Source organism: Argopecten irradians, chromosome 11, assembly GCF_041381155.1.
Source record: "Argopecten irradians isolate NY chromosome 11, Ai_NY, whole genome shotgun sequence".
NCBI classification, from domain to species: domain Eukaryota; kingdom Metazoa; phylum Mollusca; class Bivalvia; order Pectinida; family Pectinidae; genus Argopecten; species Argopecten irradians.
Window position 1 is genome coordinate 7821086 of NC_091144.1, and position 72089 is coordinate 7893174.

At 35.3% G+C, this 72089-nt stretch overlaps 2 protein-coding genes and 1 long non-coding RNA gene across 3 annotated transcripts in view; 2 read left to right on the forward strand and 1 right to left on the reverse strand.

The window, feature by feature from the left end:
* LOC138334669 (glycine receptor subunit alpha-2-like) overlaps positions 1 to 5553 on the forward strand; it is a 13400-nt gene extending 7847 nt beyond the window's left edge. Inside the window, exons 5-8 of the mRNA XM_069283331.1 lie at positions 243 to 325; positions 898 to 1026; positions 1525 to 1877; positions 2197 to 5553. Of these exons, the coding sequence (XP_069139432.1) occupies positions 243 to 325; positions 898 to 1026; positions 1525 to 1877; positions 2197 to 2340 (709 nt within the window). The 3' untranslated portion in view covers positions 2341 to 5553. The remainder of the gene's footprint in view (positions 1 to 242; positions 326 to 897; positions 1027 to 1524; positions 1878 to 2196) is intronic.
* A 12118-nt stretch (positions 5554 to 17671) lies between these two features.
* On the forward strand, positions 17672 to 24017 carry LOC138334670 (uncharacterized). The gene is made up of 3 exons (XR_011210133.1): positions 17672 to 20185; positions 22351 to 22700; positions 23111 to 24017. It is a non-coding gene; the product is annotated as an uncharacterized lncRNA (long non-coding RNA).
* Positions 24018 to 32662: 8645 nt separating this feature from the next.
* On the reverse strand, positions 32663 to 46312 carry LOC138334673 (dye-decolorizing peroxidase YfeX-like). The gene is made up of 9 exons (XM_069283333.1): positions 46139 to 46312; positions 42050 to 42243; positions 41579 to 41770; positions 41121 to 41193; positions 36192 to 36353; positions 34885 to 34958; positions 34495 to 34543; positions 34024 to 34119; positions 32663 to 33297 (listed from the first exon to the last, which is right to left on the reverse strand). The coding sequence occupies exons 1-9, from the start codon at positions 46197 to 46199 to the stop codon at positions 33047 to 33049; spliced, it is 1152 nt and encodes a 383-aa protein (XP_069139434.1). The 5' UTR covers positions 46200 to 46312; the 3' UTR covers positions 32663 to 33046.
* Between the last annotated feature and the right edge of the window lie 25777 nt (positions 46313 to 72089).

Sequence of the window (72089 nt, forward strand, 5' to 3'; positions counted from 1 at the left end):
TTAAATACCAACAGAACACGATTTTTTAAAATAATACACATGTTCATCGAAAATTATACTTAACTTATGAGCAGAAAAAAGTAAACAATTTCTAATTTATATTCAAATACATAAATAGATACTTTGATCCGTACCTGTAGTTTAATTTTTTGTCATTAAATACTTGTTTTGCACTTGATGCTGTAGACAATGAACATCGCCATCGACATGGACGAAGTGTTTCTATGTTATGTTCCTTTCAGGTTATCCGTCAAGATTCAATGTCCGACGTCCGACTCCAAGTTCCCTCGTGGCAATCTACGGTGTGCTCTCCGCTTCAAAAGCTGTAAGATCCTGATAACTATACTCACGATAATATAATTATCAACTCAAAACGAGGAATGCAATGAGACTAATTCATGTACCACATGATAACCGATAATAGCGGGACTAGTATCTCCAGTGGTGATGGAATGTAATATTCCCGCTGAAATGACGTTAGCGTGAAATATCATCGTTTGGCGCCATTTCATCACCAATAGAAACAATAGCCGCCCCTCTCCCCCCAATAACGTTATCGGAAACCGAGTGGTACTTTAATTAGTTCCATTAATGTCTGGATATCAATGACTATCATGTCATTTCAATGTATGACAAAAACAATAATCAAAATTTCATAGAGTTGACATGGAATATTGCAATAGTAGAAGAAAATTATAGACGATTAAATTGAAGAAGGAAAAGGTCTCAAAAGTACAAATTGTTTTTCATTTATAATCACAATATTCTTAGTAAGATTCCCTCTATATTTAGATCACAGTTTCGAGTTAAATATGCAATAGTAACATTCACCTATTCTTCCATATGCAAATGGAAATCAGTTTATACTTAAACTCTTTCCTTTAATTTTCGTACTAGATTCCTTCACCAAAAACGAAGTATGCCTTAAGTGGCTGGATGAAGGTTATACAAAGTTGGAAGAATTCTCATCAAATGTTGAGGTGGATGACATTTTAATCGACACGTGCTCACATAATCTGTTTTTAGGTAGGTTTTAACCAGATTATCGGTTAGAAAACTCGCTATTTAATAATAATCGACCCTTATCCAATTCTAGTACTTCAAGTGTGACTAAGTCTACAGGATAGATAGATAGTTATGATATCCTTCATATTGTAAGAAAGTAATTAGTTTCCATTTGCTACATAATGTCATAATTTTGCATGTAAGAAATATTTGTTCTGTTCCGCTGTTGTCACTCGTTTTCTTTCAAAAGTGTAGGTATACTCCAAATTCCCTTTAATTTGTTGTCGTATGACTTTGTTGATAGACTTTTGATTTCTGATCCTACGTCATCGTAGCTATATACACCTTGTGTACTAAATTTCGCGTCTCTTCGTTGTCGTATTCAACGCAATCAATGACTTGTTGACAATCGTGCATTAACAAGTAACCTTTAAACAGTATTGGTGTATCGTATCACAGTAGTTTAATGCTTGAAACAACCATACAAACTGAATATAATACCAGTATAACTAATTTCAGATGAACAGCCTTGTATTGAGATGAGTTTCCTCGTGGCGAGAAATTTTGACGTTTACCTTGTTCGAATTTACCTGCCGAGCGCCATCATTGTGTTTTTGTCGTGGATAAGTCTGTGGATAGACGTCCGCCAGGTGCCAGCCCGGACGGGACTAAGTGTCGTCTGCGTCCTTTCACTGATGCCACAGACCGTCGGTTTAATGGTGGTGTCTGATGATGATGGCGATATTTTAGCGGTTGATGCCTGGATGATTGTTTGTCTTCTGTATACGGTCTGGGCCTTAGTGACGTTTATCATAGCACATCATCAAGAAAGTGTCATTCAGAGACGAGCTCAGAAAGCCGCTAGACTCAATGTAAGATATCCGGTAGCCTTCATTTTAAAAGACATTTCTAACTTTCTTGTACAATATTATCAGAAATAACTTTTGTTATGGATTTAGATAGAGTTTATTGTTTTGATCGCAGAGACAGAAATTTAACAATATGATGATAATAAGTAATTGAATTGTCGGTGCTATTTCAACATCAATACTTTACGTTACTCGTCCTTTAATGCATTTCGTTGGAATCATTAATAATTTAATGTTGGTTAATTTGTTAAATATCCCAAATGTTATTGCAATGTCACATCCCATTATCAGTAGTTATAACTTTTTGTTTCGTATGTTTTAGGTGGAAGAGGATAAAATCAATTCTAAAGGACCGACATGTAATGATAAAGGTTGCAGAAAAATGGAACTTATTGTCAAATTCATATACCCTATATCTTTTCTAGTGTTTAACCTTATATATTGGTCATATTTTCTAACGGATTGATATAAATCCTTTAACTACTAAGATTTTAACATTTAACAGTGCGATGAGAATGAGTCTGCAACCAAGAACGACGGCAAAGACTGCTATCATTTCACGACGGCAAAGACTGCCATCATTTCACGACGGCGAAGACTGCTATCATTTCACGGTGGCAAAGACTGCTATCATTTCACGACGGCACAGACTGCTATATTTCACGGTGGCAAAGACTGCTATCATTTCACGGTATGAAGACAACGAGGATGTTTTATTGTCAAACTTGACATGAGTTATGATATGATTGTGCAGTGCAACCTGAAAAAGTGTTTTTGCGGGTTAGTTATGAATCTGTTACGCCGAGATTTGGAGCAGCACATGCATATTTTTAATCACCACGGGGTCTTTCGTTCAACAAAAATGTAATTTTACTGTGGTGCCGTTATATGCATTCCATGAGAAGTGAAACAACACGTTACATTTAGGCATTAAATTATCTTCCTATGACATCTATGGTCAATATTGATGCCAGACCTTTGCGGACAATCTTCAAAATGCGCGCTAGGGCATTATAAGATGATTGTCTGCAAAGCTCTGCTCTGTTTAATGCTTATATTTACATTATCAAATCATTTTAGGGTCTCTGCATTAACATTGTTTTAACTTGACAAGGAAAACCGTTTATTAACGACGATTTAATCCACAAGATGGACCAGCCATTTTGTAAGTTATACCGTCATATACTTCACTTTGCCTTTGTTAGTTTAGATAAAAGAAGTGACAAGTAAATGTACATATAAGTACTTAAAAGCTCATCGTCCCACGCATGGTCAGTACAGCAACTAAATATATTACATTTGGTAATTGTAGTCCCTTACATCTTTGCCAGTTAACATTATCGTATTGTTTCTTATCCATTTGCGTCCATTTGTAACTCGCTAAACTAACAATTTCATTTTTAAAAGAATATACACCAAATTTGGGTATCAAAATCACAACCAACACATTTTGTATATTTTGTAATCTTGAATCACAAACAGTCCTTGGGGTAAACATGTTCATAGGTTGAGAATTACGTTGGTGTTTACCTCTTGTTAGATCTGATCAAATGGTTGTTTTTATCTTATATACATTGTATTATACATAGTTTAGGATTCATTTCATAACGATTAACCTATTTTCGATTTTGTCTCATTATCACTCCTTGTCATTTCACTAATGTAAATTAACTTTCTTTTCATTAATTTGCTTTCGTGAATTTCACTATCAAATCAAATTCGATGAAATGTATCGTCAGAAGTGATACCATCCTTGTTCATACCAGAAGGCATTTTTATTCAATTTCTGAATTCACAAAGTACCATCCTCATCGATTTGCCAACTTTTATAACCATGCAAGAGTTTTAGACTATACTTATAGTATTTTTTTTAATTGTCGATCCCAATGAATTGACAAATATGAAAGATGGACATAATATAAGTGATATTTGGTTTTCCTGTATCTGGCCATATAATCTTGACCCAGTGTCCCAAACATCCCTTAACATTAAGAAATCTCTCTACTTAAATATCCCCATAGAAAAGCACAAAATTTAAAGGAAAAACATCTTAAGGAGTTTTCCTTAAAATTTGTAATGTTTTCCAATAGAGAAGGGTTTAGGATTTCCTTAAAAATAAGGAATACTTATGAAATAGGGGCCATATATATGCATATGGTCACTCGTATCTGGACATAACTAATATTAGATTCCCCTGCATCTGACGATGGTTGAGTAGACGACAAAGCATTAAAAGTTAAATTGATTATTATATTCAATATAACTTTTCATCACGACCGACAAGTCCACACCATACCTAGTCACCTACAGAAGACAATAGGGAGAACTACATAGCGGCACTTAGTTAAGGATACAAGAAAACAATTAGAATTGTCAATAGGAGCAATATAGATACTGCTACATAGACACAGTCGATCGGATTGACGACGTGTAAATGTTTTCTTTTGCCATGGATTTTTTTCTAAGGAATTTATGACCTTATTTTAATAATTATATAATTGACGATAAACAATGAGTTGGCCACATTAGTAATTATATGATCTATTCTAAGCTAGATTACTTCCTTATAGTCTACATCTGCCTATTGGTCTAGCTATTCTACACTTCTGAAACATTGATACATTGTAGGTGGGCATCTTCTCCGTTTACCAGTGCAAAGAAGGATAACTCATTTGAATGAACAGTTTTTATGTGTGCGAGTGTGTCTCTTTGAGCTAATCTTTTTCTTTTCTTTTACACAATTTCTATTCACTAGCAACATTGAATAAAAACCAATACCTTTTGCTAACAAAATATAAATTATTTCATTAAAATGTACATTCAATGTAGCCTATCAGATAATAGGGATCCTTTATACCTTATTTTCTCTTCCTCTCAACAACAGATTTTTTGTTCGCAAATAAGTTTTAAATGCAAGAAATAATAGCTCAAGTGAAAATATGTCAGCATAGCAAGAGGGTAACGTAAGCTATTTACAACCTATAGTCCGTATAGTTTTTATTTGGCAATAGTTCTTCTGGTAAAAAAATGTAAAATACTCTGGCATTACGCAGACTGGTACATATTCACTTTTTGTATATAATTTGGGCATTAATGCTATGAGATACTATCTAAAGCTTATTCAAATCGGAGACTTATCCCGGCAATGTTAACAAAGCTTAATTGTTAATAATTGCATGGCAGCATTTATATTTATCGGGTAGTTACGGACCGAATACAGGCGAAACAATGTAAAAGTATCAACACTCACTGATGTGTAAGTGGGATACAATAGCTCAGAACTATTGATATACTATGTAGATAAACAAAACAGGTGTTATTGACAAAGGATACACTAAGTATCCACTTAACATCCCTATGTGAATCACAAGTGTCGGTAGCGGTACTGTCAATGAAGGTATCATAGAAATATCACACGTAGTGTTTTGGTAATTTTTCGTTCTTAATACTTTAATTCTTTATGATTTTTAAAATCGCACTTCATGGCTAGAGTTGTTCACAACCAGTTTAAATAAATGAATTTTAGCACGTGGCATTTACTTCTCCATTCATGACTTTTTTGTATAACTTTTAATATTATTTCATAAATTATTTAATTTCTTAGACAAAATTAAGAAATAAGCATACTTTTTTTTACGATTTTAAGATTTAATAAGGAAATAAATTAAGTCAATAAAACCGTAACATAATTATTCCAGTCAGAATGTTGTTGTGTTCTTTATCCGATGGGAAATTTAAGTTAGTATGTAAATGGTTAAGTACATGATTTATAAGCACACAATATAACCAACAGGAAAACGTTAAATAATTTAATAACGGAAACAACAATATACTATAGGATAGCTCGGGCACTGTTGGGACTGGTTAGTTGGCTCATCGATAACACAAAACTATAAATCAATCAACTCATTTGAAACCATCAATTTTGTATAATAATGAAGCCAAATTAAGAATTTGTATACCATTGGAAACCAATGTATTATCAGCATTCAGTTTACGATTGGGTGAGTTAAAGTATATCTAACATACAAAAAATGTAGTTGACCATATATCAGAATGTCAGACATCCTAACCACGGTTAACAATGTGTTATGTTTGCTGCAGATATTAGACGCATACATCACACTGTCACTGCGACCAAATACAGCGGGATGTAGTGTATCGCTTCCGAAATCTAGGTTACAATTCAATAGCGTTAATCAATTAGCAATGAATTTGCGCGTAAGAAATGTACAACCATTTATGTAAATTGGTCCGCATTGTTTATAACCAAAAGTAGTCTAATAACATATCTTTAATTGTAAATATTACTCATTATAATATAAGATACGTGTACAAGTGATATTTTATGACAATAACAACTTTATTTGAAATACACATTACCACACGGGCGAAACATTTGTTCATGACAGAGTACAAGTCACAAACATTTCACAATGGATGACAAAGGTATAATAACAAGTCACAAACTTATAACAATAGTACAAGAAGTCAGTTTAATATATCAATTAGTCACAAAAGGATAACACGATATCACATACATATAACACGAGGTCTCATGATATCTAATTTAACATTAGAAAGCAATGTACATGTATTATACTATTACTATATAAATCTTTTTTATGAAAAAATGAAATACGTTTGTTGAATGCCAAATACACGAGGTATGAGGCTGTTGTACGCTTTAAATACAGATAGTCGTCAAAATGTTAGTTTTTAATTATATAGGCTGATTGAAATTATTTCGAGCATTTTAAGCTATTAAAAGGAATATTGGATCAACCAAAGCAACTTTGAAAAGCAGCAACCTCGTATATGTTATAAAGACAAGCATATAATGTAAAAAGATGTTTGAACATTACATAAATTCAACCTTCAAATTGTCCCTTGAAATAAAAAAAAATTACGATGCTATCACTAAGTACCACATTCCGTACCCATTTAACTATGCAGACACTTTCTACAAGAGCAATATTATCGACAGTAACGATCTGAAGAATTAAGTGTATATACCTAACCAATCTGTGCTTTGAAGTAACTGCATCCGTTTATTGGTAGCGATATTATATATTAATGGAACTGAACAATACTTTTATGAAGAGATAAAAGGGCAGTCAGTCATCATATAGACTAGATTTTAATAGCCAAATAATCTGTGACACTTTAATCATAAATTTATATTTACATTGTCACTGCACAGTACCTGTGTGTTGTTACTAAACCCAATGTATGCTATTTTGCAATGTTAACAATGTCATTTTGGCTGTGACGAACTAAAACTTTCATCAGAGTTCAAGAGGTCACAATAAGACTGGGTTTACGCCAGTATGATAGTTCACAGAAGAAATCTCAGAAAAATTCTTAAAATTAATTAGTATGAAAATATATTCTAATTAATATATTTGAAATAGATTGAAGTGATACATTTATCTTTGAACATCTGGGTTATTGGTGATACTCTTTCATTCACTTCTCCATGGCAATACACTCTAGACGAGTTGAACCCACTATTTCGTGCGAAATCATCAACTGTTCAAAAGGAACCATTTTTTTCTATGAATACTATACCTTTTACTTTATATTTTATCTATTTTCTTTTGATTTTCTGGAGTGACCAGTTAAATGTAAAAATCTAAATATTGTTGTTATATTTTTGATATTCATTGATGTGTAACATAAATACGGATTCATATCATATCTATCATGGTGCGCTACCTCGCACCACTGGATATGCTAGAACATCCAATGTATGTTACACCAATATATGTCAAACATATGACACCCAATGGTTAGTAATGCTTATATGCTTTTAGAACTTGATTGATATTGTCTATTTCTACCATCATCTATATTCAGTTAATTTTGCATATACTTACTTCTCATAAGGACATCTCAACCTTTATCACCTCACAATAATAACAACATAATGTTAGCATGTCTAATAACCACGAGATGAATCAATAAGATACAAACCTAACAAAAAAGTAAAATCCTAGTTCTAAATGTTTTCTCTATTTTGGTAAGTATGGTTCAAATATAGAATTGTGTAAAAACTACGTCTTCTCTTCGCAATAAAATCAAAGACAAATGTTCAATGTCAATTAACAAATATCACTACTCTAAACAAAAAACAATAGATAAGTACGACGGATGATATGTTTGTTTATTGTGGCTATTTAAGGATTGATTGTCAATTTTGTTGCTTGCAATAACTGATGAAGAAATTTAATCTCGTGCAAATGAAGTGAACTTCGAAGCAGTTCATGTACCATTTGCACGAGATTAACTTTCTTCAACAGTCAATACAAGCAACAAAATTAATAATCAATCCTTCTATTTACGTTAAATAGTTTAAAATTTCCTAATCTAAAAATTCTATCAATTCGGTATAACTATATAATTCAAATTTAATGTTCGATAAACATATAAACATACAGAACAACTCATTTTGGGTTAATTTTTCTTTATCGAGGGCCAGCCGACGTACACTATTTCAACACATACGATACCTATGCTTATTTACAGCAAATGAATTGGATAATTAACTGTATAAATCCAAAATAGCTGTGACGGCCGCCATCTAAAAAAGATACAATTTTGAATTTCTACCAGTGCCTGAAATGTGTCTGAGCAAATGCTATTTTTTTGTCAAATCTGTTGCTCAAGGTGGCTGTTAAAGACACCATTTTGAAAAGATCATATTGAAGTTCCTACTCAGTTCTACTGTTGCTGAAAATTTGTATGAATGCAAATGGGGGGCAGCTTGTAAAGTTGTGTTATTTCATTTATGTTTATCAGTTGGAGTCTGTATGACTGAGAACTGTGAAAATACAAGTGTCAGCTCATATCGATAGAATGAATGAGTACAGAATAAATTAGCATACTGTTCATTCGTGCCTGTTAATAGAATGATTTATTTAAAATTCCAAACAAATGGGAAAATGAATTGAAACGTTGAAGAACATCACTTTAATTAATCATGAGCATTTTACCGCTCGATACCAGGAGGATACCCATCCACTGAAATTCACTGTAGATTGATACATCGACTATCGGATTTACAGAGTATGAATAGCCTGTTCGACAATGATCATTTATTGCTTACTACTGGTTTAAAACGGGACAAGTACAACAGGTTAGACATATGATTGGCGTGGAACTGGAGTTATAATTAAAGGATTATAACGTCCGTGTAAATTCTTAATGCAGGCGTATCATACAGGAATCAATAACGAAACAAATTACATGTAACAAATTCAATTACAAACAAACCCACATTAGTACTGAGACTTCGGGGATTTTAACATTTAACAATAACATTAGGAATAATATACGTATATGTATTTCTGTTTCCTAATGCTCGTGTGTAATGCAAATTTACTTAATATGTTCAATACTACGTCAAAACATTATTACAGAATGGATTTAGATATAGAGAAAGCTCCAGAAGGGAATGTAAGGGTATTGTACCAGTAAGTCTTGACAAGAGCACATGGTATTTCCCAAATGTTGGAATTCTAAATGCAAGGCCATGTTTGTAAGCAGTAGTAATAAAAGCTCCATATAAATGTTTTAACATGCAAGTATAATGATAATTTCCCACAATAAACCTCGCAAAAGTACTCTTCATAGAGATACATTGCATAAATTCTGAATAGTTGAAATTAGTTAAAATACAATGTCTATGAATTGTAAGCTTTAGATATAGATTATTCTTTGTTCACACTTTATTACATGACTATCCATTAATGCAGACTCGTTACATCACATAGACAACAAAACTACTGTCGTTAAAATATGAGCTTCCTTTTCAGACACCAGACTGGTTTAACTCTAAAGGAAGCAAACCAGCAGGATTTGTGATAAGTTATTACACAATATTCATTATGAAGAAATGCAGTCGCCACTGCCTTAGAATTTATTATTGCATTTTTTGAATTGACTGTTAGAATTGAATTAAGTATTGATTGTGTTGTATTTATCTTTTTATACATGTATTTCCAAGACAATACGCATATATACGAATTATTTTTCCAAAACAATTGTTATATGTCGGTATCCAAAAATCTATTTCATTGCCCACTACACTGATATATAATGTTTTAATATCCAGTTTGTTATAGATATTTTATTTTGGCGAGTTTATTTCAGGTAAAGCACAGCTGATGTTTGTTTTACCATTTCCTTTTCTCGTGCTTTTTTCATTTCGTTTTGTCAGATATACAGGAAAACACTAAATCACACATTGTAAATCCCTTTCAGTTTCTAGATACAATGTATCACTAATCATGTGAACACCAGTAAAGACGTTGTCATGGTAGAGCAAGTCTATGTCCATAATCGGACGACATTTTAGAAATGAATAATATTCGTTATAGAAGGGTGACTATAGGTATTTAAGGTTCATCAGGTTTATTTGTAATGAATGCATTGGTATGGTTGACGGCACTTATATGAATATTACTACGTCCCCTAAAGGGTTATTATACCAACACCTTATAGATAGTCATTGTATACAATTTTATTTGTGTAAACTGATCGAAAATAAATACAAACAAATGTTAACCAAGTTTAGAATATCTGCTCATAAATTAAATATAGAAATAGGGAGGCATCAAAATGTGATAAGAAAAAACAGAAATTGTAACAAATGTAATTTAAAGGATATAGAAGATGAGTTTCACTTAATTTTGATTTGTCCATTTTATATTGATCTCAGGCGCCGATTAATTTAACAATATTATTACAGGAAACCATCGATATTTAAACTGATTCAATTGCTTAGTATAGAAAATGTCAGGGAGTTATCAAATTTAGGGAAATACTTGTATTTAGCTTTTAAGAGACGATGATCGAAATTATAAGTAAAGTTGATATTACGTTTACATTTTATTGTGTAGCGAATTTTGTATTTTATGTCATGCTCCACCGTCTAACTACATTGTAAATATATCTACAAATGTAATAATACATATGTATACATGTACAAAAAATCAGCCCGTAAAACGGAGTAGAGAAAACGGTAACAAATATTACAATTAAAGATTCTCCGTTTGAACTTGGTGACGACGAAATTGCCTCTCACATGTCACAATTTAGACAAGTGGTCTCGGGGGATATTAGGAGAGGTACATTCGTGGTACAAAAATCGTAAACGGTACAAGATATTTCAACATTATAGGATGTGTTAGTACTCTGCCGTTAAGAAAGTTGTTTGGACCAAAAAAATTAAATGTCAATTTTGTGGTGGCTTGTTTAGCTTATTCATAGTCATTTACGTATGCGTTACGCTTCAAATTTTATTTTTATACAAATATAATTCGTAAGAACCGGATAAAAACCTTTAAAATATCGCAAATTACGTAAACTGATGCATGCAAAATCTGACCTTAATCACCATCATCATTTTTGTAGAGCGTAACTACAGTTACCCATATTCGGTTGGGTACATTGAGTAGTTCGTAAAGGACATTGACGTTTGTCGATATTTATATATATACCATTACTTCTAACACAGATATATCAATACGATTCTAGTCCAGCTCAGACACTGTTCTGTACAACAAATGACGGGCTATCTGGCTATACTGAGTCTACTAGTGATCTCATTCTCATCTGCTTGTAACATCAGGTAAGTTTATACCTCATACATCAATCACCATTTATGATGAGTTGTAAAGCGATTTATCGTTATATCTAATGAAAAGATAATTTTGTATTTCGATTGATTTTCATATCTTCGAGACTTTTTTTACATTTATCAACATTCGGAAGATAATGCTGCTCGTACTTTCCATCTTTGATTATATATGTTATTGTTAAATGTAACCAAATATGTGTTGTCAACTGCAACTAAAAAAATAACCATTATTGCATACGACAAAACACATGGAATTTGTAGTTTGTGCCTTGGACTTACAACAACATATCATAGATAACTTATTCAATTCAACAATCACGGAAGCGCCATGTCGGTGATAGCAAAAACACACGAGAAAATCAAATTTAGTATTTTCATTAAACTTCACCTCATATTAATAAATACAAATTGGAGCATCAGAAACGATGTGTAGGTATATGTTAAGCTAAGAACATAACAAAATCAAGAAAACCAAGATCACTCTTAACCTTCAACTGAAATGGAAAAGTATTGGAGCAATTCTGTTATCGACAAATTAATCATGAAAAATATTGTGCATTGATTGAAACAAATTTTTAAGCAAAAGAAAACTGTAACAGAATTAGATAACTTATCAAAATACCTCTAATCTGCTAATTCAATTTTCTAGACTTAACTTTGTATTCTATTGACTTAAAGATCAATGATTGACTTAAGTCATCTACCTAAGTGATATAATGATGTATCACGAAACGTTAATAACTGACAACGCAACTACATTTACCATTCAGACTGAATAACAAACTTACAATGTATTTCAAATTTTTATAAAATTTTGTGAAAGTGAATACATAGAACAGCGATTGATTATTTTGTATAAAACGTCAAATATCGCATACAAAATGCGCGGCGTACGTGTAGCAGTATAAAAACAGGAGCTTTACTATTGGCCTTATACTGAGTGCTACATCCCTGTGTAAATCCACGTTATCAATGACAGTTACATTTTAAAATCTTCGGTTTAGGTTTACATGTAGCCTTTAGATTTATTTTATATAAGACATATTTCTGGCTGTTCATGTTACGAAATGTACTGTATTGACCAATAATGTTTCATATCATTAATTGATTAGTCTCTCTTCCATGTTAACGGTCGGTTTATTAGCAGTGAAAACACAGACAGTTACTACTGTCCATGATAATGATACCTATCAGAGTCAATATACTAATTGATCAACTTTCAATTATAAATGGTACTCCGAGAATTGTTAAGCATGTCACAGCAACAGAAAGCGATCTGGTAATGGGGTTGTCATTATACTATTATCACATACAAATACAACACATAAATAATGAACGAGTGATCTCTAATACATATATACTTGTTTGTTGTATACTTGTTTGTATATGTGAATTATGATGATCATGAGAACTCTCAATGAATCATTTTGGGGACATTTGGTGTTAACGAGATATTAGATGATTGTCAATGTATCAAGTTGACACACATAACCTAAATAATCAATCAGATTTTCACTGTAACCACAATAAGCTATCAACCGAGTTTCTGACATGCATCAAAGAAGTAACCTTTTCCAGTCAAATGAACTATTTTTAATGTGTATTATGCATATTAATAACGCCACAAGTGTAAATAAACATCCATTGTGATAATATGAAAATGGTTGAAATATTTCTAATTAATACGAAAACGCCGGTACTACTCCGTGACCCGCTTTCCAGTTTACACGACCCGTTGTGAGACCATTAACAGTTTCATCTTAAAAGATACGATAGGGAATCGCTGGTAAGCTTCGTCAAGTTTCACAATAAAAATACTCATCATATGACTTCAGTGTTTTCTTTTGTAATAAAGCCAATTTATAAAATTTATTTATTACGTACATGTAGTATTTGATATGCATTGTGATTGCTTTATTCAGAATGAAAGGTATTCATACTCATGTGAGATGATCTTGGTGTTTACTACGAATTGTGCGAAACCAACATCAAACGCTGAACGATGAAAACTTAACTGCAAAATAATCCAATAATAATAGTAAGAGATACGCAAATGTAATTTACAGTATTTGATTTAATACATTACATTTAACATGTTTGAACTTTTCCAGTTGGGACACTTTGGATGACAAGATAATACAGGCCCCATATACCTTTACCAGTCCACCATGGGCAGTGTCAGGTAATAGGGTTATCTCATTTGAATAATGTTGATTCCCTCCAGACTATAGTGGCCTTTTTGTAGTCAGTACGCTCAAAAATAACCACAAATAATCGTTTGAATTTAGTACTACGAGTCACTCTAATATATTCTGTGTATCTGTTGGACTTTATATTAAAACAATATTTATTAATCTAGCATCGATCCTATATTTAAATCAATGCGGTAGTCTTGGCCACAGTAAATATATTGCGTCGGTTTTATCTTCACCTTAGATACGTAACAAAGGGGTTTTTATACAGCATACATATTCACAAAAATTTACGCACGGTGGAATAACCTAGCGTAGTTAACGAAAGCACCTAGGACTCCTGTCCGAGAAATGATTCGCGTTTACGGGATATTGATCACAGCACGTGCATATATATATCACGTAAGTGTGGCTTTTCTATGACTCATGCATGATTGTATCGATACGAAAAGAAGTATCTGTATCACAACTAATTTAGTATAGCTTCTATAAAACAATGGAAACAACACTATACGAATGTTCGTTCATATGATTCATATGATTTGTATAGTATCTAAGATTACATTAATTGAACTACAATTAATACGACAAGCAGATACATAACTACTGCCATAATCACGCATGCGTACTTCTATTTAAAGGTGTGAATACAGAGGTGAAACTCAAACTAGGTATTTCACAAGTCAAAAGCATGGGAGAGTTCGTAAGTACAGATTTCCGAACATGACACCGACCTAATAGTCATCGCTGGGGGCTGCTGATGCCAGATAAAACGTTTTATGATAACGTATCAAAAGTCAAGAACATTAGCATCCGATTATTTAACATACATATCCCATACACATAATTGACGTATATTAAAAAATAAAGATTCTTAAAGAAAATACATGTAACAACATCAGAAAATATACATCGATAGCTTAAGCTGTTTGCCATCTGACGCAGTTATAGGCAATACATGCGTGGTAATTACGACGAGTAACATAACGCAACCCTCGTTATGAAAAGTATCATCTGATTTATTTAAATGTTGTTTAGAAGGTGATGATACATGTAATGTAGTGTTAACGTAAAACTAATTAATTTTCGACACCACAAAATTATCAGTCTGGTTTTTCATTCCAATTAAAGAAAAAAAAGTTTTGGAGAGGTAGTGGGCCTTAATTTGAATATTTTCAGGATATGTTATTGACGCTGCACCTGTATCATACCTGGCTCGACCCACGGGCATGTTTTAATGAGTCCTCCCTACCAACGGGACAGGACACCGCAGTTCTTGCCTACCGTAACCATGACTACTTTTGGAGCCCAGATGTTTATCCTGAGGGAGCTGTGATGGCAAAACAGTATGACGTCATCCATCCTAATGTTTTCGTACGAATCCATTCAAACGGAACGGTAGTGAAAAGTAACAGGTAAGCTTGAGTAAACAAATTAATGATCTGTTTGCAAAATAACTCAACTATATGGCAGACGTAAATTAATACCCATGTAATCCTTCAAGAGGTAATTTACAATGATATCAAAATTAAAGGGCATTGCATTTTTAGTTAGATACTCCTGACGTTAAGGCAAATATAACATTTCTAGCTGAATGGCAACAATATCTTTTGCTAGAAAAGAACAGACTAGAATTTAGGATTCGCCACAATATTCTGCAGTCAACCATTGGCGTCTTTAAAATATGTATTAACCTTGAACAGTTTCCATTGATGATGTTGATACAGTCAAATAACATTAAAAAAGAGTCCAATTTAAAATTCGTTGTTAGATTTCATATTAGTAAAATATAAAATAAATGTAATTTACTATTTACTCTTTGTTGTTTATCAATTTTACACGAATTATGATAATTTGAATTGTATACATGTGACTTGTATATATCTTAAATGCTAATAAATACAAAGTGTTGATATTGACGTTAATTTCAGACTATCCGTCCAAATTCATTGCCCACCATCAAACACCAAGTTTCCCCATGGCAACCTTCACCGTTCTCTCCGCTTCAAAATATGTAAGATTCGGATTTGTACGCTTATTGTAATATAGCAAATATGAATAGTATATCTAGTTATAATTTCGTGTCACGTTATCAAAGTAAGAATATATCGTTAACGCCTCCTTCTACTTACAGAAAAGCACAGTGTTCTCAAATAATTAGTGTCGTGAGAAACCTCAATTGCGAAGAATTCAAATAGTTCACAACAAATTGATAAAAAAAACTAAATAAAAACATCTGTAACATTCATTGATCTCGAATTCATGTATTCTCGAGTATAAAGTGTGCGCGTAAGTAGGGTATTTTAGAGTAATCATTAATTAATGCTTGATGGCAAACAATGATAGAAATAATCGTAAGATGTTATGTTTTCTATTAATAAATGGAAGGTGAGAAAATTACATTGATAACAATTTATGGTCCAAATTCTGATACTCCAGCATTTTTCAATCTGATTGAAGAAACTATTAATGAGTTTGTTAACGATAAGTATGTCATTTGTGGAGACTTTAACCTTGTTCTTGACCCAAATCTAGATTATGATAAAAGTTATAAAAACATTAACAACCCAAAAGCTCGTGAAAAGGTCCTTGAGTTAATAGAAAACCTAAATCTGACTGATGTGTTTCGACAACAACATTTAGAGGTAAGACGATACACCTGGCGGAAGCACAATCCTTTAAAGCAATCAAGATTAGATTTTTTCCTTGTGTCACAAAATTTACTGTCAAGTGTACTAGAAACCTCAATTGAATCTGGTTATAGATCTGACCATTCATTTCCAAAAATCTTATTAAAATTTAATGATTTCAAAAAAGGAAAAGGACTTTGGAAGTTTAATAACTCTTTGTTACATGATCAAGATTTTTTGAATATAGTTAATGAAACAATTCATTCGATCAAATCTCAGTATTGTCTACCCGTATATAATATTAATAATATGTCTAAAATTCTGGATGAAGATTTGCAATTTATGATAAATGATCAACTGTTTTTGGAAACACTATTAATGGAAATCAGGGGCAGATCCATTTCCTATTCATCTCATAAAAAAAGCAAAATAATCTGAGAGAAAATAATCTTAAAATTGAAATTAAGTCGTTGGAAGATAACAATATGGTAGATTGTGAAGAATACATTCATAAGAAGAATGAACTTCAGGAGATAAGATTGAAAAAAAATAAAAGGAAGCATGATAAGGGCAAAAGCATTATGGATTGAAGAGGGAGAAAAACCAACAAATTACTTTCTTAATCTAGAAAACAGAAACTTTACATCCAAAATAATTCCCAAACTTCAAACAAATAATGGTGAAATTATAACAAATCAAGTCGAAATTTTGAGTGAAGTTGAAAAATTTTACAAACATTTATACTCTGAGGACGAGAATATAGAAAAGGTGAATTTAAATGATTTTTTAAAAAATTTTGATGTACCAAAATTAGATAATATAGAATCTTCAAGTCTTGAAGGATTTTTAACCTTTAAGGAAGCTTCAGCTACACTGAAAAAAATGAAAAATGGCAAGAGTCCAGGCTCTGATAGTTATACACCTGAATTTTTTAAATGTTTTTGGAAACAGTTAGGTATTTTTGTTGTTAGATCAATTAATTATGGTTTTTACATGGACAATTATCAGTTACACAGTGTCAAGGCATCATTACTTGTATTTCAAAAGCAAATAAATCAAGATATTTCATTCAAAACTGGCGACCAATCTCACTCTTAAATACTGTATATAAAATTGCTTCTGGGTCAATAGCTAATAGAATTAAAGAAGTTTTGAGTAAAATTATTAATTCTGATCAAACCGGTTTCATATCAGGGCGTTATTTAGGGGAAAATACTAGACTTATATATGATATCATGAATTATGCTGAGGTAAATGATAAACCAGGAATGTTACTAACTATAGATTTTGAAAAAGTTTTTGACTCTGTTTCATGGGAATTTATTGATGAATCACTAAAATATTTTAATTTTGGAATAGATATTAGAAAATGGATAAGAATCTTTCATAGTAATGCATCTTCAGCAGTTAATCAAGGGGGAAACCTTTCTTCTTTTTTTAAGTTAAGGCGGGGCTGTCGCCAAGGTGACCCTATTGCACCATATCTCTTTATTATTTGTGCTGAAATTTTAGCAATTCGTATAAGAAATGATAAAAAAATTGTAGGTATAAACATAGATAATTGTCATATATTAAATTTACAATATGCTGATGATACGTCATTGATACTTGATGGATCAGAGAGATCTTTGAAATCCGCTGTTAACGAGCTAAACCTGTATGCAAAAATTTCAGGACTGAAAGTTAATATGGGTAAAACTCAGGTAATCTGGATAGGTAGTAAAAAATATAGCACAGATACACTTCTTCCTGACTTACACTTAAAATGGGGCGTCAATACCTTTACACTTCTTGGCATTGATTTTCATGTAGACCTGCACAAAATTCCGAAACTGAATTATGATAAAAAGCTAGTTAAAATTAAGAGTTTAATTAAGGGATGGGGTAAAAGAAGTCTCACACCTCTTGGTAAAATCACACTAATTAAATCACTCCTTATTTCACAATTGAATCATCTTTTTATCTCTTTACCCAATCCTGACGATAAGTTTATTAAACAATTGAACTCAGTTCTTTTTAATTTTTTGTGGAATAGCAACTGCGATAAAATCAAGAGGGAAATTATTACAAGAGGATATCTAGAGGGTGGCTTGAAAATGATTAACCTACGGGCATATATTGATGCACTTAAAATAAGTTGGATAAGGAGAATCTATAGAACAGAATGTAAGTGGTGTACTATTCTGAAAACTAAAGTTAATTTTAATCTATTAGCCAATTGTGGCAGTGATTATTTAAACTTAATCATGAAAAGGATAAAAAATGTCTTTTGGACTGATGTTCTGAAAGCTTGGTATAATTTAAGAAGTAAATTGTTTAAATCTAATAAGTATAAATTCAATGTGTTAAAATCACCTATATGGTATAATGAAAATATAAAATTAGGGAACAAAACTATTTTTTATCAAAGACTTTTTAATAAAGGAATAATGTATATACAGGATTTGATTAAAGATAACACTACTGAATCATTCTTCTCTTTTAACGAATTTTGTGAAATTCATGGTAGAATTTGTAATTTTCTCGAATATCATGGATTAATCTTGAACATTAAAAACTACCTTAATATACACCCTTTTCCTAATAGTAATACACAAGTTATTTTTCCATCAACACCATTACATTTGGAAATAATTCTGAAAAGGACTCGTGGATCTCAAGATTTCTATAAAATTCTTATTCAAAATGAAACGAATATTACTGGCCAGAGTAAATGGGGTGAATTATTTGATTATGACCAGGATTCATGGAAAAAGATTTATAATACTCCATTTCGAATTACTCATAATACTAAATTGCAGTGGCTACAATACAGAATTTCACACTACATCTTAACAACAAATTCTTATCTTTGTAAAGTAGGTCTCTCTAATAATCCTCACTGTGTGTTCTGCTCTGTAGAAAGGGAGACAATTACTCATATTTTTTGGGAATGTACCGAAGTACAAGCTTTTTTAACTGATTTTGAGTGTCTACTGGATATCCTTTACATACCATTCTCTATCAATAAAGAAACAATGCTTTTTGGACTTTTTAGACAAAATGGTATATACAACAGGATTGATAATGAAATTATCCTTGTGATTAAACAGTATATTTATATAACTAGATGTTTTCAAAATTCTTTGAATGTAATGAGATTGGTAAACTGCATCAAAGATCTCCATGCTGTACAGAAACATATCGCATACGGAAAAGATCAAGCTTATATAGAGAAATTAAATTTTGAATGGAAAAAGTGGATGAAAATAGTAAACCTGGCTTAACCATGACGTTTTTTTTTTGTTTTTTTTTTTTGTTCATATACCAACATCAACTTTTTATTCATGTTGTTAACTTTCCCATCACTTAAATATTTTTCTTTTGAAAAATTATTGATGTGACGCTTATTATTTACAAATAGTTTTAAGATGCACACTATCAAACCCTTTACCCCACCCACCCCACCCCCCTCCTGCTCTCTCTCTCTCTCTCTTTCTCCGATCACAGTCTCCCTACCGCTCACTCCACTACTTTCTTGCTTTTCCTCTGTCTCCCAGTCATAAAACTCAGTACTATACATTAATATCTCTCCAAATCTTATTTATGAATGTGTGCAGATCAATGAAGTCTTGTTTGATACTTATATATGTTACTTCACATTGTATATATATGTATAGTATTGATTGAAATGCCTTTTGAAAATAAAAAATTAAAAAAAAAATGTTTTCTATTAAGATTCGTTTACAAAGAGCCAGGTGTCTTTGGGCTGGTTGGACAATGGTTATTACAAGCTGGAGGAATATTCATCTAACGTGGAAGTGGACGAAATTAAAATCGAGACGTGCTCGCATACCCTGTTTATAGGTAAAGTATAATCCCATTTTTCACACCATTGCCAAATCCGTGACAGGGGTTAACATTGAAGAAAAGCATACTCATTTTGGAGGGAACGCTAATAAAATTATAAGGTTGACACATAAGTGAAATAAAAGCATTACTAGCTGTCACGAAGACTGCCAAATGTAGGCTATAGTTTTAGAATTGAAAGAATATGGCAAATTAATTTTGTAAATATTTGTGACAAATATGCATGTGCAAGTGTGAAGTGATTCAAAGGACAATATTGTTACGGCCTTCGCTAAACAAAAAAAATATGTAATCGTGTTGTTTAAATTCATGCAATAATCCAACGCACTATGTATGGCTTGTGTGATTTTCCTCCCAAATGGAGTACGATGGTTTTTATTTATTGCAGTTACCATGGTAACTATCCTAAATATTAAGGCATCTTTTGCTAAGAAATTTTATCAAGGAACTATAAAATGAATCCTGACAAACGTTATAGTTCTCAAGGACTTAATCGAAGTTAAGATGAGCAAATATGATTCGAAAAACTTTGATGAAAACATCAAATAAATATTGAACATCGCTAGGTGGGTCCCATTTAGTCAAACAATCGAAATTAGCCGACATTTTAACGTTGTTGACGAGAACGTCATGTGTCTACCGTAACTACGTAACGCCTGTCCGAACTCTTTCGAGAACGCGAACGGGTCATGAATTTCCGACTTCCGTTCGGCAATAATCGTAACTTCTTTGGCGACCAGTTTAAAATGAAGGCATGCTTATAAGTAACGAATTTCAACAACTGTTGTAACAATATATCTTCATAGATATTCTTTGATATAACTTAATTTCAACTTCATCTACAAATACATGTACTAACAATATCGGAGTCGAATCTTACTTGACTTTTTGTTTATAGTTACGTATACTGTGACTTTACTTTATGCGTATTTTGGATGGTTACCATGCTAACGAAATCTTCAAAATTAGATCCATACAAATGTATTAAAGTAAGATCAGTTCTTGGTCACCAACTTGCAAACCTATATAGGAATCATTCGAATTTATATTGTGGACAATTAATGTTAACTATACTCTCAAAGTTCAAAGAAGTCTTTAACGATGCGTTTTAAAAGGTCATCATCACATATTTGTGAATGGAAGATTCCAATAAATACCTTATAATTTTTTGTACCAGGATCATCTTGAATTGCAATTAGCAAAACGTACGGAAAATTCCATACATAATAAACTCTCCCTGACACAAACAGACTGGAATTTATTATACATTAAGCTTTCAACCTATACATCCAACACACAGGCCCATCATATTCACCTCCCTAACAAATCTTCTGCTCAAAAGATTCTTGTTCCATGACTTTATTAATCCATTAAAGAAGCCAACAGGCAACATTTTCTAATATGTCCAAAGCAAGTTGACAACTTTTATCTAAAATGATAGAGAATTTCCTTATACGGAACTCGGAACTGGTTCCGAGTTCCGTTTTACTTAAACGGAATTCGGAAATAGGAGTTGATCGAAAACTAAATTAAAGTGGATTCATCACTAGTAACCCATGAAAAAAGACAACAGGCAACATTTCTCATATGTCTTAGGCATATAGAATGATTTTATCTAAAATGAAAGAAAATTTCCTTAAACGGAACTCGGAACTGGTTCCGAGTTCCGTTTTACTTAAACGGAACTCAGAAGTGGAAGTTGATCGAAAACTAAATTAAAGTGGATTTACCAATATTAATCCATTAAAAAGCAAACAGGCAACATTTCTATCATGTCCAAAGCACATTGACTTTTTCATCTAAAATTTCCTTAAACGGAACTCGAGTTCTCGAGTTCCGTTTTACATAAACGGAAATAGATGTTATTTGGAAACGTATTTAAACTCGCTCTATCACAAATTATCCATGACAAAACACAACAGATAACATTTGTAATATGTTCAAATTACATAAACTGAATTTTTAAAATTTTATTTTAAAAAACAAAATCCTTAAACGGAACTCGGAACAGTTCCGTTTTACTTAAACGGAGTTCCGTTTAGCTTAAACGGAACTCGGAACTCGGAACCAACTTCAGCCTCCCTTTCTGGTTTAGGTCTGCAGTCGATGTAAGCTTGCTCACTAATGTATGAACAATAGTAAGGCGATGTTTAACATTTCAGAGGAACAGTCCTGTATGGTAATGACATTACACGTAGTGAGAGAGTTCAGCGTCTATATGATCCGTATCTTTCTTCCAAGCGTCATCATTGTGTTTTTGTCGTGGATAAGTCTGTGGATAGATGCTCGCCAGGTGCCAGTCCGGACGGGACAAAGTGTCGTCTGCATGCTCTCACTAACGACCCAGACCGTCAGTTTAATGGTGGTGTCTGATGCACAAGGCCATCTGATAGCAGTAGATTCCTGGATGATTGTCTGTCTTTTGTATACAGTCTGGGCCTTGGCCACCTTCATCATCGCACATCACCAAGAAAGTGTTCTTCAGAGCCGGGTTCAGACCAAGGTCACAGATGTTCGTATATATTTCAGTTTCATATTCATCTGTTTGAAATACCTTATCTCTTTGGTAACCACGTATTGTAGCTTCCTTTCTTATGTGATTAAATGTTTAGTATTCCACTGGTAATAACAATTCGCCAAAAAGAATCGCCTTAAAAACTTTTAATTAAAAAAAATTTAAAATAACTTTACATTACAAGTCGTAAATAAGGTATAAAACCACGAAATTAAACTCACTGCGAAAATCAGTTGATTGACAGTAGTAATATGTAAATTATGCGATATAATTCCTATATATACAATTTGTTTTTCTTTTCTTTCCTACATATACAGTTGTATTAGAAATTCACTGGAATTACTGCATTTAATTACTACGTATTAATCATTAGCAATACTTATTGTTTGATGTACCCTATGTTTCAGATAAAAGAGGAAAGGACAAGTTCTAAAAGAAAGTCTTGTAAGGAAACAGGTTGCAACACATTGGAACGTTTCGTCAAAGTCGCATACCCTGTATCATTTTGTATTTTCTGACTGCTTGACGCCACTTTAACCCAAGCGAGGACTCGCACAAGAGCTGCTGATAGTCTTACAGTAACTTACGAGCTCTAACAAAACCATTTTGATCAATATCGTTACTTTGAAAAACTAGGTATTTGGGTATATCCTTTACAACACGTTAGTTAACCCAATATCAATTCACACACACACCGCTCATAGAGTTTACAGCCAGCGTACTGTAACGCATTTCACTGTGGTATACGAATACAACAAAGGGGCTTTACAGACGAGCGATATAATAACAACAACAATACTGTTTATTAAATTGCCATTAGTCATATTAACCAGGTGTGAATATAACGACAGCAATAGTAACCCCTGGAGTATTGAGGGTGAATATAACGACAGCAATAGTAACCCCTGGAGTGTTGAGGGTGAATATAACGACAGCAATAGTAACCCCTGGAGTATTGAGGGTGAATATAACGACAGTAATAGTAACTCCTGGAGTGTTGAAGTGAATATAACGACGTAATAGTAACTCCTGGATTACTGAGGGTGAATATAACGACAGTAATAGTAACTCCTGGATTATTGAGGGTGAATATAACGACAGTAATAGTAACCCTTGGAGTATTGAGGGTGAATATAACGACAGCAATAGTAACCCTTGGAGTATTGAGGGTGAATATAACGACAGTAATAGTAACTCCTGGAGTATTGAGGGTGAATATAACGACAGTAATAGTAACCCTTGGAGTATTGAGGGTGAATATAACGACAGTAATAGTAACCCCTGGAGTATTGAGGGTGAATATAACTACAGCAATAGTAACCCTGGAGTATTGAGGTGAATATAACGACAGTAATAGTAACTCCTGGAGTGTTGAAGGTGAATATAACGACAGTAATAGTAACCCCTGGAGTGTTGAAGGTGAATATAACGACAGTAATAGTAACTCCTGGAGTGTTGAGGGTGAATATAACGACAGTAATAGTAACTCCTGGAGTGTTGAGGGTGAATATAACGACAGTAATAGTAACTCCTGGAGTGTTGAGGGTGAATATACTGAGGGTGAATATAACGACAGTAATAGTAACCCCTGGAGTATTGAGGGTGAATATAACGACAGTAATAGTAACCCCTGGAGTATTGAGGGTGAATATAACGACAGCAATAGTAACCCCTGGAGTATTGAGGGTGAATATAACGACAGTAATAGTAACCCCTGGAGTATTGAGGGTGAATATAACGACAGCAATAGTAACCCCTGGAGTGTTGAAGGTGAATATAACGACAGTAATAGTAACCCCTGGAGTATTGAGGGTGAATATAACGACAGTAATAGTAACCCCTGGAGTATTGAGGGTGAATATAACGACAGCAATAGTAACTCCTGGAGTATTGAGGGTGAATATAACGACAGTAATAGTAACCCCTGGAGTATTGAGGGTGAATATAACGACAGTAATAGTAACCCCTGGAGTATTGAGGTGAATATAACGACAGTAATAGTAACCCCTGGAGTATTGAGGGTGAATATAACGACAGTAATAGTAACCCCTGGAGTATTGAGGGTGAATATAACGACAGTAATAGTAACCCCTGGAGTACTGAGGGTGAATATAACGACAGTAATAGTAACCCCTGGAGTATTGAGGGTGAATATAACGACAGTAATAGTAACCCCTGGAGTATGAAGTGTGTTGAAGGTGAATATAACGACAGTAATAGTAACCCCTGGAGTATTGAGGTGAATATAACGACAGTAATAGTAACCCCTGAGTATTGAGGTGAATAAACGACAGTAATAGTAACCCCTGGATTATGAGGGTGAAATATAACGACAGTAATAGTAACCCCTGGATTACTGAGGGTGAATATAACGACAGTAATAGTAACCCCTAGGTGATATACGCAGAATAACTGAGTATGAGGTGAATATAACGACAGTAATAGTAACCCCTGGAGTATTGAGGGTGAATATAACGACAGTAATAGTAACCCCTGGAGTATTGAGGGTGAATATAACGACAGCAATAGTAACCCCTGGAGTATTGAGGGTGAATATAACGACAGTAATAGTAACCCCTGGAGTATTGAGGGTGAATATAACGACAGCAATAGTAACCCCTGGAGTGTTGAAGGTGAATATAACGACAGTAATAGTAACCCCTGGAGTGTTGAAGGTGAATATAACGACAGTAATAGTAACTCCTGGAGTGTTGAGGGTGAATATAACGACAGTAATAGTAACTCCTGGAGTATTGAGGGTGAATATAACGACAGTAATAGTAACCCCTGGAGTATTGAGGGTGAATATAACGACAGTAATAGTAACCCCTGGAGTATTGAGGGTGAATATAACGACAGTAATAGTAACCCCTGGAGTATTGAGGGTGAATATAACGACAGTAATAGTAACCCCTGGAGTGTTGAGGGTGAATATAACGACAGTAATAGTAACCCCTGGAGTATTGAAGGTGAATATAACGACAGTAATAGTAACCCCTGGAGTATTGAGGGTGAATATAACGACAGTAATAGTAACCCCTGGAGTATTGAGGGTGAATATAACGACAGTAATAGTAACCCCTGGAGTATTGAGGGTGGAATATAACGACAGTAATAGTAACCCCTGGAGTATTGAGGGTGAATATAACGACAGTAATAGTAACCCTGGAGTATTGAGGTGAATATAACGACAGTAATAGTAACCCTGGAGTATTGAGGGTGAATATAACGACAGTAATAGTAACCCCTGGATTATTGGGTGAATATAACGACAGTAATAGTAACCCTGGATTTAGGTAATAACGACAGTAATAGTAACCCCTGGAGTATTGAGGGTGAATATAACGACAGTAATAGTAACCCTGGAGTATTGAGGTGAATATAACGACAGCAATAGTAACCCTGGAGTATTGAGGGTGAATATAACGACAGTAATAGTAACCCCTGGAGTATTGAGGGTGATATAACGACAGTAATAGTAACCCCTGGAGTATTGAGGGTGAATATAACGACAGTAATAGTAACCCCTGGAGTATTGAGGGTGAATATAACGACAGTAATAGTAACCCCTGGAGTATTGAGGGTGAATATAACGACAGCAATAGTAACCCCTGGAGTATTGAGGGTGAATATAACGACAGCAATAGTAACCCCTGGAGTATTGAGGGTGAATATAACGACAGTAATAGTAACCCCTGGAGTATTGAGGGTGAATATAACGACAGTAATAGTAACTCCTGGAGTATTGAGGGTGAATATAACGACAGTAATATTAACCCCTGGAGTGTTGAGGGTGAATATAACGACAATAATAGTAAACTCAGGAGAATTGAGAATGTCAAGTGATCATCACAGTTTATTTTTTTCGTAAATATGCCTGGTGAAATATAGCTTGGAGTGCTTTCTATTGGCGGCTTGGAATAGTCACGTCATGATGCAATGATGCCTTGACAAAATGACGGCTTCTGCTAGATTTTTCAAAACATTTGGACGTTGATTTTTTTTACATGTAATTTGTTAGTATCATGTGATAAATCATATCTAAAATTTGTGTCCATATCAAAATGGAAATCGTCTTTCAAGTAATTTTGTTCCAATGAAAATGGAATATAACTTTGCCAATAGCGCAAGGTATATTAATTAAAATTTTAATGTATTTAAACACATTTAAAAAAAAAATATTTTTCACTCTAATTATAATTCTTAAGTTCATTTGGTTGGCAGAATGTCTGGTAACACTAATGCCGTATGCCATAGTTGTATATTTCTGGTGAATGTATACTATTTATACTAGTACATGTATACGCATATTGTACCTAAACTTTTATCAACAGTCCTTAAAGATGCTCCACCGCCGACATAGCATAAATGATATTCATCATTTGAACAATTATTGGTGTTTACTCGTGTATATATATGTCTAATTAACACAAAAAATAATATAAAATAATTTATTTAGTCTTTGGTGCATGCGCAATCAGTACTTTATTCCATATAGGATATAGTGACACGGAAATTTTTCGGGATGCAATTAATTATTTTTCATATTTTTAACTTGAAGTAAAATTAGAAGCTGAATTTTTTAATGTTGATAATGGTGTAAAGTAAGTAACTTTTGTACCTGAAGAAAAAATACTAAATCGTTTGCTCATGTTTTTGATAGTGAAAAAATACCATTCGTCAGCGGTGGAGCATCTTTAACGTTCAATAATCCATTAAAGCAATACAAAAAGGCAGAGGAAAGTCCTAAGTTAGGGAGGGTTGATAAAACTGGTTCCAGCCATGTATTCGCAACTCTTACAGAGTCTTGATCATGTTGATGTCTCAATGAAAGCCACGGAAAGAAATTACTATCGTCTTTGTATACGTAGTTATTCTATAAATGTTCAATAAATGACAACTCTTACATCTTTCTCGAGTCAACAAAGTACAGTTCTACTCATAGGTTTTAATTAGCTCGTCTGACAATATATATACGGATTGGATTTTGTTTTTATGTTAACCATGCTTGTATGGAGCAATTCCTCTAAGAATATATTCTATGGGGCGCGTTATTGAATATATTCTTAGAGGAATTGCTTCATACAAGCATGGTTAACATAAAAACGAAATCCAATCCCTATATTTACACTCACACGACTTTTTATTTATATTTTATGCAATAAAATCGTCATTTGAAAGTGACATAATTATTCAATAAAAGTCGGTCAAAAGTGGGAGGAGCTTGCTCAATTGAACAGCGAATGATGACGCTTCACGTAAGGTAGAATTATTCATCCGCGACGACAAAAAAGTTCAATATTTTAGTGTAAAATAAACATGACAAACAAAGTAAATTTCAGAGATAATTTTATTCAATCAGATCAGAACTTTAAATAGGTATTCAATTTTGCTAAAAGTTCATATATAGCGTAATAACATAAAGTATTTGTTCTCGGCCACATGTGTGAACTCGGTGACCTTTATTGTGCAGCGAGGCGAGGCTGACGCACGCTTACACAATGGAATTTTCCAAAGTTGTCAAAACAACAGTGTTCAAGTAGCTAAATTTGTTTGAGATTGTCGTCTGACTTCGGCTTCGGAGCCATGTGATTATATAATCTACGCATAGATCCATCGCCATATATAGATGGAACAACTTCACTTGTGTTCGATAGATACAATGTATTTGTGGTGACGCGTAACTGTCAACACGTGGATTACTAGCGGTGCATGTTTTATAATACACATGATTAAATTCTCAAAGAGCAAAGAAAAGAGAATATGTTTATAACTGACCTAGCTCAGTCAGAGGGTCTCACGCCCGTCAACCCCAAAGACTCGATCGTAGGACACCGACACAGAGGTAATGTTTACATTTGACATCCATCATTTTCAACAAAAATGAAAGCACTGCACGTCGCCCCGGTCGGGATATTTTTCCCCGTTTCTTTATACAATTGTTAATTTTAAATATGTTTGTATCATATATACATATAAAACATTTACATATTGTTTACATTTTTCCAAAATTCTATGAAAAAAACAACAATATACACGTAATGTTGCGTCAAAATGTAAACAAAAAAGTACTCCCATAATATGAGAGTCAGCCGTTTTTTTTATCGGACATTATCTTGCTTGCTGACTGTCGACTCTCATTTCCGAAGGGGTATTTCTTTGATGCAGCTTCCGACGTTAGATGAAGGCGGAATGAAAAGTGCAATGATATCAATATTTATAGCTCTAACAGTGATAACATTGATGTGTACTTACAGTTTAGGTATTAATTATCCCATTTATCTAGGAAACCCATAACTTGAGGCCTCATAAAATAGCATTTTAGCGGATTAGATATGATGAATCCTTTCAGTAACATTTTGACCTAGTTTTAAATATGGCTGCTGGTTACTACAAAAAAACGGAACGTGAATTCAAGCGGGCAGAATGCAAGTAAAAGTAAAGGCAGATCAAGCGTTTTGAGGACTTTGCAATTCGTTTTTTCTATTTACCGGCCGGATCGCTTTCATCATGAAGTTTTGTCTGGGTCATGAAAGTTTACGTTAGGAGATGTAAATATTTGTTTTAGATGGATTTTACGGCTGATTTTGTCAAAAAACTTGTTGATTTATGAAAAAGAGGTAGGTATTTGACATTGATGACGATTTAAATATGATTTAAACGTTTTATATTGTCACAATCCAAACTTTGAAAATGTTACCCTCAGCATCGGGTAAATGGCCTATCGGAAGTTAGAGGTTAGACACGACGTAATGTTCCAAAAGTGTCTCGTCGTGCTATACCTCTAACATAGTCAAAATGTAAACAAAAAAGTAGCCCCTGTACGTTGCATAGAACATTTTCATACGCAAGTTTAAAGTTCAATGTTACCATGCAGTTATGGTAAACAAAATCGGCTAGTACTTGCGTATAGTGATCAAGTCTAGCAAATGTAAATATATGTCAATACAATGCTTATAATCAAGGTAACTCGATTGGCCTGATAAAACGACCCAATTTTGGGGAACACGTGTTTGTGAAATAACCGTTCAAGTTCTGCGGCTGGCATTAGTCTCGATTGAAAGACAGATGATTTATCTTTAACTTGGTATATTGTTCACCGTATACCATAATGTAATCGTCCCTGTTCAGTCTTCCAAAAGCTTAACAAAATCAAACATTAATAAAGGAGACGAACACAATTTCAACATCCGGATACCACTTGATCAAAATCATCACTGCAATTTTAGTTGATAAATGTTATCTCTGCAACATGTCTACATTTAAACTAGGGGGATATCATCTATAGCTAGTATCAGAGGAAAACCCGGACAATAACTTACTACACCGCTAACGAATTGTATTTTTCTCTATCAAAAACAGGAACAGACGAATTAGTATTTTTCAGTTACTTTAATACTTTAAACCATTACCAACATTGAAAAGTTTTAGTTTCTTATATTATTTAAATATAGAATAATTGGGTCCCCACAAAACAAAATCATGACACTGTACTGTAGGCGTATGCATCAAAAGCAAAACAAATAATTAAAGATGCTCCACCGCTGACAAATGGTACATGCAATTTTTCTCAAAAACAAGAGGCCAATGGCCTCGTAGCACGATGGTTCAGTTAATTAATGTTCAATGATTGGTTTTGACTAATATTCTTGGTTATCACTCATATGCACTGTTTAAACTAATTGATTAGGACAATTAAAATGACCACTGGTATTTAATTGTTATCAATGTTGGTATTAAAACAATCATAAAATTCTTTCAAGACAGATGTCATTCATCAAATGTTAAGTTATATATAGATCAACAGTTTTATAAAAATATTGATTTGTACAGAAAAGATTTTTTTTTTCTGTGCAGGATTTTAGTGTGAGCGTATGCAGAAGCAGCATCTTCTTAGTCAGAATATTGTTGGGACCAATTCAAATAGCATCAACTTAACTTTAATATTAGAAAATTTAATAAAATTCAAAATTTAACAAAGCTTTTTATTCAAATTTATCAGAATATTGTTATATGATAAAAAATAATTGGGGAAATTTTTCCTGTATGATTGCTTATCGATATCACACATGTACAACTATGTATAATCAAAGTGTTAAGTTGACTAGACTTTTAAAATATACCTGCTGGAGGAGGGCTTAATTCATTATAGGTGACCAAAAAAAATCAAAGATGTTTGGCTGTCCTGGTTATAAGAGGTAAACTGAATTTGCTTCAATACGTTGAAATTTATTACTTATCTTTTATCTCATTTTCTTCAACACAATATAAATTTCACAATTAAGATAACAATGCACAAGTTGTATTGGCTGGGTCTCGGCACAATGGAATGTGTACTACGGGTCATCAAATTGACATTGGCAGCTACAGTCGAGCCTTTCCAAGGGCCTTGATAACAAAATACATTAATTAACTCTCAACCATTGTTTTTTCCCTTTAACAGCAAATGGTATATGTAACACATTTACACACACATATAGGCCTATAAACAGCATCTAGATGAAACTAGGGCACCTGACTTGTGACACTGTCCAGGGAATATAGATTATCCAACACAGGTAATTATGATGTCATGACACTTTGAGTAACATATTAAAGAATAGAAAAATAATGAATATTTCTTAATTGCCTTAATCTTTTCTTAAACTATATTTATTTTGTATGAAGTGGTACCGTCGGCCATATAATTTCCCATAATGCATTGTGTTTCTCATTTAAATATTACTATAGACAAAGAAGGAATGAAATATATTTTAATTCCTCAAAAATACAGTTTATGTCTGTTTGTCGCCAAGTTTTTATCAGTTCTGTCCTTATCTATAACTACATGTCTGTGCCAAATTTCATAGCTGTTAATGGTGTATAACTGGAGATATCCTGTTCACAAGGTGATTTTCAAAACTAGGGAGTATGCTATAAGCTACGATGGAGCTACCATCGTGCTAAAAAACAAGAGCAGACGATTTAGTGTTTTTTCTTCAGTTCCCAAAGTTACTTACTTTACACCATTACCACCATTAAAAATTTTTAAATTGCTGTCTAATTTTTCTTCAAGATAAAAATATTAAAAATAATTTATTGCATCCCGGAAAAAATGCGTGGCACTATGTCCTATATGGAATGCAGTACTATTTGCGCTTGCACCGAGAGCAAAATAAATTATTTTAAATTATTATTTCTGTTAATTAGACATATATGTATACACGATTAAACACAAATTATGGTTCAAATAATGGGTACCATTTATACTCTGTCGGCAGTGGAGCATCTTTAAATTATTATATAAAAAAAATTATACAAGAGAAAAAGAAAAAAATATACAGTTGCGTAGGAAGATAAAACGTAATAAGGGGGCAAAGGTCGTCAATATTTTGTTTTAGGAAATGCGCCGGAAAATTTTTCTAAAATAAATTACAAAAATGTACAGGACTCTTTTTTCTTTCAAATGTGCATTTTTAGAACATTTCACTCGGCGAAAATGGGGGAGGGCAAAAAGACATGTTTACTCATATGTACTTTGTGTTAATTAGACACACAAATACACGATTCAACATCACTACCATAGCGTTCTGTCGGCGGTGGTCTGGTGGCCAATCAAGCACAATTCTACTGTCGGCGGTGGTCTGGTGGCCAATCAAGCACAAGTCTACTGTCGGCGGTGGTCTGGTGGCCAATCAAGTACAATTCTACTGTCGGCGGTGGTCTGGTGGCCAATCAAGCACAATTCTACTGTCGGAGGTGGTCTGGTGGCCAATCAAGCACAATTCTACTGTCGGAGGTGGTCTGGTGGCCAATCAAGTACAAGTCTACTGTCGGAGGTGGTCTGGTGGCCAATCAAGCACAATTCTACTGTCGGAGGTGGTCTGGTGGCCAATCAAGCACAATTCTAATGTCGTAACACACATAAATCAACACAAACACCTGTGTCGTAACACACATAAATCAACGCAAACACCTGGGAGTTCCCAAATACTTTAATTACATTAAAGAATTTGTGAATATTATCACAATATATCTCTATGAAAACATGATCCTCTATAACAAAATATATATATATCAATGTAGTAATCTGATTGCTATTCAAACTTCCGTCGTCGTAAATGTTTGTCATAAATGCTTTTATATTGTTAATTGAAAACATAATCAGCATTTTGGCTGCACTACACGTTAGGTGTTTCCATTTACATCACACAACTCATATCAAACAGCAAAGTGTACGTAATTATATCACTATTCCATTCCGTAGTTTATGTTACAGTACTCGAGGATGAAGTATTCCTGATCGTAAACTCTCGATATTAATAGTCAGCAGATTCAGTCCATCAAACGAAATCAGTCCCGGTTTAGGCTAACTTGCTGAGCTCCCCTACCCCGGGGAAGTACCAGTATGTTCCCTTTACGTTCTTTGTCAGCCTCATAATGTCGTCGGAATGTCCATCACCTCCGGCTCCAACCATACGATCAATCATGAAATTCAAATTGTCTGGGGAAGCACAGTATCCAATGAAAAAGAGACCAGCACCGCCTGTTACTGTTCCGAAAGGCATCGACTGTCGGACCATCTCGAACTTCTTCTTCTGGTTATATGCATTTCCTGTAGTGAAAGTGATAATGAACACACCAGTTAGTATCAATAATTTCAATTGTTTTGTAGATTGTTTTGTTTACGTTTTATAAAATAAGTGACTTTTAATTAATACCAATACATAATTATGGCATTGGTCATGTAAAAAAGCCATATTTAAAATGTAAAATGAGATATAGAAAGTCCTTGTGACTCCTTATTTCTATCTGGCTTGACGTCATGGACATCTATATATCTTAGTGTTAACCTTATTGTTCAATACACTAGTTAAGATCAAACTTCAACAATGTGTTGATGTAATCGAAGGTAACAACTAACAGGTAACTGGTATTACGGAACAATTTTTACAGAACAATTACCGAAAAGCACATTCACATTGTAAGTTTACCAAAAAGTACATTCACATTGTAAGTTAGAATTTGAATACTAAGCAAGTAAACGTCTATGGTTTTAAGACAAGTCCCCTAACAGTATGTATTGTTATACCCTTTTGAAATATTTTCTCTATTGACGACAAAAATGCCAATAAATGAACTGCTCCGTCGAGAGGTCCAAAGAACTGTTAAAATCTATTATCAAAATGTGCTGTTGGACCGGAGTGAAGGCACAATGGAGTAAAACAAAACAGTTATCAACTGGGTTTTCGGGCAACAAACATCTGTTGCCCTCAACCTCAGTCAACAACTGTATACTAACAGCCTATCCTTAGGTTTGTCCCTTTGGTCAACAACCTACCTCCAGTCATTCTGGCCACATGAGATGTGATGGACTTCCTACTCAGCTCCATGCTGTCTGGGCGGGACCTGCCAACCCAAGCCTCCATGTTCTTGTCTGTAGGTAGAAAACAGGCTTGTTTTATATGAAATGATATCTTCTATTTATAAAGTGAATGTTATTATCAAAATTGTAGATGTCCGACTCTTTATAACTGTTATACATTCCACATTTACTGTTGTCTGTTTATAAGGGTGAACATAGATGTTGTAGTGAAATCAGTATTTGTCCACCTATATATATCTATCATTCAGTCTTTCCTTTTATTCTTATTGCTTCACAATCCTTCACCAATTGGTAATAGTTTCCTTGTCGGGTGTTCAATACAACGCTAGATAATGGCCACAATTATTATGTAAACTTTGCTAACAGACAACACCATTCAAACCTTAAAGAGCCAGGTTTTCCTGGGGATAAAAAGTATACGTGTACCTTTTTCATTGTCAATAACATTGAACTGATGGATCCATTTCTGTGTGATCTGAAAATACATAGTTTTGAATTTTTAAATACATGTAAATAAAGTTGCTCAATCGAAAAATATAACGCAATGATGGAAGTAGTTACTATTTCTTTGTACAGGAGTTGTATTTACTTTGAAATTCTTGATTGGTTCAACCTTAACAAATATTCATACCATTAAATGCATTCATGACTTCTTAAAGATGGGTTCCCACAATTTGGGCTCCACGATTCATTCTCTTCATATGCATTCCATTTCCTTCTGCTATGCAGTTAACAAGATTTGTCTGAAGACAATTTTGAGGTTTATACCTCAATAAACCAGTATAAAATCGCAGTAAATCCTTATAACCAACCTACCACATAACTACCACCTGTTCCTGGCTCGACAGCCACGTTCTGGCGAGACTCATCATCAGCAGGGTTCTCTGTACCTGTGTAGACAAACAAAAATAACATCATCAGCAGGGTTCACTGTACCTGTGTAGACAAACAAAAATAACATCATCAGCAGGGTTCTCTGTACCTGTGTAGACAAACAAAAATAACATCATCAGCAGGGTTCTCTGTACCTGTGTAGACAAACAAAAATATCATCATCAGCAGGGTTCTCTGTACCTGTGTAGACAAACAAAAATAACATCATCAGCAGGGTTCTCTGTACCTGTGTAGACAAACAAAAATAACATCATCAGCAGGGTTCTCTGTACCTGTGTAGACAAACAAAAATAACATCATCAGCAGGGTTCTCTGTACCTGTGTAGACAAACAAAAATAACATCATCAGCAGGGTTCTCTGTACCTGTGTAGACAAACAAAAATAACATCATCAGCAGGGTTCTCTGTACCTGTGTAGACAAACAAAAATATCATCATCAGCAGGGTTCTCTGTACCTGTGTAGACAAACAAAAATAACATCATCAGCAGGGTTCTCTGTACCTGTGTAGACAAACAAAAATAACATCATCAGCAGGGTTCTCTGTACCTGTGTAGACAAACAAAAATATCATCATCAGCAGGGTTCTCTGTACCTGTGTAGACAAACAAAAATAACATCATCAGCAGGGTTCTCTGTACCTGTGTAGACAAACAAAAATATCATCATCAGCAGGGTTCTCTGTACCTGTGTAGACAAACAAAAATAACATCATCAGCAGGGTTCTCTGTACCTGTGTAGACAAACAAAAATACCATCATCACCTGTGTAGACAAACAAAAATACCAACAATTAATAGTATTAATATTAGGCATGTATTCACAACAATAACTTGCAACACTCATGCAAATTTTGGAATGCATTGTTTCCGTCATGCATTTCTTTGACAACATTCTTATCATATTAAGCGCCCAATAGTAGTCTACTAAACAGAGATCTGACCATATTCATGAGCAATCTCAGTTATACATATTTTGTTTATAATATAACTATTATCATACATGTATGTCCATTGTGACATTGATCATAATATGAACAGTGATAAATGACCAGGAATTAAAATCGATAGAAACGTTGCAAGCTTTTTTTTCAAATTTCATTATTAAAAGTTGTTCATTTTGTGCGAGAACGTACCATAAAAAGTTTATTTCTGCAATTTATGCAGAATTCCTTTATGTTTTCATTCTGTTCTACAAGACTTGCAAAAAACTAATATAAAAGAAGCATTACCATCGATGAAGCCTGAAAGGTCACGACCATTCTTGTAAACAAAGCTGTAGATGTCCTCAGCACTGTCCACACAGTCGGCAGGCAAACTTCTCATCAGCAGATGGGCCAGTTCAAACAACTTACTCTGGGTGTTACACTTGGCGTGGAAAAACACGTCACCACCTGTACAGGAAAACATGTAACATTTGACATTTAACATGAGATAAAGTGTCATTATACATAACATGTGACAGATGAGATAAAATGTCATTGTAGCTAACATGTGACAGATGAGATAAAATGTCATTGTAGCTAACATGTGACAGATGAGATAAAATGTCATTGTAGCTAACATGTGACAGATGAGATAAAATGTCATTGTAGCTAACATGTGACAGATGAGATAAAATGTCATTGTAGCTAACATGTGACAGATGAGATCAAGTTTGTCATTGTAGCTAACATGTGACAGATGAGATAATGTTTTGTCATTGTAGCTAACATGTGACAGACGTAATAAAGTTTATCATTGTAGCTAACATGTGACAGACGTAATAAAATTTATCATTGTAGCTAACATGTGACAGATGAGATAAAGTTTTGTCATTGTAGCTAACATGTGACAGATGAGATAAAATGTCATTGTAGCTAACATGTGACAGACGTAATAAAGTTTATCATTGTAGCTAACATGTGACAGACGAGATAAAATTTTGTCATTGTAGCTAACATGTGACAGACGTAATAAAGTTTATCATTGTAGCTAACATGTGACAGACGTAATAAAGTTTATCATTGTAGCTAACATGTGACAGACGTAATAAAGTTTATCATTGTAGCTAACATGTGACAGATGAGATAAAGTTTATCATTGTAGCTAACATGTGACAGATGAGATAAAGTTTTGTCATTGTAGCTAACATGTGACAGACGAGATAAAATTTTGTCATTGTAGCTAACATGTGACAGAGGAGATAAAGTTTTGTCATTGTAGCTAACATGTGACAGACGTAATAAAGTTTATCATTGTAGCTAACATGTGACAGACGTAATAAAGTTTATCATTGTAGCTAACATGTGACAGACGAGATAAAATTTTGTCATTGTAGCTAACATGTGACAGACGAGATAAAGTTTATCATTGTAGCTAACATGTGACAGATGAGATAAAGTTTTGTCATTGTAGCTAACATGTGATAGGTGAGATAAAGTTTGTCATTGTAGTGTCATTGTAGCTAACATGTGACAGATGAGATAAAATGTCATTGTAGCTAACATGTGACAGATGAGATAAAATGTCATTGTAGCTAACATGTGACAGATGAGATAAAATGTCATTGTAGCTAACATGTGACAGATGAGATAAAATGTCATTGTAGCTAACATGTGACAGACGAGATAAAATGTCATTGTAGCTAACATGTGACAGATGAGATAAAGTTTGTCATTGTAGCTAACATGTGACAGATGAGATAAAATGTCATTGTAGCTAACATGTGACAGATGAGATAAAGTGTCATTGTAGCTAACATGTGACAGACGTAATAAAGTTTATCATTGAAGCTAACATGTGACAGACGAGATAAAATTTTGTCATTGTAGCTAACATGTGACAGAGGAGATAAAGTTTTGTCATTGTAGCTAACATGTGACAGACGAGAGAAAATTTTGTCATTGTAGCTAACATGTGACAGACGTAATAAAGTTTATCATTGTAGCTAACATGTGACAGACGAGATAAAATTTTGTCATTGTAGCTAACATTTGACAGAGGAGATAAAATTTTGTCATTGTAGCTAACATGTGACAGACGTAATAAAGTTTATCATTGTAGCTAACATGTGACAGACGAGATAAAGTTTGTCATTGTAGCTAACATGTGACAGACGTAATAAAGTTTATCATTGTAGCTAACATGTGACAGAGGAGATAAAGTTTTATCATTGTAGCTAACATGTGACAGACGTAATAAAGTTTATCATTGTAGCTAACATGTGACAGACGAGATAAAGTTTGTCATTGTAGCTAACATGTGACAGACGTAATAAAGTTTATCATTGTAGCTAACATGTGATAAAGTTTTCATGGTAGCTACTATGTGACAGACGAGATAATGTTTTGTCATTTTAGCTAACATGTGACAGAGGAGATAAAGTTTTGTCATTGTAGCTAACATGTCGCAGTGAGATAAAGGTTTGTCATTGTAGCTCTAACATGTGACAGACGAGATAAATTTTGGCATTGTAGCTAACATGTGACAGATGAGATAAAATTTGTCATTGTAGCTAACATGTGACAGACGAGATAAAGTGTCATTGTAGCTAACATGTGACAGACGAGATAAAATGTCATTGTAGCTAACATGTGACAGACGAGATAAAATTTGGCATTGTAGCTAACATGTGACAGACGAGATAAAGTGTCATTGTAGCTAACATGTGACAGACGAGATAAAGTGTCATTGTAGCTAACATGTCGCAGTGAGATAAAGGTTTGTCATTGTAGCTCTAACATGTGACACACGATATTAAGTTTGTCATTGTAGCTAACATGTGACAGACGAGATAAATTTTTGTCATTGTAGCTAACATGTGACAGATGAGATAAAATGTCATTGTAGCTAACATGTGACAGACGAGATAAAATGTCATTGTAGCTAACATGTGACAGATGAGATAAAATGTCATTGTAGCTAACATGTGACAGACGAGATAAAATGTCATTGTAGCTAACATGTCGCAGTGAGATAAAGTTTGCTATTGTAGCTCTAACATGTGACACACGATATTAAGTTTGTCATTTTAGCTAACATGTGACAGACGAGATAAAGTTTTATCAATGTAGCTAACATGTGATAAAGTTTTCATGGTAGCTACTATGTGACAGACGAGATAATGTTTTGTCATTTAAGCTAATATATGACAGATGAGATAAAGTTTGCCATTGTAGCTAACATGTGATAGGTGAGATAAAGTTTATCATTGTAGCTAACATGTTGCAGGTGAGATAAAGTTTGCTATTGTAGCTCTAACATGTGACACACGATATTAAGTTTGTCATTTTAGCTAACATGTGACAGAGGAGATAAATTTTTATCAATGTAGCTAACATGTGATAAAGTTTTCATGGTAGCTACTATGTGACAGACGAGATAATGTTTTGTCATTTTAGCTAACATGTGACAGATATGATAAAATTTGTCATTGTAGCTAACAGGTGACAGAGGACATGAATTTACAGAGCTGGGCATGTCTCACAGCGCTGGATGTACCTACCTGATCTAGGCATGTCTCCAAGTTCTGAATGTACATGTATCTACCTGAGCTGGGCATGTCTCCCAGTGTTGAATATACCTACCAGAGCTGGGCATGTCTCCCAGTGCTGAATGTACCTACCTGAGCTGGGCTTGTCTCCTAGGGCTGGATGTACCTACCTGATCTAGGCATGTCTCCCAGTGCTGGTTGTACCTACCAGAGCTGGGCATGTCTCCCAGTGTTGGTAACCTATCTGAGCTAGGCATGTCTCCCGGTGCTGAATGTACCTACCTGAGCTGGGCATGTCTCCCAGGGCTGGATGTACCTACCTGAGCTGGGCATGTCTCCCAGTACTGGATGTACCTACCTGAGCTGGGCATGTCTCCCAGTGTTGGATGTACCTACCTGATCTAGGCATGTCTCCCAGTGCTGGATGAACCTACCTGAGCTGGGCATGTCTCCCAGTACTGGATGTACCTACCTGAGCTGGGCATGTCTCCCAGTGTTGGATGTACCTACCTGATCTAGGCATGTCTCCCAGTGCTGGATGAACCTACCTGATCTAGGCATGTCTCCCAGTGCTGGATGTACCTACCTGATCTAGGCATGTCTCCCAGTGCTGGATGTACCTACCTGAGCTAGCATGTCTCCCAGCACCGGATGTACCTACCTGATCTAGGCATGTCTCCCAGCACTGGATGTACCTACCTAAGCTGGGCATTTCTCCCAGTGTTGGATGTACTTACCTAATCTAGGCATGTCTGTAAGTGCTGGATGAAACTACCTGAGCTGGGCATGTCTCCCAGTGCTGGATGAACCTATCTGATCTAGACATGTCTCCCAGTGCTGGATGTACCTACCTGATCTAGGCATAACTCCCAGTGCTTGATGTACCTACCTGATCTAGGCATGTCTCCCAGTGCTGGATGTACCTACCTAAGCTAGGCATGTCTCCCGGTGCTGGATGAACCTATCTGATCTAGGCATGTCTCCCAGTGCTGGATGTACCTACCTGATCTAGGCATGTCTCCCAGTGCTGGATGTACCTACCTGATCTAGGCATGTCTCCCAGCACTGGATGTACCTACCTAAGCTGGGCATTTCTCCCAGTGTTGGATGTACCTACCTAATCTAGGCATGTCTGTAAGTGCTGGATGAAACTACCTGAGCTGGGCATGTCTCCCAGTGCTGGATGAACCTATCTGATCTAGGCATGTCTCCCAGTGCTGGATGTACCTACCTGAGCTGGGCATGTCTCCCAGTGTTGGATGTACCTACCTGATCTAGGCATGTCTCCCAGTGCTGGATGTACCTACCTGAGCTAGGCATGTCTCCCAGTGCTGGATGTACCTACCTGAGCTGGGCATGTCTCCCAGTACTGGATGTACCTACCTGAGCTGGGCATGTCTCCCAGTGTTGGATGTACCTACCTGATCTAGGCATGTCTCCCAGTGCTGGATGAACCTACCTGATCTAGGCATGTCTCCCAGTGTTGGATGTACCTACCTGATCTAGGCATGTCTCCCAGTGCTGGATGAACCTACCTGATCTAGGCATGTCTCCCAGTGCTGGATGTACCTACCTGATCTAGGCATGTCTCCCAGTGCTGGATGTACCTACCTGATATAGGCATGTCTCCCAGTGCTGGATGAACCTACCTGATATAGGCATGTCTCCCAGTGCTGGATGAACCTACCTGAGCTGGGCATGTCTCCCAGTGTTCCCTTCCTGTGGGCGAATGTGAAGTCTTGTTTTACATTTCCTCCAACCTACAAAAAGGCACAAACTACCGCTTTTAGCTGTCAACCTTTTTTTTATCAAAAACGATTAGTAAAGCTGCATTTGTATTTGATAGAAATGTATAACACAGAATGACTGATGATATTAGACATGGAGCAACATTAGCAGCACTTCAATAGAACACCTCATAGCCTAACCGTTGTCACACAGTATGTTATATACCAGTATGGAGTCAACTGCTAGATCTCAGAATTATAGAATGTTCACAGGGAGCTTTAAAAGTAAATATTCTTTTCCCCGACATGTTCCTAGCAGAGATCAAACTCCAACTGGTTGATAAAATTACGCAGAAACAAAACAAATGTGATTTTTATGTTTGCAGACATTATATCAAGCATTTCAGCAAAACTGTACCTGTTTATAGAAGTTGGGTCCAAACCCGACTCCAGCCAGCACTTCGTCATCCTCATCCTTAGTTTTAGGGTCCACCACCTGGTCCACATACTTCTGTAACTTAGCGGCTACCTTGGCTACTTCCTTCACGTTAGCGTTAGGTTTCAGGTGAATCCACAAATACAATGCATTGTTCTTTCCACCTGACCATACCTGTTACACACAATATTGTTTCTGAAAGTTACTGTTACTTTTCACTTACAAATGAACTCAGCATGTTAATCAGTTTGTTACAGACTCTCATTGCCATGTCAGCCAAAAACAAGAGCGAAAATGCATGAATAATATTTCAGTATGTTTTGCAATTTTGGCCATTCGAGTTTCTTGTGCAATACATTAAACATACATGTAATCTGCAGACATGTTACGCTACTAGAATCAATTAATTAGCACTTTAAACATAATAATGCCTACAGACATAAGCTGCCTTACCGAGGGTTGAGCCTCTGGGAGGTTGGCAGCGTGAACTGGTTGTGGCGCCATAGACTGAATGTCCTTGAGGACGCTCCTCTGACTCTCGGCGTACTTGTACACTCCGAAAGCGCCCGCTCCGGCGCTCATTGCGCCGAGCACCAGAGGGCGCCATGACTTCGATCCACTGCCAGTGCTCACCATCCGACGCTGGCCTGGAAATTAAACGATTCTTGAATGATAAGACGTGCAAGTCCAGATTATGTCAGTAGTATAGATAATGTGTATGTTTTGTAATAATCAAAATGCATTTTTTATGTTTCGGCTTAAAACACATTTGGTCTTCCATTTGGTTTCGTCTACTTGCATCACGATACAAAAGCGAAATTATCCTTTATACTGCTTTGAACAATTTGCAAATCTCAGCTTTTGTGATATACTGAAAGTTATTACTAATACCTAACTGGCTTATTTGACAAATCTGTCGAGCTATTACAGATATTGAGGAAAAGCTATTAAATCCTGATTACATGATAGTCTGAACTCCCTTAAAGTTGTTTGTTTTATCAATACAATAATTAAAATACATGCATCTTCCATTCAGGTTAAGGAACTTTGTTATTTAGAAATCATTTGCGCAAAATTCCATCCGATCGACACGTATTACCAGATATACTGAGAGCACTCCATCTAAACGCATCCATAATCACTGTTTGTACATTATTTGGTGTTCAGCATCAACAGGTATTCTAAACGTTATACAGTCTTAGAAAAATAAGTTCCATAATTGGTTTAAAGAGATGCAAGATATTTGGCGCTAATCACTTCTCATTGTCGTAGACTAGTTACGTCCCGTAATCACTGCCGACCGTATATAATGTCAAGGGACGAGATGTCTAGTGCCAATATCTGAACCAAACCCGTGGTATCGTCTGATGGCAGTGATGGGTCAGCAAACATTGATCTAGCCTATCTCATTCATACATGTACGTTTTAGTCGGCGAACATTTTATCTTATCACTACGACAAGCTTGAGTGACTGAGCACGATACTAGAACGCAACAGGTCTCTGTTTACGGCAACTTTCGTTGTTTCATCCAACACCATACATTGGACATCAGTACGCTTACAGCATCGTATGGTAGCAGTGCGGTAATCAGGACTTGTATGATACGTGTACATTTGTTACATCAAACTAAATTAAACTCAATTCTCCACAACGTTCAAATGCATTGCTGTGCCTCATATTCTAAATGTAACATTTTGAAAGTTGTTCATTTTAACAATGGCATAACTGAAGCCACCGATGGGCACTCCTTCTCAGTCCGATTTTCTATTATTTCTCTAGATCTAGCTCTGTAACTCCAACTAAGATGACTGGATGAACTTCCATTCAACTGTATTATAAACCTGGCTCTACATCTCGTGCTCTCGACCACTTGCCAGACTGTTTGGGAAAACGACACCATATCGTCATACTCAAAAAAGTAGTAGTTGACCGGGAATTTTCAAAAACATAAACATGTACATCTACTTTTTATGGAAAATACCTTCTTTGTAGACATATGACTTGTGTGGGATAGCAACATGATCCAAAACTTCCTTCTGGAAGGTATGGGTGGTCGTGACACGAAGAACGAAATGTCCCCATCTCAATTTAAAATAGTTTTACAAGTTATGGCCGTGCAGTTGTGTTCGTATATATATGTATAATTACTCATTAAATATTTTTAAAATAACTGATATTAGCATTTAACATATTGTCTATCACATCAACATACTTTACCAAGTTCACTCATATACAATATGTAGCTTAAGAATCGTGAGAATGATTAAATAGGCTAACACAAAACTGTGTTCTCGTGTGAATTCATCGACTTGTTGTTTTGCTTGGTTTCATACTGTTCAATTGCCTATAACTGCCTCTTTTGTTGACTGTGTGTTGTGTGCTTGTATAGTATGCTTTTAGGAGTCTGTGGTATGTATGTGGATGATCTGCTTGCAATAACATGGCATCCTGCTAATTTGTTAGACTGATACATTGCTAATTTGCTTCAAATAGTTTAAAACCTGTTCATAATAGGTAGTATACTGTGTTTGTTCAGACCAGTCGTTCCACTTCATTTACGTAGTTGCACTAAGTACTAATAAAGGAGCAGAAACTACATGTACAATTTCCTAGTCTAGCTGTTACTTGACAATTTTGTATGAAAGGGATGCTCTTCCTGACGAAAAGGCCGGATTAGACCGAAGTGAAGAGTTTTACGTGCCGTCACGCTATATATATCGTTTCGGGGCACGCGTCAATTAGACAGTACTATCGTACACACTGACTTCAGTTGTTTGTATAGTTTAAAATTTCACTGTCGCCTGTTCACCTGGAAAGACTTTATATAACAAGGTCACGGTCCAACAGTTTCATTTAATGTTAGTTACAGAGTATTTCCTCTTAGTTAGTAGGGAGATTTAACTATATACACGTACATCTACAGCTGTTTGATAACACCTTCGTCCTAGAATATGACCGCATCCCCACCTGTATACAAACACACAAATGGACATCAAGTCTGGGCTTTCGCCTTTCGGTATGTGTATCTTTAATCAGGAAATGTTTACACAGTTAGATTCGCTTTTATAATCGAGAACATGATAATTGAATCTAACATGTCGTATAACGAAAGAACTTTCCCTCTTCTACTCTCCTCGCTCTCCGCCTTCCCAGTTCCCAATACTGCCGTATTATAACACCCTAGCTATGTGCCAAACAGACGGATCCGTGTACAGGGTTTTTTTTTTTTTTTTTTTTTTTTTTGTTTCTTATGAGTCCTTCTACTTAAAAAGGGCCGGAGAATAAGATAAACTAAATACATGTTTCCACTCAATGTCAGTGCAATATCATTTCCGTCGTCTAGATAACAAATTAAAATCAATAAAACTACTTCATTTAAGCCATAAAGCACTTAAAAGTTACTATTTTATCTATTTAAACTATTTTCAAAACGTCGTAGATAATCCATTCTAATAAAATTAACACCAAAAAAAGTTGAAATTCACGTAAAATTTAACCTAATAATAAGGTTTATGTGTAACCCCGCAACCCCCCCCCCCCCCCACACACACACACATATATATACTCCCTCTATCCTCTATCCTGCTCACCTGTACCACCTATTTTTATCATCTACATATACAACATGTACAATGTATATAGACATAAATATACTATTTATGCTGCCTGGAAGTGCTATGTTCATTGCATAATAATAAAACCAGGCGATTTCAATCTTTTCATTTCAAATCAATGTCTATGGAAGTAGATAACATTTACGATTCCACACATTGGCTTGATGATTGTACCACATGACAGTCACACGTACATTATGTGTATACGCTACATGTGTGACACATGTAAATATCATGGTATGTGACAGTGTAGTCCTCGGACCCTGCTGGATCCAGTATATGTACGTGACAGTCACGTACATCAAACGGTACATGTATACATTGTATATATATATAGTGGTTTTCTGTTGAGGATAGTATCATTACCACATCTGCAGAACTTTTATCACGTTTATAAATAAAATCATAGGTAAAAGTACATGTAAAATTACAAAATAGGGCCTACCAGGGATATCACTACGCCAAACTCATATAAGGAAAGGGTATTGGACAATGTCAATTAGACTGATAAAAAAAGACCGGTCAGGCCGATATATATATATCAAATTCCCAATCATAAATCACACAAACACATAGAAACGCATACTATAGATAGATACTGCATAGGCCTACATGTATGACCGTTTGTTGACTTGTTTATCAAGGTTTGGGGTCAGAGGTCAGCCAGAGCTCTGATCAAAACTTTTGACTTTTATAGCATTATGTACAACGACAGCTCCCTAAACCGACTACATATAAAACCATAGTGCATATAAACATGCATATATACAACAAAAAGTAAAATAAACATTCAAATGAACAGACTGACACAAAAATCTGATAACCGGCTTCCCACACACATGTGTCGACAATGGCTGCCTGGAGTGTTCGCCTGGATTTAGCCTAGGACACGAGCTGAGACAGTATCGTCTGAATGAACATATATACCTTGAGAGAACGATGGACGGAGAGCTTTGAAGAGCCTAGCTGATCCTCTCATAGTTGCCATGTTTCAGAATCTGTCTAACTCTTACAAAAACCCTAAAAATACGTCTGACTTTCTCGAAGCGACACCCGGAACGACGAAGATTCTAGGCTGGCGTACAAAACAGTCATGTGATCTTGTGTTCTGACCTTGACCATCGCGATACATATTATAAAACTGAAATATTATTTACGCAGATTCCGGCAACTGTATTATTACTTTTAAAGAACAAATTCCACAGGCTTTTTTTATCGATTTTTTTTACATATATGTGTATGAAATATATGTAGAAATCTTTTGATATTTTTGATTAAATGGATATACATGTACATTTTACATATAAATATGTGTAGTTGTAACTCAGTCTAAAAATATAGTCATTTACGTAAACAAGTGAAGCATTTCGCCTGCTTTTCTATAGTCACATGTGGCTATGTTTTAGCCTCACATGTATACTACAGGCCCGTCCACCTAGGTATCGTGACTTCAAATCCAATGTGGGGCAGTTGTCAGCTACTGACCGCTGGTCAGTACTTTGATTTTCCGGGTACTTGGCTTTCAGCCACCAATAAAGCTATGTGTTGCTTACATGACCCTGGTTATATGACGTAACTTCGTTAAACCAACTAATAAAACCCATCTATGAGGTAAACGGCCTTAATGCCTGTCGACCTCTATACCTTATCACACTGAGTTAATGTTACACTAATATTATACTTCATCGATAGTCAGTTTGATAGCCCCATGGCTCCAATATTTTGCCTAAAATTATCAACACCATGGGAATTTTTCATTTTATCATTACCATTGCTATATGCCTATACTGAAACCGAAAGTAGGTATACAAATGTACCATTAATTAATTTACCTTTGCTTGATTATATAAAAAATGAACTGTTAAGGTAAATATGTAAAGGTTTTCGATGAAATCATGTTCATCATAAGTCGCGTTGAACCTCCATATTGAAACGAACTGCTTCCTCGTCTCTACTTGAGGGTTTCTCACTCAAGTCTAAAATACTGGGTTTTGATCACAGATCATCCAATTAGCCAATTATTGTAAAGAATAAATCAACGCCTTGGTACAAGTTAATACATATAATTCTGGTACTGCCGATACAGAGTCACACTATAATGTTCTCTCTCGCTCTCTCTCTAATTATTGATAATGAGAGGCTATATCAGAGTTAGTTAGAACTCTTATTGTTATATGACATCTTATATAACTTGTATTTTTAATAGAATATGTACTGTAATCAAATTACAACAGAATAAAAGTTAACAATTCACAATTTATGGTTATATTTATCAATATAGTTATTTTACACTCAAGTTCACAATCTCGAGTTGTTGTCTTCAATTTGTACAATTCTACAACAATGGATAGTCTTCCAAACTTAAAACTATGTTTGAAGAATTAAATATTAAACGATAATACTTGGTATAGACTAATAACTTAGTAACAAATAACTTAAAGGTTTATAGAAATTGATCAGGAAATCAATTTCACTATGACAAGATTAACTATATCTTGTAATAGAAATACAAGAGTACACTAGACTCTTGTATTATCCTATACAAATATTATAGAATTTAAGAATAATTCATAGAAATTGATCGAATAATAATCAATTTCACTAAAAACAAGATTAACTATATCTTGTAATAGAAATACAAGAGTACACTAGACTTTTGTATTATCCTAAGTGCAAATTATTTATGGAAATTGATAAAATCACCAATTTCTCTATTACAAGATTAAAATCCAAATATCCTTAAATAATTTCCAATGATGAATACTCCTATATATATAATTTACCAAGTTACTCCATTGTAATCATAATTACAATGTAAGGGAGATAACTCATTAGAACAGATGTACCTTTTAGATAAATGACCAAAACGGCGTATAAATATGTGCAAAAATTGACAGTACACGAAAAACTTCAGAACTTAGCGTACAACTAGGTATTATTTACATTTTAGGGCCGTATTTAAAAGGTTTACAAGAACCGGCCGAAACGTCATTGTCAACAGTTTTCAGGGGGAACAGTAGATCTACGACTGACAGGAGCGAAAAATGACTTAAAATAGCAGTTATTCGGTACAAGTATGTATGAAATATTATTGCTCCGTAAATTAAAAGGTTCCTTGATCTTATAAACCATAATTTAAGTTACAACAACCATTATTAAACTTACACTGATAAAATATCAGTTTTGGATACTGAACGCTGGGTCGTGTCCCTATCAAAGATGGCGGCGGCTTCGACCCGTGATGAACTTCTGCTTACAAGAAAAATCGTATAAGTGATAAGTAAAATGCATATGTATAATCTAACTGTACGTGTTCCCCACTGTATACAAAATACGTGTTATAATGCTTTTACGACCTGTTTAACACACCAGGGGTATCAATATGACAACACGGAAACAAAGAACAGCTGGTCATCGCACACTGCCGCTTTATAACAGGAAAAAAATATCACGGAATGCACATTCGTTACAATATTCTCTTTATCTACCGGCAACTTTTGAACTCCTGATGGTCTCATCAGTGGTAAAATATCTGTCACGAACTTGGAATTACATATCGATCTACATATATACATTACCTAGATGTAACCATTCATGCATTTTTTAATCAACTTGTTGGATTCCCGAATACATTTTTATTGTATTATTTTCCGTGGCTCCTTTTTTATCTATGGTAGTCACTCTTGACATGTCTGAGAAATAATATTTGGAAAGCACACGCAAACTTTCATTAAAGTGAATAGTCGGGCAAAGGAAACCAGTCTAAATGCGTTCTTTGGCCTTCCAAAAGTCATTGTATACCATAATGATGGTCAAGTTCTGCTTACGGTGTCCAGTTTTGACCACAGGGACCTGGCACGAAATTTTTTTAACCAATAGTATACATACATATATTATAGTATCAAGGGTATGAACTCGGCGGTCGAGAAAAACGGACCTATTTTTTTCAAACCGTGATTATTTTAATAAATGGGTTCTATACAACATTGACGGATAACTTATTTTAAAGAGAAATAATTTATCTTTCCATTGAGTGCTTGATGAACAAAATTGGCCAAGTATTGACGAAGTTATGGCTTGATGAATCGGGAAATTTACGAAAAATATGCTAGGTAGACATTTCCCTGTCCGTTTGAAATGTCGTCTCGGCTCTAATGGGTACCTCAAAAACCAAGCCAAAATCACAAAATCTACGCTTGTGGCGCTAAACACTACCCATAACTGTGTTCATCCACAATCTCCTTTGGAGGTGTCATGGCCCGTGCTTTGTTGAAACTCCATTTAAACATCGTGTAGCTCACTTACTTTAACCGTCACCGCCATGTTCATCTGTTTTTCGGAACGCTTCTCGAGTTTACCTACAAGCACAACATTATATAATTTGCATAATGTAGTCACGATATGTAAAGTCGAGAAGCGTTCCGAGAGAAAAATGAACATGGCGGTGACGGTTAAAGTAAGTGAGCTACACGATGTTTAAATGGAGTTTCTACAAAGTACGGGTCATGACACCTCCAAAGGAGATTGTGGATGAACACAGTTATGGGTACTGTTTACCACCACAAGCGTAGATTTTGTGATTTTGGCTTGGTTTTTGAGGTGCCCATTAGAGCCGAGACGACATTTCGACCGGACAGGGAAATGTCTACCTAGCATATTTTTCGTAAATTTCTCGATTCATCAAGCCATAACTTCGTCAATACTTGGCCAATTTTGTTCATCAAGCACTCAATGGAAAGATAAATTATTTCTCTTTAAGGTAAGATATCCGTCAATGTTGTATATAACCCATTTATTAAAATAATCATGGTTTTAAAAAAATAGGTCCGTTTTTCTCGACCGCCGAGTTCATACCCTTGATACTATAATATATATATGTATACTGTTAGTTTAAAAAAATCGTGCCAGGTCCCTGTGGTTCCGATCCAGGTATTGTGGGGAAGCCCCGTGTAAAATTTAGCACAGTTCTAAATATAAATTCGCCAAACTCTTTGAAAACGAGGCTGCGTGGAAATGTCAACATGGACATGTGTTTCTCAGTCGTGTCGGTTTCGTTTCGTGTGATAAACCACTAATGCGGTATGCAAATTGTTGTTTTGAGATGATACATTTGATGCAAATGAAGTATTCTTACATTAATGACATACAATGCTTTGTAATCATTTTTCGATAAAAGCATCTTGTACATGGAAATCGACACAAATTTCGGCCGATGCAAAGATGGGGCCCCGGCAAGGGGCAATTATTGCAGCATCGCATCAACCGAATCATGAAGGTTAAATACAAATAATCGTAACATAATTTCCCATTTAAAACCACACGAAAACGTTCCATAGAACGTCCATGCATGTAGCTGTCAAAGATGTGAAAATAAATTAGCTCATACATAGATATTTTACAAGTACAATATATGTGTTCAATTATTCGGTGTAGTTTTTTTGCAGAGATTTAATTAAATTATCCGTGTCTCTGGTTGTTTTTTTTGTAAACAATATTTGAGTTCTGGAGAGAGATGACATGAATGTCCAGCTGGAAGGAAAGAAACTTTTATGATGTATATGTATCGTACAATGTATATATGTAAACGTACATTCCATGTAGCTGCTATAGAATTACAAGTAGGAAATTCTCTCAAACATTGATAATATTTAATTCTTCACATTCATGTAGGCCTATGCTGTGAGAATTTAACACATCATATATATTTCCAGAAAACATATAGGCCTACATGTATGTTACTTTCCTTTTCTGTTGTTTCCTGTTCTTTTTTGTGCTCTGGAGAAAAAGATGATTGAGTTGAAGAAAAGTAATTAATTAAGAGAAATGTGTACCACAGTACTTTGTCTGTAGCCGAGGGGTTCTATACTGTTTTAATAGTCCAGTAATTAATAATTAAATTGAAAATTTCAAAATTAAGATGAAATTGTAAATTCCATTTTTGAATGAAGTGGTTCCCCTCCTTTGAGAGTACACAGTGTGTATACCCTTTTTGGTTTTTAGGAATAATACCTGAATAGGAACCTGAAATAACATGACAATCAATCAGGTATGTGTGTGTTGGGGGGTGGGGGGGGGGGTGGGGGGGGGGGGGCTAAAAGACAGAAGAATCATGAGGTTGGGAAGTTGTAACTTGAGTGGGGGGTTGAAATATAGAAATATAGAAGAAATAGCTACAGATAACTGGAAGTGGAAGGGTGCTTTATCATTGATCTGGTCATTGCATATTTGGGGTTTACATGGCTTTTTTTTGGTTATTTAGTCTCATTGATTTTGGAGCAATTTTGAATCCATATGGTACTGTATATCTTTCTTTTTTCCATGTGTAGCTATTTCTTCTGTATTTCACCCTCCGCCCAAGTCACAACTTCCCAATAGGTACCACTTTTTTGTTTAGAACTCAAATCAAAGACAGATGTACATAGTACTACATACTACATTTTAGTCTATGTGTTTGAAATCACTGTTACTACAGTTTAAATACATAAATGTTCTATGTACAAGTTACACATAGACAATAAATGTGAAATTTGGTTCAGACAAAAAGATTTTTAACATTTCAGATAACTTGCTAGTTTTATGGTTTTATTTATATGTTGAGTCTACTCTCTTGTAAAGTAGAATTTAGAAATCCTAAGACAATGGTATCTATATTGCTATATGTAAAAAAAAAATCCTTATATTTTAAAAGTAATTGAAAAGCTATCTCACAAGCCCTGCCAAACAAATGGGCAGGCATGTGGATGCAAGAATTATAATCACTGGATCTAGAGGACTAATATAAACAAATATTTCTACAAAGTTAAACAATGAAAAAGTATTGCATCATAATTTTATTTAATGATTACAGTTGAAAGGAACAGTTAATAAATTAATACTGTTTAAATGTTCTGTTCATGATCTTCTAGGTCCAAATTGGAAAAGTTTACTTTCAAGAGCACTCAAATCAACATTCTTCATTCTTCATATGATGCTAATTGTATGTATATGTATACATACACTTGTATACAAGTCCAAGGGATGAACTTTCTGTATTCATGTCACTATGCATGCATGGTGCCTGAAAAAAAGAACCAACAATTTTTTATATCTGTTGAATATGACAAAAATTGAAATGATCAATTTCAAATATATATATAAATGAATAAATGTAGGTTCATTCTACAGGGTTTTTTTTATTTTAGAGAAAAAACATATTATAAGTTGTGAATGTGTCACTGATGCATTTGATAGAATCAAATATTGTTTCAAAAAATATACAAAATTCATTATCTATAGTTCCAACAAAAATTCAGAATAATTATAAATGATACATGGCTGCAGTACATTTCAACTCTGCAAAGTTTGTCATATACACATGAACCAGGTACAGTTGTAATAAATATACAAACACTATTTATTATTATGACCAGAAATAATACTGTATGCGTCCTCCAAATATATCTAAAGAACAAGCTAAAACCTACATGTACATATGTATATGTGTATATCAGAACATATACAATACAATTTTACCAATTAACCTACAATGTAAATCCTATATACAATGTATGTGTATAACACTACCAGAACATGTACAGAACAAAAATTTACAAATTAAAAATCTATAAATATATACATCAGAACTGTATGAATTGACCGGTAGCATAATATTATAGATTAATTGAAACAAATCTTAGCTTGATAATGCACTAGCGGTTACATTCTAACTGTACATGCATTACAACGGTACATTTTATAAATATACAGGGCATTCATTACCCCTAAAGAGGCCCCACGAAAGAACCGCTATTTACCCCAGGGTTACGTTTTACGCGATTGGGGAACAGGTATGAAACATGTGACCATATGTGACCACTCATTCATGATCAGCTGAGCAGGGAGTACCGGGTAGTAGGCCTAGGTACGTACAGTAGCGGTCCGGAGCCGCGTGCTCGTTTGAACTGTTCTCTTCACTATAACAAGTTGTATTAACACTCTCCATGCGTCGTAATGTTTACCGAGTCAGTTGTTGGGATTGTCGCTGCTCCATTGCCTTTCCTTTCGCATTTTAGGTGAGTCAGTTGGTTGTTTTGGCGGAAACCTTTTGGTTCAAAACTACGGTAGCCATGTTTTGTTTACTACGGAGAGTGGTGGATGTTGCGCATGCGTTAAGATTGAACTGCACTCATAGCCGGTCGGGAGGACTTTTAGGATTCCCATAGATATTATTATTTTCTTGGCATGTACAGCGATTTTGACGGAAAGTTTTATTTTTCTAATTCATAAGAAATTATACCGGATATATTAATACCATTTTTACCGATTTTACAGTCACTTGCCCGATTATTCTCTTTAAGGATAGAAAATTTGGGACCCCGAAACGCAGATTACATTCTGATCTTCTGTACCAGAGTTACTAGTAAGGATCTGCTGTGGTGAGGTTTCAGTCTCTTTGAAGTTAGTTTTGTTTCAACCAAAATCAAAGCGTTTGTGTGATTTTCAATATAACGAACACGTGATAGACTTGGCTAGTGTACAGACAAACGTATAAATACGACAAGCTAACAATGCTTATTGAAGAAACACAATAATAACAATCGCACATACACACTCATACGATTTAAAGTTGAAATAAAACAAGTATTAATTAAAACCCTGCTACACCATCATATCAGTTTTTTATTAAAACCCTGCTACTTAAACTCCGGTATGCATACCTATTTCAAAAACTCTGTATGACATAAAAAAAAGATAAGTCATCAGAAAATGTTGACTTTTACAAGAACAGATTCTTAAAGTACTTCCCTTCGTTTCACTCTGTCAGTACTGATGAAATGTATGAAGAATACTGATGAAGTGTATGAAGAGTAATGATGAACTGTATGAAGAGTACTGAAAAAATATTGGCCAATCAGAAAGCCGGATTTGGTATGAAAACAAAGAAAAATTAATGATACTCATATATACCTAAGATTTTACTTTCATTATTACATACATTCATAGATTCCGGACATTAAGAAGAGGCGGAGGAAATGAGTTGGACAGGAAGTAGTTGTAAAGGCGGAAAGAGTCGAAATGTTGATTCTGTATAAAATTTGTCTAATGATAGAAAATGTTTCTCACATAGCTAGCCATGTAAGATAGAGTTGTCCCATGAAAGGCAGCTATGTAAGATAAATCTATCTTACATAGCTGTGACGTCACAATTGAAAAAAACAATGAGATGACGTCATGTCAGCCAATGTTGACGTCATTTTTCTTCTATTTCGATTGATTTGCCGGATTTATTTACCATTTCATTTGTTTAATTTGCATTTCAAACCGTTTTACCTAAGATTTCATGTTTATAATATTTATTAATATAAACCAAACTTTGATGAGCTCTTTCGAATGGCGTTCTTATTTTTAAAATCGATCGATTATTTAAGAAGTTAAGATTTTGTCACAAAATGGCTGCCTCACCTTTCGTGCAAGTAATTCGACAAGCAATGTGAGAAAATAACTCTTTCATATGTAAATTATGTAGGATAGAACTATTCCACCCTCGGGTACAGAATTTTGGGTCAGAAACCTCGGCAAGCCTCGGTTCTGACCCAAAATTCTGTACCCTCGGGTGGAATAGTTCTATCCTACATATGTACATATGAAAGAGTCATATAATAATCCTAAAAGACTAGATACGTATCGGGCGATGTCAGTTCAGTCAGAAACATATATTATATAAGAGAGTTTGAGAATTTCTTTATTACATTTTCTGATGACAGAACCAGAAACATATATTATATAAGAGAGTTAGTGAATTTCTTTATTGCCCTTGCCGATGACAGAGTTAGAAACATATATCATATAAGAGATTTAGGGAATTCTTTTATAGCATTTACTGATGATAGAATCAGAAACATATATTATACAAGAGAGTTAGGGAATTCCTTTATTATCTTTGATGATGACAGAGTTAGAAACATATATAAGAGAGTTAGGGAATTCCTTTATTGCCTTTGCCGATGACAGTGTTAGAAACATATATTATACAAGAGAGTTAGGGAATTCCTTTATTATCTTTGCCGATGACAGAGGGACCTCTTGTTTTCCAACTGTATTAGTTTAAAAACTTCTCCCAACATATACTGTTTTTAAACATATTAAGTCTTGGTATTACCACTCTGTCCAAGTGATACGATTTTCCCCTGGTATTGCCCTGATGCTTTTTTGTCGTAAACAATGTATCCAATATCTGAATGCATTTTCCTTTTATATTTTGTCATCATGTTCCCCCAGTTTTTGCATATAACATATTAACAAATATTTGCATTCCTGTTTTTTTCTTTGCTATATAACCATACCAACTTGGAAACCGTTTACACTTGTGTACACGCAGTCAGTTGTTGTCGCGCAAGAATACATCAACCGGAACACTGACTTCCGCAAGTGTTATGCGCATCAGTGCTTATATCCTTTTATTTTTTGAAAAGAAGATGTTCATCCCTTATGCATGTCAATATCGATTCGGTCATTGCATTAGTGACGTCACAAATTATGCCCAAATAAGTCAAAAATTGAGGTCTGAAACCCGCATCATGGTCTTGTGGATATCAAAGTAAGAGAAAATAGAGAGAAAGGGGGAAAGGAAGGGGAAAATAGCACCGATTTCAAAAAAAAAAAAAAAGTCCCACGCGCAGGTTTCTGCCTTCCATGACCCGTGTGTGGTGACCTTTAGGGGACTTCCGGTGACTGTTTTTACTTGTTTGTAGTGTGTGCTGTTTGTTATCATCGTGAAAATGGCATCAAACCGTAATCTAGATGCAAACTGCTTTCATAGATGGCATTTGTAATATCCTACTATCAAAATTGAGTCAAGTTCGAATCCTGCCGGCCGTCGAAAGGATATGGTTGTTTTTTCAATCTTCAATTAAAAAAAATGAATGTATTGAATATCTTATATTTCAAAAAATTAGATACAGTCAAACTTGTGTATAAAGGACACCCAGGGGACAAGGCTAAAGTGTCCTTTATAGATAGGTGTCCTTTATATAGAGGTCAGTATTTCGGCGAGTTGTGTCCCCAGAGCGGTTCAACCTAAGCGATCTTTCCATACACAAATACGTGTATTTGTCTCATTTTCTTTTCATTTTGTTCATTTTGGAATAAATGAATAGTAGCATAATTATTATTTAAAGGAATTTGTACAGTATATTTATATTTTTCATTTCAATAAAATCAGAAAAAATAGATCTGAAACAATTATTTAATAAATTGTATCTACAATGTACAAGTGTACTCAGTAATCACATCTCGACACAACATATTTACGATTTTTTTTACAAACGTCAACCCCATCTTCAGATCAGAAAATTTGGATAGTATTCATTTTTGAGCTGAAAGTGAGGAACCTCAACTGCAAAACGGCTTTTAGTTAATATCAAGAATCCTTTAGAAACATGAACATAAATTGGGAAATTGAGATTACGTGAGATGTGTTCGCATCGTTAGCAGTCATACTTTAACCTGTGAGTGAACACTTGTTATAAATACAAGAAATGTAATCAAATTTAGACTAATAGAAAACTTGAATACATATTTAGTCCATGTAAAACAGAGAGGGAAAACCCAACAACTACAAGCATAATGACATTGTACATTCAATCCCCTAAAAAGGGTGGGCACGTGATCTCTACGTACCATCAGGAGTGAAGACAGAATTCCAATCAAATTTCAACTTACAGGTAGGTCTCATTTAATTTTCCAGTTCTGTCTTCAATCCTGATTAGTACTACGAGATCCCGTGAGATGTTTAAAGACAGTGTTCACGAACAAAAAATACTAAAACCATATTAAACAGATAACTCACTATGTATTCAAACAAAAGTTACAAACAATCAAAGTTCATTAACATTAAAACTTCATATACATGGTATACACACATATATTCACTTTAAAGGTAGGTTTCGCCCAACCAAATAAATATTTTTTTTTTTGTGAAATGCGATAAGCAGAAGAAAAGATGTAAAAACATATTAAAATATCTCAATTTAATTTCTTTATGTGTTTGAGATTGAACAAATGTGTCTGGAATACATAATTGAAGGAAATCCTTGATTTATTACGGTGTCCGTCAGACAAAATAATATGCAAATGAAGCTGCGATGGATTGCGTTGTCGACGTTTGGCGCATGCGCATTGTCACGCACTAAAAGTAAACAAAATGGCTGAACGAAAGTGTGTGAGATGAAAAAAAAATATATCTGAATCGGCAACAAAGTGGAGGAAATTATAATGGATTCGGTAGCACCCTAGGATATCTATAGGGATTTAAATTCAGTGATGGCATGTTGCAATAGAAGAAACAGAAGCCACATCTCAAGCGGAACCTTGCCGGAATCTGTTGGGACTCGTGTAACGGTATTGCACGTGGTGAGTTAAATTTCAACACATATGCCAGCGCACAAACAGCCGCAGACTTACTACATGTACATTTGGTGTACAAAGTTAGCGAGCGTATGTAAGTAACATGAAGTTTTTTAGATTATATGATATTATAAACAGTCCCTCGCACTTCGATTTGTTGTTGTTGTTTTTTAACTAAACATGCCGTGGCAAGACTGTCACTTCTATCTGACATTTTGTTGCACGCTTCCGTTTGTTGCTGCGGCCTCGTTTTGGAAAAAAATACGTCATGTTCTATGTAAAGCTTGAACTTCGCTCTATTTTTAGAGGAGTATTTTCCTGGTCAAGCTAGGCAACTGACCACCCATATTGTTCGCTGTATGCATTGAAAATGATCTGAAGATTATATCTATGTATAGGATAAATTTCAATTTCGTAGTCTTTATATTTCATTGGGCGAAACCTACCTTTAAAAAGTCACGATAAACAAAAATACACATACAGTGTAAGTCACAGTAAACACGCGCGAAGTAACCAAGAATATATTTATGTCCATGAACTGGATGAAACTTCCAAATCTACTCCAGTAATGTTTTGATAAAATTTGGAGAAATTTGATACGTTGCTCCAACCTGCAGTTTTCATTATTGTTGCGATTGGAACATTGGCCCGATAAGCAGCCGACATGGACGCAGCTCTGGTGCTACGCCAGTATAAAAGATGACATACGCCAGACAATCTTCGGTAAACAACTTTATCCAAACGCACTTGGTTATTATACAACGAGAGCGAGACTTCCGCCATGGGCGATAACTCTACTTGTACTGAATTAACTAAGGTCACACACCGCCACTATTATACACTAATGCTACTAACACTACAACTATATGCTATGTGATACAATATGGTGGCGCTGTGTGGAGTAAACATGTTCATTTCGATTCAAACTTTTTACAAGTACAGTATTTATCCAGATGCATTTGCAAATGGACAAATGTGGTTTTTGGTAGCTAAGAATAATTTCTGCTGTATATTTCAGGTATTCCTGCAATTGTGTAACAATACAGAGAGAGGGACTTTCCTTGAAAGCCTCAAACGACAGTCCACGTTGATGGAAATTTGGTCTTGATTGATTTAACACTTCATCAAAAACGATATACACGCTATTTTGTCGGAAGTAGATGTTCTTAGTGTCCATCACATGAATTGATTGGGCACGCTGTCCTGTCACTATTGCGAGCAAACTTACCACTTTCAATGTCAACATTTTTAACGAAACACATTCAACTGTATTTAAATAGTCAAGAACTGTATGCGGGTCCCATAATGAAGTATTTCTTAGTAAAGCTGGTCGTTTTTGAAACACACAAAGTTCCATAAGACTCTCCATTTATAACAATAAATGTTGATAAAGATGATCTGGCAGATGATCAGCTAGGAATTCAATAATGTTTGTCACAGTAGTAAAAATGGATTAATTTCCCTTGAAACTGCATATGAAAACCACTTCCTGGAGTAAGTGTCATACTGTTTTTGTGTCCCTGATCTCCATGACGACAACAATATTTCCTCAGCTTCTTTTGAAATTCCAAGGTTTGTGATTGTTTGCCGGAAAGGCGACAAGCCATTAACTGCATCTTTGGAAGAGTTTCCAATGCTCTGCTGGGGTGTGACAAAATGTTCTTCTTCCTAGGTAATTAAAACACACAATCAATTAGTAATCTTAGCAAAAATGGAAACCATGTTTTTGTAGATCAAAAAGGAAGTATCATTATTACCTCAGCCTCATCTTCCCTTACTTTTTTAAGTATTTTCCCAATTAATGAAAATGGTGGGAAAATATACACAAACTTGTTCCATATCATAGAAAACGCATCAACTGCCTCAGCATATGGATCAGGCTTCCAAGACACATATCTTTCTATTTGGCAGTTAAGTCTAGATGCAAATATGTCTAAATTAGGCATTCCCCAAATATTTACAATCATTGTGAATATATTTGGATCTATTTTCCACTCAGTATTGTCATGATCAAGCCTGCTCTCTGTGTCTGCCTCAATGTTGTTACTACCTGGGATATGAGCAGCTAACAGCCATATATCTCTCTCACTACACCAATGCCAGATAACAAGTTACACTGGAAGTTTTTCCCACCCATGTGATTTATGTAAGCTATAGCTGTGGTGTTATCTAAGTTCATTCTAATGTGGACACTTTTAAGATTTTTACATAGTGTCAGTAAAACAAACCATGCTGCTCTAAGTTCAAGGTAGTTGATATGATTCAGTGATTCAGTTTTTGACCAATTACCACCTGTTTTCTGCCTCTGACAGTTAGTCATATATAACACTCCCCTCACCCTGTTTTGGATGCATCAGAGGTTAGAGTGACAGAGGGTGGGCCATGTGATATGACATTTTTGGCAGACATAATATTGTTAATCCACCATTGTAAATCTATTTTACTTTGAGCAGATAACTGTGTCCTTGCATCGAAATTCCCTTTGTTCTGCTTCAGTGCAGTTATTTTGTTTTCTTCAAGATATCTATAATGTAACGGGCCATACTGAACTGCAGCAAAACTTGATACTAGTAAACCAACAACTGATTACAAAGACTTTAAATGTTTTCTGATTTTCTGCTAGGTAAAGTTACAGTAATGGTTATCGTTTTCATTATAAACCCTAGATATTCAATGATATGTGCTGGTTCAAACACTGATTTAGTAAGATGCACTATGAAACCAACTTGCTCTGAAAGTTGAACAGTGTCTTTCACATTTTTCCGACATTCATCAAGAGAGGTATCTAATAACAAAGAATCGTCAATGTATGACGTATTTATGTGACACATTTTTCTCAATTCCGAAAATGGCTTTGTAGTTTTAGTGAACATTCTTGGTGCTGATGACAAACCATTAGGTAAAGCTGAGTATTGATAAAAATTACCTTCAAATGTGAATCTCAAATATTTTGATACTCTTTGTGAATTTGAGTAATAAGCATCCTTCCAATCAATTGCTGCCATATAACAATTCGGTGTTATGATATTTACAGCAATGATTAATGTGTCCATTTTAAAATGTCGATACACAATTGACTCATTTAACTGTTTTAAACACAGAATAAGTCGACTAGTACCATCCTTCTTAGGTCTCATGAATATGTTAGAGATATATTCCCCTTCAAAATGATCTACTTCTTCAAAGACTCCCTTTTGGATGAGATTCATAATCTCGGTTCGAATCATTACTTTTTCAGAATTTTTAAACACACATTCTGGCAATATAATGTTATTTTTATAGGCACTAGGGTTATCTGTGTCAGTCTCTTTAAATTCAATCTTGACACCTTTTACATTACTTAATAGTAAAAAATCTGAGGTCAATTTCCTCCATGATGACCAATGACCACCTATACAACCTGCTTGGAACGAGCTAACACATTTGGGCAGTACTTAGAAACTTTTCCCAATCTGTTTGATTTCTTTGAGTTTGTACCCCAAATCGAGATTGTTTACATTTTTTTCCGGTAAATGTTTTACATCACTTACTTCATCAACTGGGGACAGAGACTGTGCTACTTTCTCTCTTGTTGCTGACCCCTTATGCAGTTTTTTGGCTTGTGTTGTTGATTTCCATACTGTCGGCCTTTTCCTTGGTATTGGAAAGCTTGGAAATTTCTGGGGGTTCTGCCATCATATGGCTGGAAACGGCCGCGATGTCCACCATATTTTCCTCTATTCGAGTATTTGGTCTGTCCCTTCATTTTCCCGTACTGATAGCTTCCATAGGAAACTTGAGACGCGACCTTCTTTATTTCACTGATCTCTTTCATTGACCAGTGGAGATAATCACCGAACAGTTGTGTTGTTACAGAATTGTTCGTGGAACACAATGATGAAAATTGGTTGTTCAAATCAGGCTTAATAAGCTCACGTCTTCGTTGACGTATGTCCTGAGAAGCTGTACTTATCAGCATAAAACTGTCGAGAGTAGCTTTCATGATCTCATCCAGTATCACTTTCGTTTTGTCGTTCGTGATCTCTTTCCGGTCCAACGTTATTTTCTGGAGAGTTCTAGCTAAAGGAACTAACCCTTTCAACAGTTTGTCCTGCGATCATTGAAAACGCAAATCTCGACTCTTTGTGTTGTGGCTGATTTTTCGCCACATTTCTGGGTTCATTTTAGGAGCCTGTAACATATCAACATTTGCGGGACGGAGATATTCGTCCAATTTTGCCTTCAGTTTTTCGTCGGGCATGCGTTTTGACAGCATGTCTCTCAACAGTTTCGTGAGCTTCTCATTTTTCAAATCTGGCCTTGTCGCATCAGAAATTGACAAGTCTTAAGCTATTTCCCTCATACATTGAGGAAGGTCGTCATAATCATCAATATGTCCCTGGCTAACGTTAGGTTCGATTTGCACTGTAGATCTACTGGTAGTACATTCAACTGTAGTTTCGTCGTTCTTAGTTCTCTCGTCACTTTCCGAGTCGGAATCGCCGAGTAAAGCATCAATCTGCCCACACACATCAACAGAATCGTGTTCGCTGTACATAACGTCTGATACAACCGATCCCTGGTCAGACGACCTCATTTCTTCTAACATTTGCATTTGTGTAGCCATCATATTCTGCATGTTTGTTAATACCGATGCCAACGATTCCTGGAAATTATTTCCAACAGGGGAGCATGTTTGTGTACCTGAGGGCCCGAGTAGTTGTTGGTCAACTTCCATTGGCACTGTCCGATTTTGAGACAGTTTGTTTCTGGGGCCTTGGGCGACTCCCGTTCAACATCAGTTACGGAAGCAGATTTTTCAGTATTACTAGCTGAAACGGTCTTACTACTGCCGGTTGACTGCCCATTAGATTTCTTTGAAGACTTTTCCATCTTTTTTTGTGTGTGTTTTTTTTTTTTTTTGGGCGTAACGGGGCTCCATATTATCAAGAATCTTCCCTACAAAATCGAATTCTCTGACGATTTTCTGCCGATTCAAGATGGCGGCCATGCGCTCCCGCCAAGGACAGCAGTGCGAGGGAGTCCCTCGAATATTTCACTGCGAATTTTGCCGAGTCGGCCAGTGAATGATCATTTAATTAATGATCACAGCAGTACAATAATGATAAATTACACCCTCGAGCGACTCTTGGGTATGAACATTTTTAATTACTGCTAATTATAAAAGAATAAAGTCAGAGGTCACAGTGTCCTTCTGACCACTCTTCTAACAAAGCACGCTATGACTGCTAACGATGCGCACGCATCTCACGGGATCTCGTAGTACTAATCAGGAGTTAAGACAGAATCTGACTTTTTTAAGTACACAACAAGTTCTTCAAAAGTTTTTATACTATATATGACAGACAAGGAAAGGCACGCTCAGTAATCGTCACTAATTATATGAGAATATGCTATAAATGAAAGTGCATAACAGCGAAAAACAATGATATAAATGAAGCTATAATTCAATTTTGCTTGTTACGACTTTTTTTTATTGGCTTAAAAATTTAGTTAATCAGCCATTAAAGGAAAAAATGGCGTCGCCGTTTGTGACGCTGCTTTTGATTGGCTGAGTAGACGGCGTAATGATTTCATAGACAAAAGAGTCCCAAAATTAATTTGAGTATTGAAGAGATTATCTTAAGTAATTTGAATTATAAGGATTAATTTGAATAGATTTTTTATGTTATGGATATATAACACAAAAATCTGAGTGTACTCTCATCATTAACCGCTTCGCGGTTTATTTAGAGTACACTCAGATTTTTGTGTTATATCTCCATAACATAAAAAATCTGTTCAAGTTAATCCTTAAATAAAATATGGTACATTACTATCCTTACCATAACGGGGCAAGTATATATAACACGAGTTATCTTTCTTGGAATATAGTTTTGTATCCTGAGATTCACTAAAAGATTGTAATTTCATTCTAGATTTAAATCAAACTTGAGTTATCTTTCTTGGATTACTTTTCCGGTTCCACTTCCACAAGGAAAGTTCAAATTGTGGTACTTAACAAGCTCTTTATATAGGCCATGGGCTAGGAGAATCCCACATGCATCCCCCAAAACCTCCGAACCAATTGTTTTCTTAACCCTTATGACCCATTGATCACAAATCAAAATGTTAACATTGCATGATCTTCCGGTTATGATGTCATCAAGATGGCCGCCATCTCGATTTTCATTGAAAAATGCAAATAGTCAAGACATTGACATATTTCAACCTAAGTAGGCTAATGAGGTATCAAGATGACCACAACAGAACAACAAATACACATCAGGACCAAATAATGCAATATATGTAGTTATATTTACGCAGGAAATGAAAAAAAAATTAAGCTCAAAAATGGTATTTTTTAAGGAAATTTTTCATATTTGGCTTGACGCAGCAAAAATGCTTTCCAACAGCAAACTATTATTTCTAATCAGTTTTTTGACCAACTATCAATCAGTTTAAATAACATTCTTATGAACGAATACGTCACGGGATGATAAGTTTAAATAACTTAATAGTATACCTAAAGGTCAGGATAAATGATGTGACGTCAGGATTTCGAGGACGGCAGGACAAAATGCTTGCCTCTGAATTTTGTAGTGCTTTTTGGATTTAACATTGTTTGAAAAGTAGTTTGTTGCAATTAAATAATAAGATATGATATGATAAATGAGTGTCCATTTCTTATTTTAATGAAACTCGTGTCGAAGTTTTAGTTTTTTGCTCGCTGCGCCAAGACTCGTAAAAATAAAAACTTGTGTCATAAAATCTCATATAAAATGAACTCTTATTTAAAATTATCATCCCGAGATGTATTCGTTCATGAGACTGAATTTTAAAACATTATATTTATCCTAAATATTTGGCAAAGCCTTCTAATGATATGAATAGTTATCATGATTAGAAGAAAATAAAGCCTTCGAATTCCACCATCGAATAAACAACTGATATCTATGTGGAAGTTCCTTAACATCATGTCATATCGGGTATATACCATCACCTTAAAAATAAAAAGTGATTGCATATTGCACACTTCATTTTTAATCGTACATTTTTGCTGGTTATTTTTTTTTTTTTTTTTTTTTTGTAATCCATACTTGTTTCTGTAATCCATACTTGTTTCTGCCAAGGTTTTGGATATTACATTGAAATTAACATTTATTCAAGTATCTAATTTTGTTATTTTTCCTCATGATAACGTGATTAGATGGTAGTAATAACATATTGTCACTTGTAAAACAAACGGTAACAGACCTTTTTTTGCGCCGCTACCCAAACGTTCTCATACAATATCAAATTTCATTCCTGTCAGATGAGATATGATTTACAGGTACATCTTCAAAATCAAATGTACGTGAAAACGTTATAAACACATACTAGTACACAATTCAATATCATGACACAGGGACTATAAGACCACATAAAGGTATGAATTTTAGAGCCTCAGTTGAAGTTGATATCGATGACATGAGGAATGAGAAGAACTAACAGCAATTATAGAATTCCTCTTTACAGACTTTCTCTAACTAAATCTCCTCTTATACCTTCTTCTCTTCATATGTGGAATGACTTAGATAAAGCGACTAGATTATCACCTTCATTAACAACTTTAAAAAAATGTATATCACGTAATTCTGATGAAAAATATCCAACTTTTACAATTTTGGTGACAGGGATACAAATATTGTACAAACAAAGTTAAGACATCGATATAGCCAGTTCGGCTTAAAAACTTCATCAGCAGTCCGAACTGTATCTGTGTTAAAGCGTCTCTTATGTCTTTCTTCCAATCTAATAAATGTGTGAATAACCGAATTATTTTATTAAAAACATAAATGTTGATAGTTGAAAGTTTTACTATGTGGCAGCGAGCTATAAGCTGATCATATACATAAAAGTATTATCAGACACGTTCATCAATTTATAAAGTCCAGCAAAAGATTTTGATTTGATAAAAATGTAAATTTTGTATTTACTTAATGTGATTAATATTGTTAAGGTTTATTGTGTCTTGTTTCGTCGTTGTGTGATAGGAGAAGGCTTTTATAAGTTGTATTAACGTCTATCTGATCCTTCTGTCTTTTCTATTGACAATAAAATATGTTTAAACTAGAAGACGAAATGTCTGTATTTTATGTAGAAAGAATATTTCAAAGAAAATTTGTCTTGTTATGATAGTTCCTTGTTGTGCAGCAAGGAATAAGATATTTCACAACCGGTCTTATAATTTACCCCAATGCTACTAACCAGTACGTATGATTCTAGGTTTGTTTCGCTACAATTTTACCACGATCAGATGACCTAGGCAACCGCTTATAAAGTTCCAACTATGGTATTTCGAGGGTCGTTTGGAGGGTACTTCAGTGTACTCGGGGCGTGCGGTGTCCGAGACAGTGCTTAGGTACAAGGACCGGACACTTGGATCGAACGACTTCTAGGGGTGTCTCAAACCCCACTATCTCGTAATAATAAAACGCTTGACTGCCATAGATAACAGCTACAGCCGATACATTGAAGCTCGAGTGAAAGTTTTTGACAACAAATGGCAATTCCTGGACTAGCTTCGGTCGCCCCCGTGTCTGATCCTATATGTCGGTGTGTTTATAGAAAAGGCGCCGGAATATTACACCGATTGAAATGTTTGGACGTGAACATCAGCCACGAACGAGCGTTGTTGTGGCGCACGGAAGCGCGACATTACCCTAGCAGGTATTTTAAGGTCATACTGAAGTAGACATGTTAACGGGACACACGGGGCCTCCTCAAGTCAGAACGATTTGTGACGTAAAATCCCTTATTATAGGATAATTTATTCTTCCCTTAGCAACCTGGGCGATGAAAGGCATTCACGTACATTCGCACGGGGATCAGACTTAGCTCAAAACAAACGACAACACACCAGTAAATGGTGTCTGATATACTGCTATATACCAGTTTGTACATGAACTAGTTAGCATAAGTAATAAGCCAAGCAATACACTGTTGTCATAGACTATAGGTCTAGATAACACAGGCAGGAAAGATCATCGCGTTTAAAAAAAAAATTAATGTAATTACCGGTGTCATCTCAGTAAACCAGATAAATGCCACCGGAAGGCTTGAGAACTGAGACAATGACAAAGAAAAAATCATGTAAATGTACGTTTGCACCATAAGCTATAAAATATTGAAAATAGATAAATAAGTAAATAAAAATGGATAATTTGGAAATTACGCCGTGTTCTATAACATATCATTAAAATGCCGTTGTAAACATGCAGTATGTACATTTCCTTTGATTTCCTCCTTTATATAAAGTATACGTGTTATTTCTTTGCATCCATGAAAAGATTTAACCAGGGCCAAATATGAACAAAATAAAGAAGGAAAGTCCAGGAAATGTCCTAGAAGAATAACTTCAATTGCCCCGAAAGGGTTATATATCTTCTCAAACATCTACTTTCATTACCTTTGACGGTTAATTCCAATCGTTCTTTTTTCTATTCTTGTTTATTTTGTTTTAGGTTTTTATTGTTATTCGAATATGTCAAATGGTATATACGTTATAAGATAATATTACCAATACACTATTCTGAACAATAGTAAACTGAACTGATACTATTTATTACAACTTAAACATGAACTAGCCGAGGTTTAGTGCGATTGTCCTCGTATACCGTAGCTATAAAACAAATGGCAAGTGAGAAACATTTCCATATCAACCCTGATAAATCACTCTCGACAAGTTTCAATCAAGAGGCTCCTTAACCTTTTCAAAGTTGTCCAAACGTCATCTTAAACTAATTCTAAATTCACTAACCGTTTTATATTTAACCTAAACCACAAAATTGACCCATATAATAACTATTAGTATGTGTTTTGTGTAGTTGGAGAGTAATTTAAAGTCAATCGGATCGTAAAAACTGGCTCCGTTGTGATGAAGATAAAAGTTTTATAGACACTTGTTCATGTTGAAGATGACTCTCTAAGATGGTTATGGCACGACAGAATGTCTACTACACACACTAGTCTGTTTTGGTATATAGGAGGTAAAGTATGGAGGCCCAACACGACAGAATGTCTACTACACACACTAGTCTGTTATGGTAAATAGGAGGTAAAGTATGGAGGCCCAACACGACAGAATGTCTACTACACACACTAGTCTGTTTTGGTAAATAGGAGGTAAAGTATGGACAGAATGTTACTCAACAGTCGTAATAGGAGTAAAGTATGGAGGCCCAACACGACTACTACACACACTAGTCTGTTTTGGTATATAGGAGGTAAAGTATGGAGGCCCAACACGACAGAATGTCTACTACACACACTAGTCTGTTTTGGTAAATAGGAGGTAAAGTATGGAGGCCCAACACGACAGAATGTCTACTACACACACTAGTCTGTTATGGTAAATAGGAGGTAAAGTATGGAGGCCCAACACGACAGAATGTCTACTACACCACAAGTCTGTTATTGTATATATGAGGTAATGTATGGAGGCCCAACACACAGAATATCTACTACACCCACATAGTCTGTTATGGTAACTTATATAGGAGGTAAAGTATGGAGGCCCCATAAAATAAAGCACACACGATCAGAATGTAACTTACTAAACTCACTTCTTTAAAAACAGTTTGAATACTTGAAATATTTGTCGTATATCTGGAGAAATGTTATCGGTGTGAAGCACGTGGTGAACACAAAGTTTGAATGAACAAAAGAACGGGGGGTGGGGGGAGAGGGGGTTGGTGGTGATAATGGGGGGGGTTACCGGGGGGGGCGGGGGTTCATGGGGGGGGGAGGGGGGGGGGGGGTAAAGAAGTCTTTTGAACGGAGTTTTCCGGACTAGTTTCTGTAGTGTGTGGGGAAAAATATGTAAATGTCATATAAACAAAATCACAATTTATTGGTATAAAAAGACGCTTTATTTCTAATGATTTTAATTTTTTTGTTTTAGAATACACGACAGAATGTCTACTACACACATTATTCTGTAATAGTTAGTAGGATGTAAAGTATGGAGGCCCAACACGACAGAATGTCTACTACACACGCTAGTCTATTATGGTAAATAGGTGGTAAAGTATGGAGGCCCAACACGACAGAATGTCTACTACACACATTATTCTGTAATAGTTAATAGGAGGTAAAGTATGGAGGCCCAACACGACAGAATGTCTACTACACACATTATTCTGTAATAGTTAATAGGAGGTAAAGTATGGAGGCCCAACACGACAGAATGTCTACTACACACACATTATTCTGTAATAGTTAATAGGAGGTAAAGTATGGAGGCCCAACACGACAGAATGTCTACTACACACATTATTCTGTAATAGTTAATAGGAGGTAAAGTATGGAGGCCCAACACGACAGAATGTCTACTACACACATTTTTCTGTAATAGTTAATAGGAGGTAAAGTATGGAGGCCCAACACGACAGAATGTCTACTACACACTAGTCTGTTATGGTAAATAGGAGGTAAAGTATGGAGGCCCAACACGACAGAATGTCTACTACACACACAGTTATTTTAATGGTTAATAGGAGGTAAAGTATGGAGGCCCAACACGACAGAATGTCTACTACACACACTAGTCTGTTATGGTAAATAGGAGGTAAAGTATGGAGGCCCAACACGACAGAATGTCTACTACACACATTATTCTGTAATGGTAATAGGAGGTAAAGTATGGAGGCCCAACACGACAGAATGTCTACTACACACATTATTCTGTAATGGTAAATAGGAGGTAAAGTATGGAGGCCCAACACGACAGAATGTCTACTACACACATTAGTCTGTAATGGTAAATAGGAGGTAAAGTATGGAGGCCCAACACGACAGAATGTCTACTACACACACTAGTCTGTTATGGTATAATAGGAGGTAAAGTATGGAGGCCCAACACGACAGAATGTCTACTACACACACAGTCTGTTTTGTAAATAGGAGGTAAGTATGGAGGCCAACACGACAGAAGTTAACACACATCTGTAAAGGAGGTAGTTTGGAGGCCCAACACGACAGAATGTCTACTACACACACTATTCTGTTATGGTAAATAGGAGGTAAAGTATGGAGGCCCAACACGACAGAATGTCTACTACACACATTATTCTGTAATAGTAATAGGAGGTAAAGTATGGAGGCCCAACACGACAGAATGTCTACTACACACACTAGTCTGTTATGGTAAATAGGAGGTAAAGTATGGAGGCCCAACACGACAGAAATGTCTACTACACACACTAAGTCTGTTATGGTAAATAGGAGGTAAAGTATGGAGGCCCAACACGACAGAATGTCTACTACACACAGTCTTATGTATCTGTATGTATGAGGTTAGTAGGATGGTAAAGTACGTGTGGAGGCCCAACACGACAGAATGTCTACTACACACACTAGTCTGTTATGGTAAATATGGTAAAGTAGGAGACAGAAAGTATGGAGGTGTGTTATAGAAAAACACGACAGAATGTCTACTAGCCACACAAGCGTTGTTTATTCTGTAATACTGTTAGTAGGACGCTGTCTAATGGTAAATAGGTGTATGGAGGCCCAACACGACAGAATGTCTACTACACACATTATTCTGTAATAGTTAATAGGAGTAAAGTATGGAGGCCCAACCGACAGATTGTCTACTACACACATTATTCTGTAATAGTTAAATAGGAGGTAAAGTATGGAGGCCCAACACGACAGAATGTCTACTACACACATTATTCTGTAATTGGTAATAGCAGGGGTAAAGTATGGAGGCCCAACACGACAGAATGTCTACTAACACACATTATTCTGTAATAGTTAGTAGGATGTAAAGTATGGAGGCCCAACACGACAGAATGTCTACTACACACATTATTCTGTAATAGTTAATAGGAGGTAAAGTATGGAGGCCCAACACGACAGAATGTCTACTACACACATTATTCTGTAATAGTTAATAGGAGGTAAAGTATGGAGGCCCAACACGACAGAATGTCTACTACACACACAGTCTGTTATGGTATATATAGGAGGAAAAGTATGGAGGCCCAACACGACAGAATGTCTACTACACACACTAGTCTGTTATGGTAAATAGGAGGTAAAGTATGGAGGCCCAACACGACAGAATGTCTACTACACACACTAGTCTGTTTTGGTAAATAGGAGGTAAAGTATGGAGGCCCAACACGACAGAATGTCTACTACACACACTAGTCTGTTATGGTAAATAGGAGGTAAAGTATGGAGGCCCAACACGACAGAATGTCTACTACACCCACAAGTCTGTTATTGTATATAGGAGGTAATGTATGGAGGCCTAACATCACAGAATATCTACTACACCCACAAGTCTGTTATGGTATATAGGAGGTAACGTATGGAGGCCCAACACGACAAAATGTCTACTACACAAACTAGTCTGTTATGGTAAATATGAGGTAAAGTATGGCGGTCCAACACGACAGAATGTCTGATCCCGTATGTCGGTGTGTTTATAGAAAAAAGCGCCGCTATATTACACCGATTGAAATGTTTGGACGTGAACATCAGCCACGAACAAGCGTTGTTGTGGCGCACGGAAGCGCGACATTACCCTAGGAGGTATTTTAAGGTCATACTGAATTAGACATGTTAACGACACGACAGAATGTCTACTACACACGCTAGTCTATTATGGTAAATAGGTGGTAAAGTATGGAGGCCCAACACGACAGAATGTCTACTACACACGCTAGTCTATTATGATAAATATCTGGTATGGTAAAGTATGGAGGCCCAACACGACAGAATGTCTACTACACACATTATTCTGTAATAGTTAATAGGAGGTAAAGTATGGAGGCCCAACACGACAGAATGTCTACTACACACACACATTATTCTGTAATATGTTAATAGGAGGTAAAGTATGGAGGCCCAACACGACAGAATGTCTACTACACACATTATTCTGTAATAGTTAATAGGAGGTAAAGTATGGAGGCCCAACACGACAGAATGTCTACTACACACATTATTCTGTAATAGTTAATAGGAGGTAAAGTATGGAGGCCCAACACGACAGAATGTCTACTACACACATTATTCTGTATAGTTAAATAGGAGGTAAAGTATGGAGGCCCAACACGACAGAATGTCTACTGCACATCTGTTATTGATATTCTGTATGAGGCCAAATAGAATTCTTAGTAGGATGTAGGAGGAAAGTATGGAGGCCCAACACGACAGAATGTCTACTATACACATTATTCTGTAATAGTTAATAGGAGGTAAAGTATGGAGGCCCAAAACGACAGAATGTCTACTACACACATTATTCTGTAATAGTTAATAGGAGGTAAAGTATGGGAGGCCCAACACGACAGAATGTCTACTACACACATTATTCTGTAATAGTTAATAGGAGGTAAAGTATGGAGGCCCAACACGACAGAATGTCTACTACACACATTATTCTGTAATAGTTAATAGGAGGTAAAGTATGGAGGCCCAACACGACAGAATGTCTACTACACACATTATTCTG

Coding starts and splice junctions, on each gene's coding strand:
- LOC138334673 (XM_069283333.1), bottom strand. CDS start 46,199: ATGGCAACTATGAGAGGATCAGCTAGGCTCTTCAAAGCTCTCCGTCCA. Junction 36,354..41,120: donor GGGAGACATGCCCAGCTCAG/GTAGGTTCATCC, acceptor TTTCCTGTACAG/GTGGTGACGTGTTTTTCCAC. Junction 34,120..34,494: donor TGTTATTGACAATGAAAAAG/GTACACGTATAC, acceptor TTCTACCTACAG/ACAAGAACATGGAGGCTTGG.